Raw genomic sequence first — 71,908 nt, 5'->3', positions numbered from 1 at the left:
TGTCCCACGCAGCAACATGCTGTTCAGTGGGCGGTCTCTCCGCTCCTCTCATGGGCACCTGAGAAGGGGTTTGTACATGTAGAAACGGGTTCCACTGCGCCGGCCGAACCGCGTCAGGCGGGTTCGGTGGGGGTGGAGGAAATCCGCTCTCGGAACCGGGGCTCACAGGGAATTCCCCGCGGAGCGCTGGATACAAAGGGGGCGCGGTCGGAACCGATTGGACTTCATCCCAGGAGGCCGACATTTCAACTGCAGCTCGTCTCCGGTACATTTCCGCTTGGAGCTCCGTGATCCCCAGTTGGTTACATAACGCCTGTCTCATTTGAATTGCCTCATTTTTGCTTCTAGATAAGAAGTAAATTGTTCTACTATTAGCCCGTTGAACCACGAACTCCGCCATAGCAGAGTACATCGCTCCCTGATCACATCGGTACTGCCCGACTCCAAATGGAGTGAGAACTAAAGGTTCCGGTCCAGTTGGTATTTGCTCAAGCAATCCCAGAAGGATCTCATACTGCTCGCCCGTGGGGAGTTTCGCTGGATTTTCCCAACAACACCACGCTATCTGATTAAAAACAGGATCATTTTGTTGTTCTGCTAGAATCACCAAATCACCCACTAACGGAAATACATGATTATTCTTTACTTGAGTTTCAGCATTCGGACAGCACTCCGCTGCGGCTTGAGCCGTTCCGGCCTCGTTCTGAAAGCTCCGGTTACAGGATACTGCTAAAACGCTTTGTGGTTCACCTTGAAATGTCGCTATTTCTCCGGTGACAAATCTCACATTAAGGAGAACATTTTCCGGTTTTACCGTTAAAGATCTATCTGCCATGGCTGGTTGAAAGTTTCTCTTTTTTATTATTTGTTTTATTTTTATTCGTTTTCACGTCTTATTCTTTATTCTTACTCTTTATTCCTTTTTATTTTTTGCCTAGCTTTTATCCTTGACTTTTCTTACGTCGGAAAGCCGTGATTTCTTTATACCTCTTTGAGTTAATCGTCCGTTCTCCCAAATTTCTTTCCTTTTCGAGAAATTGGTGCGGTTTTCACTCCAAGGTTATAAGCGTATCAGGTCCATGGTGCGTAAGCTTTTATCAGCCTAAAAGACATAGTTCTACGTCGAATAGTCCGGTATCTAATATTTGAACCTTCGCCGATTAGCCCCACGTTGCAGGCGCCATGTCGCGTGCCCGTCCCATTTACCGGTTCCTTTAAAACCCAGTTCCGTTAGAACTTATGAGACGGTGCATCCATCAGGGTTCGGGGGTGTATCGACGAGTATAATCGTACCAGACCCGGGTTTGGACTACCTAATTAGAATCTTGCCTTTTATTTTAAAGGTGAAATGACTTGCACGAATAGCCAGCCCCAGAGTGCTACACTTCTTTTAAACTCGTTACCTTTTGGTTAAGATACTAGAGAGAAGTCTGGAGGCAAGCCAAGCCTCTCAGCAATTGTTTGGATTACCCGGAATTAATTGCGCCTCTAACAGCTTATGTGGGAGGTTGGTAACTATAAAATGATTTATGCTAGTTGATCAGGCTATCATAAGTTTATCAATTTATTTATTAATCCAACCTTCCAGCTGATTAGAGACTTTTTCAACCTGCAATCAGAGCCAAAATAACCTCGAATATTTTGCTTTTATCGCCCTTAAGACAACTCGTTACTCGCAAGGAGGGGGAAGTTAAAACTTCCCTTATCTTAAGGTTTCTTTATATTATTCTGTTACAAACTGTAAAGTAAGTCCTGATAATTCAGAGACCGATCTTCGACATGCTTACCTCTGTGCAATTATGGCCAGGGCCCCAAACGTGAAGCTTTAGAGAAAACCTGAAAGAATCAGGATTATGTTTCTTTTTCAAAAAAGGTTTATTACAAAATCAAAATACAAAAATTGGGTAAAGTGAAAAACAACTGCTATCCCCCACGGAGGAATTAGTTCAAAATGATTAAATAAGAGTTAGTTTACACTAGCTCTTGTCTTCTCAGAATCTCCCCAAGAACGAAGCCTTGCTCGATCTGAGCTGCATCCTTTTATATCATTCCTAAGACTGCTCTAAACAATGTAAGAGTCACAAGTCATTCTCTCCTGACAGTTTAGGTCAAGGGGTCATTTACCAGATACACTTTTTTAGCTCTACATAAGACATTTGGTATCATTTTCACTACATGCAGTATTCACATGAGGGCACAAAAGTTACATTCTGCACTCCTGGAATGAGAGCACAGGTCATAAATCTTCATGTTGGTAGCAAATTGTAGATCTTCCTCCAGCATTCCTGAGAGCTTCTGGGTCCAGTTGGACTTTCCTCACTCCATGCCAGTCCTTCTTTTCCCGCCAGAGGTGGAGTTAGGGGCGGGCCCAGGGGTGTGTCCATGGGTGGATCCAGAGAAGACAGCCTGTCTTTTGACCCTTTGCCTAGTTCTGTCCTCACCAGCAAGTCCTGAACTATTGTCCTCTTGACCCTTGTGTGACCCTTGTCTCTGACCACTGTTTCTAAGCCTTGACCGATTGCTCGGACTTGCAACAATCTGAGCATGCAGGAGGACTGACCCATCATAAACCTTTGTCGGCTGTGCTGAAGAGAAAGCTACAGAACCACATTATTTAATTAATTAGCTGCGCGTTCTCCTGTCCTCTGTCCTCCGGGCCACACACACACACACACACACACACACACACACACACACACACACACACACACACACACACACACACACACACACACACACACACACACACACACACACACACACACTCACACACACACACACACACACACACACACACACTTTGTGTTTGGGATCCTTTCCAAAGCCGACATTATTAGGAAAATAAAAACTAAACGTTAAAGGACTAGTATGTGGCAATATATAAGCCTTATGTAAAATATAGGGCTGAAAAAATACAATAGATTTATTCTGTTGTAGAGAGGAATGTTTATTTTCTCGTCGTATTACTGCCCCTTCTCCTCTCCCAGGGGCTCTCTGCTATCACAGCGCTTCATTGCCTTGTTGCCCCCCCCCCACCCCCCCCCCACCCCCGTCCTCAGCAGCGACAACGATCGTGTGAGTGTGAAAAGACTGCTGAAGAAGAGCGGATGAAATTGTCGGAGAATATTCCAGAATGTCTTCCAGAAAAAGGCCATCATTACTTACTTACTGCCCTGCATGACTAAAGGGGAAGCAGCGTGAGCTCTGCATCGAGCGTAATGCTGCGGTAGTTTTTTTTTTTTCAGGTAAACTTTTCAATACGAGGCCACGAGGCACACAATAAACAGGAAGCATGTTGAGAGGAAACATACTTTTGCCATTGCTTGTTTTACCGTTCAACTTACCACTGACACAACAAATATGCCTAAAACGCGACTTCCCTCCTACTTCCTCATAGCCCTCGTCTCTGCTTGACTGAATTGCTCCTGCTGCTCTGCTGCATGTGTGCAGTGACGGCCATCTTTTTGGCCGATATCCGATAGTTTTAATGACCCCAATATCGGCCGGCCGATATATCTGTCGGGCCCTAGTAGGTTAGCAACATTCATGTTCCTTTTAAGAAGCTGTACCACCTTGAGTCACGTAAAAATGTGAATCAGCGTAATACATGTGACAGCCCCATCTAGAGGACAACTTGTGTCTCTGCACATACCTGTAGTTATCGTCCATTTATCATTATCGAGGTGAAATCCTCAATATATCGTGGTATCGTCCAGCCCTACAATTACCTTTCATAACCCTTTATCAGTCGATTTGAAGCTTTCAAATAGTGTGAATGGTTTGAGGCCCAAATTAGACCCTGTTCTAATCAAATAGGTTTTACTTATAAAACTACTAGCTAATGCTAAGCTGAGTGTGATCTTAACTTTTCATTCAGGATTATAATTTCATTGCATACATTCCTACATCATCTTTTGTTTGACAGACCCTACATGTTCTGTATTTTTATTTGAATTTGATGACATATTCATAAATGGCAATAAAAGTTCTCTGAGTGGAAGAACTGCTTTCCATAAAGAAAATTACTATTTCTTAAAGCCACGTGACTGCTGTTTGGAACAGTGTTAATTGGTTGATGCAAACAAAACAGAATTGATTGGTAAAAATAGATGTTCTGAACTGATTACACAAACTAGGCGTTAATCACTCATTCATTTAAGTCAGGTGTGTGGCAGCAGGGAAACACTGGTGTTTACAAGGGCAACGTGGAAAAACATGCAGGACAGTGGGCCCTTTTTTATGTATATTTTTAGATCCTTTTTATCTTTATATATATATATATGTATAAATAAAATTATCTAATTATTTGTTTTCAATTTCAGACATGGGATGTAATGGAAATGAAAGGTATTACAATTTAACTAATGACCAGAGATATTACTGATCCATACGTGGCATGGGTCCCATCTCTGGACACTGTGCTTTTAAAATCAGAAGAGTGTTCTTTTTATTACAGGGAAATTTAAAATACACTTTGAATGAAATGGGAGACAAGAGAATAGAGAGAGACCTCGGAACGTTTAAGAAGAATTTATTATCTAAATTATTTTAAACAATTAACAGGACTAACTCTCAAGTGATGGATGCGAACGGAATGGAATGAGGTGGAGTGTGTGTTGGTGCGATGTCAGTTCAGAACCTCCATTTTCTGGAGAAGCGAGTCTGAGTGGGAGATGTTGTTTTTCTCCTAACTGATCGACGTTTGAGCCTTGGTCAGAAAAGACAGGAGACGCTATCTGTGCCGTTCTACATTACCCGCCAGGGACTCCCGTCTTAGATCAGGCTGCCAGGTCCACGACCTTCCAACGGCACTGGAGCCGACGAAGCAGCGTCCTCAGCACGACAAGCCAGTCTATGGATAGTCTCCAGGTAAAAACGGCAGGTGTTTCACAGCGTCAAAGGGACCCCCCTTTGGGTCAGCGAGTTCAGCTTTTATTCTGAAGGAACCGTTGTTTTGTTGGTAACAACAAAAGGATTTTCCCAGCTTGGCAGTTCTCAGCTTAAAAGTAAGAAGAACAGATGGCCGGTCCGTACTCCACTTAGCAATGAAGAACATCAGATGATTTTGAGAGCTGGCTGAAGACTGAACTCAATCGTCAGTCGTTGTTCTGACTTATTCATCTTTGATGTTTCGTTTCTGGACGAATCACAGCTGACAGATTAATAAACACTACAGAGACTCTGCCACGCTTCAGATGTGAAGGTTCTGATTGGGTTTTGTGATCGGAATGTGTCATGATTATTTATCTTGTGAATCAGCTGTCTAGTAGCTACCATACGTAATTTCCTTATTAAGCATTAATCATAACATTGTGATTTCACAGATCGGTCACATGGTTATTATTGACTAACAAGTGTTTTGATTAGCTTTATTAAAATAGAGTTCTCTGGTTAATTAAAAGAAAAGAGTTCATTCTTCGTTCTTCTGTCTTCACTGCTGGAATGTAAACATTAGGAGTGAATGCATGACCTTGGGCTGTTTCATGCACTCTGGCACTGTGTCAAACAGAACAGCTGTTAGAGGGGAGAAATGTCTCCTTCATCACGTTACATACCCCCCTTTTCAAGGGCACGGTGGTCCGTCCAGAGACCACCTGGTCATTGAACAAACCAGAGTAATGAAGGATCCCGACAACAGAGCAGGGTGCAATCCTTTAGGAAGGCCAACAGTGGTGAGGTACGAGCCCCACGCCGAAGAACAGTCTCGCATACTCCTTGGAAATCACACAAGTCAGTAGATCATCACATATTCCCATCGAAGCAATAATTGAAGCAGCAGCACTTTATATATCTCCACGGGTAATAATTTGAAGCAGGAGCAAAGCTTTTACGTTTCCACGGGTAGGGAATAATTCCAAACAGCAAAATGATCTTTGTAATAGCACTTATCGTGATCCAGCAAAAGGGAAGAGCAGCAGGCGGGTTATCCCAGCAGTCATGCCGGAACCAACGGACGTCCAGGTCCAACGAGCCGGAGCACCAACCAGGAGGAGTAGGTTCCGATGAGTCACTGGTCCACCCTCAGGAAGCAGGATCATCACGAGCTCAGCAGGGAAGAGAGAGCACAGCACAGGGCACTTCATTGTAGACACAACAAGATAGCGTCTCATGCAAGGGGGGCACAAGAGTAGACGACTGGAGTCTTGGGGGGGGGGGGGGGGGGGCATTTGACAGCCAGGAGGAGACGACGAAGTCTGGGGGGCTGGCGTCTGGCAGCCAGGAGGAGACGACAGAGTCTGGGGAACCGGTGCCTGACAAGGGCAGGGCTGGCAGTGACTTGAGGTGGAGCCACTGCAGGCGGTGCCGCTGACTTGACAGGAGGCGAGGCCGTTGCGGGTGGGGCTGCTGTCTTGACTGGAGGCGGGGCTGCTGACTTGACAGGAGGCAGGGCCTCTGACCTGACTGGAGGCGGGGCCGCTGCAGGTGGGGCCGCTGGAATCTCTGGAGATGGGGCCGTAGCAGGCGGGCCCACTGACTTGACTGGAGGCGGGGCCGCTGCAGGCAGGGCCGCTGCCTTGACTGGAGGTGCCTCTTGGAGAACCAGGGCGGATAGAGTCTGCGGCTGGAACTGCTGAAGGCTGAGGAGTTGATGGAGCCGGACCAGCTCCGTTGGATCGCCTGCAGGCTCAGTCCCTTGTTCTGTTGTTGAGGAAGGTGCTGACTCGACTAGGGATGGAGGCTGGTGGTCCAAGCTGGCGCGCAGAGCAGGGACCTCTGAGGTGGGTGGCACCACTCTTCTCCCTTGACCTCGCTGCCTGATCCCTCTCGTGGCCCCCCTGGAGTGGGAGGAAACCTTGGGAGGGGTGTCCCCCGGCTGAGTGCGCCGCTCGCCGGACGTCTTCACAACCCCCTCCAGAGACTGACTCACTGAAGAGCTGGAGGTGACGTCATAGTTGCGTCATTATTATGTGTGAAAAGAAGGAGGTGGAAGACTCATTTAGCCCCACCCCTCGGACGTAAGTTAACCCTTAAAATGAAAATGCTTTTTTAGCATTTGTAGTTTTTTTTAAAGGTGCATTATGTAGAAATGAAGTAAATATGGCATCCTATGGTAAAATGTGGTTACTGCTTTTTGCCGGCGCTGCAGTATTAGCTCCCTGGGGAAATGGCACCCTCACACTTACTGATGTTACGTCCCTCCTGCCTTTGTTATATAATGAGAAAAACTGACAACCCAGCAGCCAGCTGGATAAGAAATATGTTTCAGTAGAACCTTCCTTTCTAAATGACCGAAACATTAGACTCTTTTGGGATTTTCTCATTGTATAATTCTCTCTATAGTCTTACATACTGCACCTTTAAATAAAATCTCCATGTAGGGGTTGGGTTTCAATGTAAAAGTTAACTGGAATTAGGTGGTTGATTTGTATATTTCACTGAATTACAGTTTTGAGTTTCCTAGAAGTCTCCTCTGTTGTTTTGTTTGTTTGTTTTCTTGTGGGCAAACTGTTTTCAGCAGACACCACATCCTCCTACATGTGGCAGAAGCTTGACTTGGACACTAGACTGTTAAAAAACACGTTGAATTAAGTTAAATGATTGACAGTAAACAGATAAAACTGGGGAGGGATCACTCAGGTGAGCCAGGATGCACGTTGCTGATGAAACTAGAAAAAAGACCTTCCAGGTTGATCAATTCTGTGTTGACTAAAAGATGTATGTGTATTCGTTCATTTGTTTGAGCTCTTCTTTACCTTTAGCTTGGCTTGAACTCGCTCAACTTCTGAAGTTCTCGGTTCTAACTCACACACACACACACACACACACACACACACACACACACACACACACACACACACACACACACACACACACGCACGCACTTTCATTTTAATCATTCTAACTCAACCATTTGATTATAATGTAATCATTAAATGTCTCATCATTAATCAAATACCATCCATTTCTGTTGCTCATTTAGTTCAACAACTCTATTAATTTGTACTGCCCTTTTAGGTTGATTTGATTACATAAACCCTTAAAGAGCAAATTGCAGTTTAGATTTTTTTTTCTAATTCAGCTCAGCTTAGCGGGCCAGTCGAGCAGCTTTTTGGGTTGGAACCAGATCAGAACTGCCCAGACCTCCAGGAGAGCATCATGGGCAGCTTTTAAAAATACCAGCTGGACTGGCTCGCTGGTGTCTAGGTCAGATCCAGCTCACAGAAGCTGGCATGAGCTCCAGAACCGGATGACAGACGTCTCTCTCTAAGCTAAACTACGCTAGGTGAACTGATATTAACAAGTATGAGACAGCTGACAGACGCTTATTAGTGTTAATATTATATTAACTGAGCGATACTACTGTAACTGTCTGGTACATGATAGTAGTCTGTACTATATTGTGATGCTAGCACACGAGTTTAAGCTAACAAGGTTAACTCACATGCTGCTTCTCCTCACATGGCAGCACAATCTCTGCTTTGGCCAGTGGTTTCTCCCTCTGGTTTGTCTCTGCTCTCTGGGGCAGCAAACTCATAACTTTATGGTTCTGGTCCATCAGAAGTAGAATTATAAACATTTAAAGTTTCCTCTGTGTCAGAGCTGCAGTAGAGTCCGTATTTTTCTCTGGATTAAGCGAACAGGAGGACTCCCTCAGCTGACGTCACTTGGTTTGGCAAAATTAAAAATTAAAAATACATTTCTCACAAAAATGACTCTAAAAGCCTAAATAATTTATGTATGTGTAAAAATTTTTTTTAATGAGTTTCTATTATGCTTCAATAAGGGCTACACAATATATCGTAAATATATTATCGCGATATCAGCATGCGTAATGTGCATATCGCAAAGAATAGATAAATATCGCAATGAAAGGTCAGCTCAGATGCTTGCTACACACGATGCATTCTGCCAATCAAATGGAAGCTTGATGTTTTTTAACTAATCACATAGAGCGCTTCACCCATTTGGCCAATTGGGTGGGTTCTCATAGGTCAGATGACCGCAAGCTCAATCTGCAAACAATCAAAGATGCCTATGCTCTGCCCAAGCTGGAAGACACCTTCTCGGCACTTGCAGGATCCAGGTGGTTCACGGTGCTAGACCTCAAGGAATTTGGGGGGTAAGAATACATAGCATTTTGTTTTCCTGGAGGTCTGTATTGAGCATCAGATGAAATAAAAACCAGGCAGACACCACAACCCCCCTCCAAATGAAGGAACAAAATAGAAATCGGACAAAAATAAACATTTTTAAATTGTGTTTATGGTAAAAGGCTGCTGTCTTATACTTGACCTCTAGATGTCATGCAACCTTAAAAACTCTACCTTTAATTATACTTTAAAAATAACCACCATAGCTTTTATTATATCATGTTGTTTCTGTATTTTATCTCAACCAGCAGCTCCAAACTTTACTGACCAAGTAAAAGTAAAGAACTGTGACTCCAAAAACAAGATTTCAGCTCATATATTCCAACTGGGTCGATTAATAACCAGACATTTTAGTGAAATGTATGTTTTTTAGGAAGCATTATTTAGTGTTATTGGTCTCATGAAGACCCACAAGCTGCTCCTGAGCCCGCTTTTAGAAACCACTTGTCTAAGCTGAGCTTTGGTTTTAAGAGCAACAAGAGTCTGTTAGATCGCTCTCATGTGTGATTAGCATGGAGAGCATGATGCATTTAGAATAATCTGCCTGTCATTTAGTCACAATAAGACATTTTGCATGCTCACAGAAGAGCTAAATCTAACAAATTAAATGATAAATGACCCGCACTTGTATAGCGCCTCTCAGAGTAAAGGTTGGTTTATGCTTGACGCGTCCGCGAGGTCCGCACGGCTCCGCGCGGAAAAATTGCGTCATTTTGCGTCATTTTAACAACCACGCCCCTCCACCGCGCCTCCGCACGGCCCAGAATTTCCACAACGCGCACCTCGGAAAATTTCTAACCACGCGGACGGACGGACGCGGAAAAACATGGCGGACCGGCAAGAACTAGTACGGCAGAGGTTCGTAAATAAAGACATTTGTATGATTCAGCTCTCAGAGATCACCGTGATCAACATGTTGTTAATAATTCTTGGAGAGAAATAGCTCGCACTGTCGGAAAAGATGAGAACGCTGTTAAAAATGCTGGAATGCCATGTTGTAAACAGTCATTTCTACTTCTACTATGGTGTAGTGTTGGATGCATGCCGTAGAGCTCCATGCTGCCCCCTACAGTTTGGGAGAATATTGGCTCACCGCAGAAACGAGCCGCACGAACCATAAACGCTGCGAGTTGTGAAGCGCGTTCCATCCGCGAGCCGCATCACCGCGCGGAAAGTGAATGCGTCAAGCATAAACCAAGCTTCAGGACTCCAAAGCGCTTTACACTACAGTGTATCATTCATCCATTCACACACACATTCACACACTGGTGGTGATGAGCTACGATGTAGCCACAGCTGCCCTGGGGCGCACTGACAGAGGTGAGGCAGCCGAGCACTGGCGCCACCGGTCCCTCCGACCACCACCAGCAGGCAAGGTGGGTTAAGTGTCTTGCCCAAGGACACAACAGCAGAACCTCTGTCCGGAGCCAGGATCAAACCTGCAACCTTCTGATTACTGGACAACCCGCTCAACCTGTTGAGCTACTGCTGCCCCCAATTACCTCCAACCAACTCTCCTATTTTACTTGAAAACATTTTGACGACACATGGAACTGTGGGAGAAGCCTTCTGGAAATGGAAAACCACTTTTTAAATGTCCGTTCTCATTAGAAAAGACTTTTCAGTCCAGATCTGTTGGTGGACAGAGACACTACGATGGACCGTAGCCGAACCCAGGAGTAAACTTGTCAAAGTCAACTCCAGTTAAAGTGTAAAAGGTCACATTATGGTTAGGAGGTAGATTTAGATTAAATCTTTTGCTTTTTTACAGTGCACGTTTAGCGCAAGCCGACCAACGACCAAATGGACACATGTTAGTGGTGGAAATAGTTGCCATAGTGACAGTATGCAAATCCTATCAACAGGTTTTGTGAGTGTGTTTCAGAGGGGCTGAATCAGCACAAAGACAAGTTCAGTGTTGTGTCAGCATGTGGGGGAGGAGATCCACTGTGGTTTCATCGGTTGTCCAAATGTCTTCGTAGGAGTTTCCAGGTAGAGAGGAAGCTTGTGACTCAGCTGCATGACTGCATAAACCCTGCTTCTAATCACTGCATTCAATTGAATCGAGCTTTTAAACTGTCTTCTGCTTTTATTTAGCTACTTCTGCTTCCTTTCATACATTTTTGTTACATCTTCCTCTTTTTTTTACCTGTCATTTCCTGCCACTTTTAATACAAATTAGAAATCATCAGAGTAGTTTAAGGTTTGTTAAACTGGCTTTAAAACAAAGTTTTAAAGAGATACGATTGAGGAACCCAACTAAAGCAGTGCCGTCTCTGTTCAGGAGCCGTGACTTTTAAATTCATTCTTAAGTTTAATCACGATTCAGAAGTCTCTGGCTTCCAGTTGACCCTGTAATCGGAAAGTTGCAGGTATGAGCCCCAATCGGTCTGTTGCTGTTGTGTCCTTGGGCCAGACACTTCACTCACATTGCCTGCTGGTGGTGGTTGGAGATAACGGCGGCACCAGCATGCAGCAGCCTCGCCTCCACCAGTGAGCCCCAGGGCAGCTGTGGCTACATTATAGCTCATCACTGGGGTTTGATTGTGTGTGTGTGTGCTTTGGTGAGTGACTGATTATGTTGTAAAGTGCCTTGAAGGGTTCTAACTCTAGAAGGTGCTATATGTACCATTTTAAACATCAGATCTGGGCTACTGTTGATGAGCACTGTCATGCTGCCTTAACACGGTTCTGGGTTTGAATCCCAGCTGAGGCCTTGCTGTGTGTCCTTAGGTACTCCTGTTTTCTCTTCATGCCCTAAAAGCATCAGTTTTAGATTAATTCGAGTGATCTGCTGCCCTGTGACAGGTTTCCTTTGCTGTAGCTCCATATCGTGGCCAGTAGGGGGAGACAGAAATCCAAATTTATTTTAAAACTCAAGCATACAAAAAGTCAATCATAAAAATTCGGTTTATTTTTTCACAAAGTGACAAACTATCTCATAAATACATCTGACACATAAAAATACCTTCCTTCATGCTATTATAAAATTAATATATTAAACTTTCAAGTAATTTATCACTAAAATCCTCCATGACAACTCAGATATATTAAATCTTTTTACAAATTATTTGACAAATACGAATAATATGCAGTAATCAGTATTTAAGAAAAAAAAGCTTCCATTAGCACAGCTAGAGGACATCAATCATCCTTCAGGCTCAAAGATTTAAGGTTTGATCAGGTTCCTTTAACAGTGATTTGAAGTTTCTGGTGATTCAGTGGAAATGACAACTTCTTGATTTTTCACATTATGTTCAAACAAACCAAATAAGTTAATTAATAAAGAGCCTTTTATGCTAAAAAAATCTAATGGTTCAAATTAATATTTTTCAAACAACCCAAATAAAATTCAAATAACCCTCAAAGTGAGTGGTGATGCCGATGATGATGATGTTGACCGAGGTAATTGTGAAGACACTGATGCTCTCATGTTTTCATAGCAGCTCATCGATCCATCTGAGGATGAAGTTGAATTCTCTTACAGCCTTCAGGGCTCCTTCGTCTCCCTTCTGGAGTCGCAACAAAGCATGATTTTAGATGGAAAACAGTTGAAAATGTGATAGAAGTTCCTGCAGTGACAGAAGGACAGTTTGTGCTTGCTTACCTTTTGAATTCTTCTCTCCATTTTCTTGATGTCTTTGAAATGTTCTGAAGGTTCAGTGTAAGAAACCTAAAGGCAAAAAATGCTGCGTCAGTCAGACCGGAGGCTAATGCTAGCTTCAGAGAAAATCTGCGTCGATGTGGGGAAGAATCAAAATGTATTCATGGAAGACGCAAGTAAATAATAGGGCCTGCAACCTTAGGTTGTTATTTGAAAGCTTTGGAATTGTTCTCATTCTTATTTATTTTGTTTTCATTAGATGTGCTAAATGAACTTTTTTCCATTCTTCCCACATTTCCCATTTTCCGATTTTTACTCTCAGTTTTTGTAGTTGTCTTTTATTTGTTGCTGAAAATGTCGATCAATATTTGTCAAAATTTCATTTATACTGAAGTGGTCTTTCTTAGTTTTAGTTTCATTTCTTGAAAAATTGATTCGTCACGGAAAAAAATTAATTTCATTCAAATTTTGACTCACTTGTAAATTGTGGCGTTCCCTCAGCACATAAGTTAGTAATTTTTTTAGATAATTTAATAAATTTTTATCTAGTTCAACTTAGTTTTTTCAACCAACATCTTTTACTTTTATCTCCTGCTTTCATTTGACCTAATGCGTATTTTGTTGGCCTTTGCATGGGTTGGTATTTTATGTGTGTACAGCGCTTTGGTTTACTTCCTGGCTGATGGAAAGAGCTTTATAAATAAAGTTGATAAGGATGTCCCAATACAACCTTTTCACTTCCGATATGATACTGATATTGCAGCCTTCAGGATTGACCGATACCGATATCAATCTGATACGATATCAGCACAAATCATTTAGACTTTTCCTATTTCGCAGTGTGCAATGTATGAAAGGCTCGATCAAGTGATATTACTCAACAAGAAGAAGAGCCAATAACAGTAAATATGAAAAAATAAATAATAATAATAATTCTTAACTATTGGTAGCAAATACAGTATGTATATATATATATATATATATATATATATATATATATCAATGTCCATTCTCCACTCCTATAATGTCCACCACTGCAGACCCACGTTGTTAGTATCTGGTTGTGTAGTACTGGGTTAGTTTTGACAAATGAGTACAAAGAAACACACACAGTATCGGACTGATATTGGTATTGATGCATCCCCACTAATATTTGATACTATAATCTCATTTGTTATTGCACTTGTTCAAGTCCTCCCCTCACTATGACTTATGAGATTTATTCAATAAATCCAAAGTGGTAAGGGGGACATGTAACTTTTTTAAACTCTAAAAGATCTCTGGTGTCAAAAAGTTTTCTAAGCTGTTTCATTCTTGACAGTTTCAGTACCTTCCAGAATGAGCCTTTTCAGATCTCTGTCACTGTTGACAAGTTGTTGAACGGCCACGCCCACCTATTGTCTGATTGGCTTTTATAAGAGGAGGAGCTCAGATTAGACCTGCTGCTTTTCAAGTGTTATGAGATGAGGGGAGTTCTGTGCTAGTTATCTTCACAGTGATGTCACAAAAGAGGACTTTTTGAAACGGCTCTTAAAAGCAATTGATTCCTAAAACCAAACACTGAAAGAGAACAGATGACGTTTTTATTCATGTTTGGAGTGTTTATAGAGGCATTAGTGACCCACATGGCAGCACAAAACGAATTAAAAGATGAGATTTGTTTGATTTGTGTTCTTTAAAGGATACATATGTAACATGAAATCAGCTCTCCAATCAACAAATATTAATTTTAATTCTTCACAGCGAAAGTTTTATCCAAAATCCTGTTTAAATGACTATTGAAATTATACTATAATGTAAGTTTGATTTTGCTTTTCATCATGCTGAGTAAAGTTACAGAGTCTTTGTTGACTTAAGACCCATTTGTGGCTCATAATAATAACCTGGCTGGTGTCATGGATGTAGCTACTGTTGAGTGTCCGTAGCAGTTTACTCACACAGTGCTGCAGAGTGTGGTGCAGTCGGTCCAGCAGCTCATTGTAATGGTGAGGAACAAACTTCTGGACCAGTTCACTGTTGAACACACTCTTCTCATAGACATCTATCATTTCCTGTAGCTCCAGCCAGCCAATCACACGCTGAGGAGACAACAGCAGCATTTACACAAAAACATTCCTCATTGAAAGGATCATTAGCAGTTGTGAAGGCCAAAGGCTACTGACTGGGCTTCTCACCTCTGATCAAAACACTCCTCAACAACACAGTGAAGAAGAAGAAGAAAAAGAAGAAGAAGATATCATTTCTATAGCGCCTCAAGATAAAAATCACGAGGCGCTTCCCAGAAACAAAAAAAAATGTAAAAATATAAAAAATAATTTAGAAAATGATTAAAAATATATTAAAATGAGCAAAAAATAGACAATTGTGATTAAAAATGTTAAGAAAGAGAGAGAGTGAACAGGAAAGAGGGAAATCAGTGGATCCTGAGGAAGGTGGAATAGGCGGGGAGAGCAGAATAAAGAGAGAGAGGTGAAGAAGGTCATACAAAAGCCAGCTTGAACAAGTGAGTCTTCAGCTGCTTTTTAAAGGAGACCACTGAGTCCACTGATCTCAGGCTCAGGGGGAGAGAGTTCCAGAGTCTGGGGGCCACAGCAGCAGATGATCTGTCACCTTTGACCTTTAGCCTGGTGCTGCACAACCAGTAGGCTTTGATCACTGGACCTCAGGGACCTGCTGGGGGTGTAGGGACTAAGAAGATCACCAATGCAAGATGGTGCTTGTCCATGTAAGGCCCTATAGACCATAGGGATGGGTACCTTTGACATTTGAATCGATTCGGTACTAATTCCCGGTACCTAGGAATCGATACCGGTACTTAACGGTACCAATTTTCGATACTTTTGAGTGTTTATTATTTTAATTCTCTTTTATAATTAAATATATTTTTTTCTCAATATATAACCATATTTGATAAACATCACGATAAATAACATTCAACTGTTTGTATTTTAACATCGTCCTTGTAGTTTTATAAGCTGATAATTAAACTGAAGCAAACATCTTTACTGTGAACTAAATTTACTGTGTATCTTCATTCCTTTTGCCTCCTTTTTCATTTGATTTTCCTACTGGGAAGTTAGAATTTCTGAGGAGAAAGCGAACGCACCATTAGCTGATATCAACGGTGGCAATGGAAGCTAACGTATCAAGCTAACGTTATCTTAAACAGTTTATTTAGCTGCTGGAGCAGATTAAAACGATGATGCCTCACACTTAGATCGTTGTCGCTGGTTTCATCTTCACCCAATCACCCGTCGCATTTAGTAAAGTGAAGCCAAACTTTAGAGCGCATTCATGTTCTTCTAGTCGGAAATTCGGAGTTCCGAGGAGAAAGCAAACGCACCATTAGCGAAACGGAAGCTAACATATCAAGCTAACGTTATCTTAAACATTGTATTTACCTACCGGAGCAGATTAAGATGAGGATGTCTCACTTAGATCGTTGTCGCTGGTTTCATCATCACCCAGTTACCCATCACATTTAGTGAAGTGGACCCAAGATTTAGCGTGCGTTCTGTCTACCATGCTGCTCTGTTTACAACTCGCTCGCAGCGACCGATGACATAACGCTCTTGCGCATGCGCAGCTGTCTTGGCAAGTTCTCGTGATGAAGGACGGGTACCGAAACGAGGCACCGTTACAAATGACGTGAATCGGTGCTCGGTCGGTACTTAAAAAGTACCGAATTCGGTACCCATCCCTAATAGACCAGAACCAGGATCTTGAAATGAACCCTGAAGTTGACTGGCAGCCAGTGAAGCTGGAGGAGAAACGGGGTGATGTGGGTGTGTTTGGAGGACTTGGTCAGAAGCCGAGCACAGGCGTTCTGAACCACCTGTAGACAGTTCAGGGAGGTTCTGCTCAGACACGTGAAAAGAGAGTTACAGTAGTCTAAGCGTGAGGAGATGAAGGTGTGGAGAACTGTCTCAAGTTCACATTACCGAACTACATTATAGTTTGGTAATTGTTAATTGTGTTTAAGTGGGGCAGCTCAACACAATGTCATAATGTCACATACTACAGTGTTTATAGCAAGAATGTTCCAGTAGTAATTCCCCTGGTACTCTGTGGTTGAATTAGCGGAGGATTTGGAGGAGAGATAGTCTGAACCTAACCTCTGGTTAGGATTACTGAGAAACTCGTTAATATGTGGACATTATTTGGAAGTCCTGATCTACTTGTTTTATGTTCTTCACAGCGGAGGTCCATGATTTTAGCTACAGCTCCTGCTGCTGCCTCTGTGTGTGACAAAAGGACAGGTGAGGTACGGGAGAGGACATGTCACGGCGAGCTGAGGAGAAGGGACCTACACTTTTTATCACATTTTGGTCGGGAAATAAGCTAGTGTTAGCTTCACTTAAGCTAATTCTTCTTCTACATGAAAACATATTGGCAGAAGAGAGACGTGTTTTTAAAGATTTCATAGCTAGATGTCCTGCTAAAATATTAAAGCACTTCCTGTCTGAGAAGAGTTCTAGATTAAATGACCTGGATAGGTCCCTATATGGGGGGCTTCCACATGGTTCACTTTGCTACCATGAGTTGTCCATGACAGCGGGTGGGGGGATGGGTGAGGGACATTTGGTCTGACGGGGGCCAAACAAGACCCAGCGACCCGCCAAGCTTATAAAGCACTGGGGGAAACCCTGAAATATTTCTGTTGGCACTAGGGCTGTGCTAATTATATATATAATTATTATAATATATCTTATATATAATTTTATATAGCCTGATGGTATTCAAGCTCAATTTGTTCGAATTGCTGCTGATGCTCTGGCCTTCCCTTTGTCATTACATTTAATCTTTCCATTAACTCATGTTCTGTTCCCAAGGCCTGGAAATGTACTAAAATAATTCCATTGCATAAAGGTAAAGATACTTTGAAGCTTAATAACTGTAGACCTATCGCAATAGCTAATACAGTTGTCAAAGTCTTTGAAAAACTGGTATTTCATCAATTAGCTGATTACTTGGACACTAACAATTTACCATCTCCATGCCCACAGGTTTTAGAAAACATTTCTCCACAACAACCGCTCTTCATAAGTTTACCAATATTTACTTAGGCATTGATAACAATTTAACTGGAGGTGCTATTTTTCTTGATTTATCGAAAGCCTTTGACCTTGTAGACCATTGTTTGCTTCTTGACAAATTATATGCTATTGGCTTATGAAGGCTGCCTTTATTGTGATTTCATTAATTCATTTCTTCATCACCGATCTCCATTTCTTTCATTTAACGAAGCCTAATCTAATACACGAGGGGTACTTAGAGGTGTCCCCCAAAGATCTTCCCTGGGGCCGTTATTATTCTCTATTTTTATTAATGATTTGCCAACATGTTCTAACTCCTATTCTGTTCATTTATATGCAGATGATTCTGTTTTTTATGGCTCAAAGTCGACAAAACAAGATATTCAGGAAACCCTTCAATTTCATTTTAATGAAGTGCAGCAATGGCTAGCGCAAAAACAACTTTTTCTTAATAAATCTAAAACATACTCCATGCTCTTTAGTGGAAGTGATGTCTGCTCTGGTGCTGATGGGTCTCTCAACCTGCATTTTCTGGATTCATCTCCTGTACTCTCTCCTGATAGAATAAAATATTTAGGTGTTTGGCTGGAACCTCAGTTGTCTTTCAAATACCGTATTCAAATAATTTGTCATAAGTTCACTCGGTGTTTAAGAACTTTATATACCTCCATTAATTGTTTAGAACTTTCCGTACATTAACGCATTTTTTCTTCTCTTTTGCTTCCGATTATAGATTATGCAGACATACTCTATCAGAACTCTTCAGTTTCTAGTCTTCGTTCAGTTGATAGTGTTTACAACAGCTTATGTCGCTTTGTTCTACGATGTCCTTTTACTCGTCATTCTTACGTGTACGGACATCTTTCCTGGTTGTCCCTGAAAGCTAGGCATTTATTTCATTGGTTGTTATTTATTCTGATTTTCCTTCTTACTTGAAATTTTTGTTAGTGCACTTTAACTCTTTGTCTTACACCTGTAGAACAGATCGGCCTTCATTTGCTGAAAAAAGAAGTGGGGAGATGCACCTTTTGTGTTAAAGCTCCTCGGGATCGGAATAATTTACCTGCAGACTTTAGGTCGATTTCGTCATTTAGATTATTTCGCAGTTCTGTTTACAACCATGTGAGATCAACTTGTAATTGTTTTGATACTGTTTGATGATGAATTGGTCGGTAGGTTGTTTGTTTGTTAGGATTATAAAATCTTGTATCCTGTTTTATACAAGTACTGGTATACTTTTAAACTTATGTATTTTACTGGTAAATAACTTACAAAACAGCTAAATAGTTGAAATCGTGATTTTGCAAAAACAAAATGTGATATGATTTTTTTTTCATACCCACACCCCTAGTTGGCACTGCCACCATTGTAGTAATGGTAAGTGTAAGTTATTTTTTTGTTTGTTTCTTTCAACTTCAAAGTAAGAAGCTTGGACTACATGAAACCCTTCCTGGGATGTCCTTGTACACACCTTTAGTGGAAACAGACGCTAAACTTCAGTTCTTATGTCAGATGTTTTTTTTTCTTTGTTGTAAACGGAGTGCATTATCATGATTTTAAAGGAAGCATTCTCTGTCACCTGATAAAAATATCTTCATATCAGCATTCGGGACGGGCTCTCCAAAGTTCTGCCGCCAGAATCGTTCAGTTGTAAACAAGAAGCAGGTGAAACTCCAGTGAGGTACCAGAATGAATCATGAGAGGGAATCACAAATACTTCCTCTCAGGAGTCAGAGCTGTAAGTCACCCAGCATGCTGGTGAAAGGGTTCCTAATAGAAGCAGAGGTGTGAAGCTGCCACCATGTTAGATGTGGTTGAGGTAAACCAAGCAGGCACTATCATGGCTGACATAAAACCACAAAAAAGTGTATTTCCAATAAATGTCTTCAGCACCAGAATAAAAAGGTAAAAAATCCTTGCCTTACTGACCTCCGGACATGTTGTGCAGAAGTGAGGCAGAAGTCTGACGCGCCGTGACAGTCGGTCTTCTTTCTAAAGATAAAACAAGCTTTTATTGAGTTTGGATTAGGTTGATTGACGGTAAGCAGTAAACTTTATTTCTTTAAAGTTTTCTTTCAGTTAAACACGTCTGTAACTACTACTACTACTACCTAGTGGAGTGGGTTTTACTGGGCCTGTCTACCGGACACGTTGGCATTGCAACACATAATACACGCGTATTGAACGCTAGTTCACTGGCGTGTTCCTTCCTACCGGCATCATTTCAGAAGCGTAACATAAGTGAAAGCGTTCCACGCAGCTGGTCCAACACGGTCACAAAATCACTGGAGAACTGCAACACCATTCCGCCAGCTCACACGATAATAAGCCAGGAGGAAGACAGCTGCATCTATCCAGAAAGGTCTGTGTTGATTTTCTGTTCCATTTACCTCCGCTACCAAGGCATCTAGTAATGACATGTTTTTAACTGGAAATCTACATGACTTTTATTTTGAAAGTTGCCAGATGCTTTGCACTGCTCTCGTGTTTGACTTCCTGTCCTCCCCAATCTGAACGGCTTGAGCTTTCCATGTTCTAGAGCGTAGCACGTAAAAAGTAGACTTGAAGCATAAATTTAGCAGAACAACTATGCTTTTGGGACCTGGTGGAAGGCTGGGTGAGCTTAAATAAATGAGTAGTAAAGTATGTGTAGTAACTAAGTAAAAATGTTTCTATTTTAAAATAATATTACCAGTATCTAACATTAAAATGTACATATTAAATGAAGACTTTATGTACGGAAATGCTGCTTGGTTTTACTTCACCTGAGATTTAAAACATTTGGAGTCTTTAGTCTAAAACGTTGTTCTGGTTCAAAAACTTTTCACATCATCAACAAACAACCTTTAGTTTTACATCGAGGAAAAAAGTCAGTTTTAATAGAATTTAGGATTAAATGTCTAAATTTAACACATTTATTCACGTTGAAGGACCCATATTTATTCTTAAATTTGTATATATATATATATATATATATATATATATATATATATATATATATATGTATTTGGCTGGTGTGATCAGAGACGCATTCATAAAACATGATTAGGTGCTTATTAATAAGCTGGACATAAATATTTAACGTTTTTCCATTTCATATGCTTTTATCCAGTAAATGTATACGGTAAACACTCCTAACATTATCCTTTACAATGTTCATTATGTCCTCTTTTTAAATATTAAACCAGGTTCTTTTCGCTTTGGACATGAAGGTGTTTCGAGTTACCTTTAAAAGGTAACTCGAAACACCTTCATGTCCAAAGCGACAAGAACCTCGTTTATTACTCCTAACATTAATCAACATATCTGACGCTGAACCAGTTATTTACTTTATGGCAACTTTAATTAGTTTGATTGATAAATTTAAGCCTAATTTAATTTATACTCATCACTATGTTAGTAAAATTGTTTTAATAATTATTTAACAAAATATTTGTCTTTCTTTTGCTGTCATTTTATTAACTAATGTAAAACTGATTGATGAAGTATTGCTGGTAGTCTGGTTGCTTATTAATATTAATAATAAATAAATGATAATTATGATTACACCAATAGCCTTTGAGCAGGTAATCAATAAAATAATGATAAGAGCATGTTATATTGATTTTTTATATGTATCCATAAGTGACTTTTTGATAGTCAGATTTAGCCTTTCAAAAATATAAGATCAACACTTTTTGACTTTTAGTTTTTATAACTTTTGAAGCTATTATGAAACCTAAACTTCCGGTTGACTCTAACATTGTTTATTTATAAAAATAAACAGTGATAATAAACAGACTAACAATTGGTCTTACTGGTAGTTTGTTCTGTATCATTCTTGTCCCGTTCCATAGTTCTCGGATCAGCTCCACAGGTATCTCCTCTCGGCAGGTGAGCCCCTGCTCAGCTGTTGCCATGGCGATGAGAACGATGAGCAAAGAGAACGCAGAGATCCTGACGGTGATCAGAGACATGTTGAAATATTGCAAACCCATTGCCTTCTGCATCATTTATACATCCTCATCTTCCTCTTCCTCCCCCCCGTGGACCCCTCCCCCTTCCTCTGAAAAATTCCAGCAGCTCAGTGGCAAATTTCCAGGTTCTTCCTTGTGATTCCCTCTGAATTGTCCTCCTTATTTAAAGCTCTTTTATGCTCTTTACCTACTCCTCATTGTCTCAGACATCCTTCTCTCCCGTTCTTCTTCTAAACTCACTGTTTTCTGCTTTGTTCTCTGATGTACAGTAGAGGTGATGTCACGCCCTCCACCTGGTTTTGGTGTTTAGATGTGTGGTGAGATAAAACTAGGTTGAGGTTTTGATTGTTGCAGCTGAGAAATCAATGAGTTCAGAATTTTTGTCTTCCATCTCGTCATAGCTGAGAGCTGCTGTCTGACCCAGATCAAAGATAGAATGAACATTTTAGCAAGCTGGAACCACAGAAGAAGAAGCTAAACAGCTTCTTAGTCAAAAATATTCAGTTGTTCCTGGAAGTTTGGAGATTAATGAGGTCGGGCAGTCATGGGTGTGTGAAGCTCTCCCAGCATGACACTCCCCCCCCCACCCCACACACAAACACACCCACACACACATTCACCCAAAAAATCTGAAACTGCTCTTTGATCTGCATTTATGATGATTTTTGTGGTGAATTTTTATTATAAACTTAGTTTCTGCTTTAATCGCATGAAGCTTCCAGGACACTATAGACGAAGGCTGTTGCTGTTTTGTTGTTTCTTATAAAAATAAATACTGAAGCTTTTGAGTTAACACCAGTCTGGAGTTTTAGATAAAGATGAATAAAAACCCGTTTTGAGTCATTCTAGGCTAGATCTGTAATGCTTTTCCTTCCAGATGTCGACTAAGTGGGCGACGGAGGCACAGGAGTTAAGCGCTCGCCCCGTAATCGGAAGGTTGCAGGTTTGAGTCCCGCTCAGTCTGTCGCTGTCGTTGTGTCCTTGGGCAAGACACTTAACCCACGTTGCCTGCTGGTGGTGGTCGGAGGGACCGGTGGCGCCAGTGCTCGGCAGCCTCGCCTCTGTCAGTGCGCCCCAGGGCAGCTGTGGCTACATCGTAGCTCATCCCCACCAGTGTGTGAATGTGTGTGTGAATGGGTGAATGACTGGTTGTGTTGTAAAGCGCCTTGGGGGGTTCCAGGACTCGAGGGCTCTAAATCAAATACAGGCCATTTACCATAAGTCTGAAAAATGCATCTCGGTCTTGTTTCCGATTACTTGAGCTGAGCAAATAAATTGGGTCAACTCTTTTGATAATGCTGCAATGAAGCCTCTGGAGTCTCAGATATTCTCATGTATGTGTAGTGTTTTGAATTGTGGACTACATATTTTTTAAACGATCAATAAGGTGTGATATTCCATAAAAATATGAATTATCAATCTGATTGGTCTTTGAATATTCACTTTAATATTACTCTAGGTTCTTTGACGATTCAGGGAACACGCACTTCATATTGATTTAGACAGAGTCAAGGATATAATTTATAAACTAATTATTATACATGATACATACAAAGTGTTAATTAAAGGATGGTTGTACAAGATAACACACAATGAATGAAATGGTGAAATGTAAACTAGAGGTATCAAAACATTTTTAAGTATCTGAGCGATCATGTGATGTCTGGGTTGTAAAATCCGTTTACCTGTATGGTATCATGAGCTAGAGATTATTCAGAAAACCATCCTTTGCCAGTGTGAAGATCTACGAACCCTTTTTGTTGGAGGCCCTCGTACGATCCAGGGGTCAATAGGTCGGTATAGACACTGCTGGTAGAGTGGACCTCTGGGTAACGGTACCCGTAGTTCAGCTCCGAGTACAACCCGTCTGCTCTGACGTACTTCCCTGGTGACGTCAGGAAGCTGGCGTATCTATTTTGCATCTGATACACTTGAAAAGAGGTCACTGGAGAAACTGCTGGCCATTATGGATAATACAAGGCACCCCCTACACTCGGTCATTGATGCCCAGAGGAGTCTGTTCAGTGACAGGATGCTTCTCCCCACCTACCTACCTCAGATACTTGGAGGTTATTTCTTAGTGTGGAGCAAAACTGTTAAATATTAATAATAATAATATTATGATGTGTGAATGTACTGATATATTTAATAATTAATTCAACAAAAACTAATCTGGTGTAATTTAAGATTGAAATGAATCATTACAGGAAAAACATCAATTTTAACCCATCATTCACTAATGTAAAGTATAGGTCACATTATTAATGTAATCGGAAGGTTGCAGGTTCGAGTCCCGCTCAGTCTGTCGCTGTCGTTGTGTCCTTGGGCAAGACACTTAACCCACGTTGCCCGCTGGTGGTGGTCGGAGGGACCGGTGGCGCCAGTGCACGGCAGCCTCGCCTCTGTCAGTGCGCCCCAGGGCAGCTGTGGCTACATCGTAGCTCATCCCCACCAGTGTGTGAATGTGTGTGTGAATGGGTGAATGACTGATTGTGTTGTAAAGCGCCTTGGGGGGTTCCAGGACTCTAGAAGGCACTATATCAAATACAGGCCATTTACCATTTACCATTAACCCTCCCACTGTCCTAATGGGTGTGACCCCACGAGGAACGTTGACCATTGAGCAGGGGTGAGGTGGTGCTCACGCAGGATTAGTTAAGAATATCGGCTCAAGTTAATTTCTTCATATCGGCACCAAAGTTACATTTAACCCTGAGTAACAACGTAATGGAACAACTAGAAGAAGTAAAATTACTGGGAGTAATAGTTGATTGTAAGTTATCATGGACAAGCCAGATTAATTATGTTTTACACAAAATGGGGAGAGGTATGGGCATAATTAAATTTTGTTGCAAATTTATACCACAATATTTACTTAAATGCCTTGTTCAATCATTAGTGCTTTCTTGTGTAGATCAAGCATCTATTATTTGGTCCAGTGCGAGTGAAAATAATTTGCATAAGCTACAAGTAGCACAAAATAAAGCTGCTCGTATTGTTTTAGGCTGCCCTTACAGAACGAATGTGGGAACCATGCATGAAAAACTTGCTTGCCTTTATGTGAAGAGTAGATTGAAGTATTTCTTCTAAACAACTGTGAGGAAAATAATAATTACAAAAACACCAAAAATTATACATAGTAAATTATTGTTTTTTTTTTCAGATAATCATACTTATAATACACGACAGATAAATGAGATGAAATGTGTTTTACCACGCAGTAGAACAAATCAAATTCAACCATCTTTTCACCATAAAGCTATGATTGCATGGAATGCATTACCTAGATTTTTAATTTTTGAAAGTAATAACATTTCTTTTCAGAAGAAACTGAAAATTTTTTTGTTTACACACTTAATTGTATAATGACTATGAACTCTGCAACGAAGGATTGAGAATCTGGATTTGAGGTCGAGTACTGGATATCGATGAACTATGATACGAAACAATGGACATGATGTCATCATTCTGTTATATTTTATGTTCAATCCTTATTGGTGTGATTAACTCCTTTCCCGATATTAGTTTATATATGTAATTTTGTTCTAGATATGTGATTTCATCTTGAGCTACTGGTATGTAAATTAGGGATGTGTGTGTGTGTGTGTGTGTGTGTGTAGGGTATTGTCTAATGTAAACAATTGTATGAAAATGTATGAGACCCCAGGAAGACTAGCATCTGCACTTAGGCAGAAGCTAATGAGGATCTCAATAAAACGAAACGAAACGAAACCACTGTGTCAGATTGACCTGTATGAAGAAGTTTGGCCTGTAAGTTAAAAGTTCTATTTCATCTAGTCTTAGCCCTTAAGCTAGCTGCTATTGGAAGGATGATCTCCGCATCAGCCAATCATGAAGAGCTTAAATGTACGCCCACCAATAGTGGGCCCCCTCGTGGTATATAACCGCAGTGACCCCACTGCTCACCTCCTTTTTCTCTTCATGCCAAGCTTAAGAGCTTTATTAAAGAGCAAATATTATCTCAAAAGAGCAAATTATCCGAAGACGACTTACCAGCCATGTCCAGCGACACCAGACCCTGCCCGACCTGCCAGACGGGCTCCATTTCCAGCGGCGACCTGCACGCTAAGTGTGAGGTCTGTCTCGGGGCTCACCACGCTGGCTTGGCCTTGACCCCGCAGGCCTCGTGCCCGTTCTGTGCCGCTCTGCCCGTGGCGGAGAAGATTCGCCGGGTCGAGTACTTCACTCCCGCCGCCGACGAAGAATTTCCGGTGGCTGACTCTTACCCGCTGGACAAGGCTTTGGTTTTCTTCGACGCCGGTCAGGAGCCGGCTGGCTTCAACCGGCTGGATGACGTCACTGACAGCGAAAACTACGATGAGGCGGCGTCCCTCCTAGACATAACGGAGGTCGACGAGCTTCGCTCAGCGGGTCCTTCTGCCCCAGTGGCTTCTCGCTCCTCCCTGCCAGCAGTAAGAGCACTGCTCCAGGAGCTGCCCGCCATCATTTCTGCGTCAGCAGCCCGCAAGGGGCTAGCTGTGCCAGAACCGGCCCTGCCTGAAGCGGATGATTTGGCGGGAATTTTCGGGGTAACTCAGACACGCTGTCCAGACCCTGTCTGGCCGCGCTTCCCCGCTGCTATGAGCTGCTGGTCTGCCGCCTTCTCCGAGCCTGCCAAGCTCAAGGCGCCAGTCTCCACATATGCGCCCATCACCAAGGTCGAGGGGTTTTCCGACCAAGGCTGGCCGTCCGTTCCTCCACTAGAGCCGGATTTGGCCTCGCTGTTCGGCGCCAAGAACCACCTCGCTGGCCCGCGAGCTGTTCCCGCTTCAAAACATGACCAGCTGCTGACGCGGCTCACCGACCGCGCACATCAGTGTGCCTTTCAGACCGGCGCTGCAGGGAATAACATCGCCCTTCTTGCCTTCGGCGTCTCCAAGATGATGGAGGAGCTGGAAGCTCCCGAGGAGTCGAAAGCCGTCATAACTAAGACTGCTGATGCCATCCTCAATCTGTGTGCTGCTGTGCTCACCGGTTCTGCTCGCATCGCTGCCTGGCAGACCCTCATCCAGCGAGCGATCTGGCTGAAGGCCCTGCCCTCCATTCCGGAACATCTGCAAAGGGAGATGCTGGATGGCCCCATCACCACCGATGTTCTGTTTGGTCCCCATCTTAGGGGCGTCATTGAGAGGGCTCAGAAGACGGCTGAACTATCGGCTACGGTGCGAGACCTGGTCCACCCTCGGTCAGCCTCGCACTCCGGCCGTTCAGCCAGAGGATGGGACGAACGGCGCGGAAGCTTCAGACGTCCAGCTGCACCGCCCGCTCCACGGAGCCGGCCTCCCGCTTCGGCTCCACATCAGCGGGACCAGCGAGATGGCGGACAACGGTTCCGGCGGGACCAGCAGACGCCGTCTTGGCAGTCCCAGGTGCAGGAGCCTCGCCGAAAGCAGCCACGGAAGTGACTCTTTGGGGGGAATGTGTGTGTTACTGATTGTTCTGATGTTGTTGGTTTTGAAATAAAACCCAAAAAACGTTACTCAAAGAGCTCAATCCTACAGTCCTCCGCAGAATCCTCTGCCGAGTTTTCACACATGTTCCCCACACCAAGCACTGCTGCACGCACACATGTTCCTGCAGGTAGTCATAATACACGGCCAGCCGTAAGGGTGCGCTCCATTTGCGCTCTGGCCCCAGCATCCGGCCAGGCCCAACTCGTCCCGCTCTCCCCACGCCGTTGGGTGGGGCGGGATGTCATGTCGCTGTCTCGACCACGCGCGGCGGCACAGTGCGCGGCTCCATCCGCTAGCACTCTGTCGCCCCCGTGCACAGGCCCGGCTCCCACTCGTCCTTCACTCTCGGACTCCACGCTCCGCGGTGTGGACCAGCCTGTTCCAGCTGTTTCGCACTTGCCCTTTCGAGCGCAGCCCTCCATGGGTCGCCCCCAGTTCTCTGGTACGGGCGACGGCGGTAAGGGCGCATGCACAACCCTCAGACGTTGTTCACGTGACGGCGCACACGCGTCCACTGTCGGAACGCGCGCACGAGTGGCGCCGCCTTTGCATCATGAGCAAATGGATTTCGGACACCATTCATTGCGGTCACACACTTCATTTTCAGGCCACTCCACCTCCCTTCAACGGGATCGTGGAGACGACGTTCACATCGCAAGTACAGTCTCAGGCGCTAGAGCTGGAGCTGCGGGAACTTCTGTCCAAAGACGCTATTTCCCGAGTCCCTCGCGGACAAGAACTCTCGGGTTTCTACTCCCGCTACTTCGTAGTACCGAAGAAGTCGGGAGGAATGAGGCCGATTCTCGACCTGTCCCTGTTCAACTGCTCCATAGCAGTAATGCATTTCCGCATGTTAACGATGAGACAAGTCCTGGAATATGTGCGCCCCGGGGATTGGTTCACGTCAATCGACCTGAAAGACGCATACTTCCACATACCAGTAGTTCCAAACCACCGGAAGTTTCTGCGTTTTTCGTTCAAGGGAGTTCAATATCAGTTCAATCGCCTCCCTTTCGGCTACTCGCTAGCCCCGCGCACTTTCTCCAAATGTCTGGAGACAGCGCTGCAGCCACTGCGCACGGAGGGAATGAGGGTCTTATTTTACCTGGACGATCTTCTCCTGTGCGCTCGGTCCGAGGACGAGGCGTCACAGCAAACCAGGAGGTTGACAGAGCATCTGTCAACCCTAGGGTTTTCTATAAACTGGGAAAAGAGCTCCATCCTTCCATCCCAGTCGATTGTGTATCTCGGGGTGGAGTTGGACGCCTCCCTAATGAGAGCACGTTTGTCGCCTGCAAGAGCGGCAGATCTCTCCACGGTGATCTCCCGTGTTCAACCCCGCAAGATCGTGAGAGCCCGGTTAGTCATGAAACTCCTGGGCATGATGTCCGCAGCCCATTCAGTAGTGCCGCTAGGTTTGCTGCGCACGAGGCGCTTGCAACGCTGGTTCGTCCGCCTCCGGGTACACCCAATACGTCGGAAGAGACGTATGTTGAGGATTCCCCCTTCAGTGGGCGGGGACCTCGCTCACTGGGGGAACCCCTGCATCCTCTCACGCGGGGTTCCCATCGGACGTCCTGCGTCACACGTATCTGTGTTTACGGATGCGTCACTGTCGGGGTGGGGGGGCACGTGCTTGTCCCACACGGTGGCAGATCGCTGGCCCTCCCACACGCACGAGCACATAAATGTGTTGGAGCTTATGACAGTGAGGAATGTGATCAGACACTTCGCTGCCCTTCTCGAGGGCCGTCATGTCGAAGTTCACACAGACAACCGGGTAGCGGCAGCCTACATAAATCGCCAAGGGGGAGTTCGATCCCTCCCACTGTTGCGTGTCGCCACAGATTTACTGTGTTGGACACATGTCCACCTGCTGTCCATCAGAGCCATCTACATTCCGGGGGTACTGAATGTAGCGGCAGACATCCTGTCGAGAGGGGGACCCCGCGACTCCGACTGGCGTCTACATCCTGCACTGATATCACAGATCTGGATCAGGTTCGGGGAACCGTCTGTGGATCTGTTCGCGGCTCGCGAAAACGCTCAGTGTCGCCTGTGGTTTTCCCTGAGTCCCCGGGACGGACCCCCGCTCGGGGCGGACGCCTTCTCACACCAGCCCTGGCCTCGAACGCTCCTTTACGCGTTTCCACCAGTCCCTCTGATTCCCCGTCTCCTGGACCGAATTCGGTCGGAACAGCTCTCGGTGATTCTGGTGGCTCCCAGGCGCGTGTCCGCGTCATGGTTTCCGGACCTGCAAGCGCTAGTGTCCGGCTCCCCGTGGAGGGCGGACGCCCTTCTCCAGGCGGATGGGATAATCAAACATCCTCCGGAAATAGGCCAACGGCTGTGGGTCTGGCCGCTGAGCGGTCACGCTTAGAGGCTTCTGGGCTGCCGCATGATGTGGTGGCCACGATTCAGAGTGCGCGGGCGCCCTCTACCATTGCCTCTTACGCTGCTAAATGGGCAGCTTTCCAGAACTGGTGCGCAGAACGGAATGTTCAAGCGCTCTCCTGCCAGCTGGCGGATGTTCTATCATTTTTGCAGATACTGATGGACAGGGGCCTCGCATTCAGCACTGTTAAGACATATGCTGCAGCTATCTCATCATGTCATCAGGGTTTTGGAGATAGATCTGTTTTCAATCATCCCCTCACAAAACGTTTTCTAAAAGGTGTCAGAAGGAACAGACCTGTGTCCCGCCCGCTTTTTCCCCAATGGGATCTAACGGTGGTTCTGCACGGCTTATCTGAAGCTCCATTTGAACCCTTGGACCAGGTCCCACTCAAGTTCCTGTCGCTTAAAACTGCATTGCTGCTGGCGCTAGCATCAGTTAAGAGAGTGAGTGACCTAACCGCCCTCTCAGTGGCTCCCGCATGCCTCAGGATCCGGGAGGATGGCGGGTCTGCTGTTTTATGCCCCAACCCAGCCTTTGTGCCCAAAAGCATTAATGCTTCCTTCAAATCCAGGTCAATTTCATTGGCTGGACTTTTTCCTCCTCCCCATAATTGTGAGGAGGAGGCGGCTTCTCACCTTCTCTGCCCGGTGCGCGCGCTTGCACGATATGTGTCACGCACTTCAGGGATTCGTCGCTCACAAAACCTGTTTGTGCACTACAGGGAGTCTTCCCTTGGTCAGGCGCTGTCGGCCCAGCGCCTTTCACGCTGGCTGTGTGACGCCATTTCCCTCGCTTACACATCATCAGGGCGGGATCCCCCTGAGGCACTCAGGGCTCACTCGGCCAGAGGGATTTCCTCTTCGATGGCGCTCCTCAGTGGTGTGTCAATGGAAGACATTTGTCAGGCTGCTTCATGGGCTTCACCCTGTTCCTTCACTCGTTATTATTTACGAGATGTGTCTTCAGGTTCCATCACTCGTTCAGTGCTTGGACCCCAGCAGGCTAAATGAATGCTTATGGCACCTCATTGGCCTTGCTGAGATGGATTTTATCCTCTTGTGGATGATGTTTTTTAGTGGGGGCCCCTCTCTTATCGTGCCTGCCTCAGTCTTTAGGCCTGGTCTGAGGCTGAACGTCCCCCACTAGAGGAGATTTGATTGGGTGTGTCCATTGGTTGTGTTAACCAGTGGGGTGTAAACCCATCCAGCTGCGCTTTATTCCAATAGCAGCTAGCTTAAGGGCTAAGACTAGACGAAATAGAACGTTGGTTACGTATTGTAACCCCAGATTCTATGAGTCTAGTCGCAGCCCTTAAGCCACTGGCCCCACTGGTTATGATGGGAACAAGAGCCATTGGAGGTGAGCAGTGGGGTCACTGCGGTTATATACCACGAGGGGGCCCACTATTGGTGGGCGTACATTTAAGCTCTTCATGATTGGCTGATGCGGAGATCATCCTTCCAATAGCAGCTAGCTTAAGGGCTGCGACTAGACTCATAGAATCTGGGGTTACAATACGTAACCAACGTTATCTTCTAGTCATTTTGATGAAATACTTGGCCTTTTGGTACGCTACATATCTTCTGATTCTGTTTCTACAGTCATTCGGTTTTACAGCAGACCAGTTTCGGATTTATGAAGCGATTCAGATGGGAAAGTGTTCAAAACACTTATCCATCCATCCAACCATCTATCCATCACCCCACTCAACCACCAGGTTTGGAACCAGGGCCGTTTCTCAACTCAAGAACGCTAGCACGCTTCATGTGTACTAGACAAGTACACAAGCCAGAGCATATCCGGGAACTTTGAGCAAACTTGCCGTTATGCATAGTCAGGATTGGAACAGTCCTTGGGCCAACATTGACGACGTTTCAGAAGGATGTGACTACACAAGTTCAGACAAGTATGCATATTGAGAAATGGCCCGGGTTTCTTGGGCAACAGCTTAAAGAGGTTGTTCACTCATAATTTTAATACATTTTCAGTGGTCTCTAGTAGGAATGCCTTGTAATTCGTACTCTGGGGAAACAAAGCTCCAGTGCTCTTGTTTCAGCACAGAGAATACATCAAGAGGAGAAAGTAACTCCAGACGGCAGGATTTGTAGTCTTATATCCTGGTATTTGGACATTTCTCCTCTGATTGGCTAACAGAAACATAACTCTACCACTGACTGTTTGCTCTGCATCGTTGATGTTTTATCTTGACTAAAACCGCAAACCTGGGGAAGTTCTGCTGTGTGGTGGAGTTGCTAATGCTAACTGTTAGCTTCTACTAGCCAAGATGTTCTCTTTTGATTTCTGGGTGCTAAACTAACAACAGCCTTCCCCATTTGACTCAAGATGGGTTAGTCCATCAGTGTTAAGTGCAGGGATGTGATTTCCCCATTCTTTACCGGATTTCTGGAATTATTTGCGATTTGGGGCACCCCTGAGATTAATTCAAATTCATTAAGAATGTATTCATATACAGGGGTGGCTCTGTCTGAGACAGAAAATCAAATCTAATAAACAACGTGTTTTTAATCATTCAAAGATCATGATCCCCCTTTCCTATTCCTCAAATCGGTACAGTCCACACAAGCTTTTCCGATCAGGCGGGGCTGTCCATTCTGCTGCTTCCAGAGCTGAGATCGGCAGGAGGAGAGGATGACACATCGGTGTGCTGCTGAAACCGTAGGTTAGTAGCCACACCACCACTCGTTAAACTGGTACCAGGTTTTCCCCCAGAAAATGAGTTAAGCCTGGCGGATTCGGGGCGGGGCATGACGCTTAGCCTGGCAGGTGGCCAAGCAAAGCCTGGTTGCCCGCCAGGCTTATAAAGCGCTGGGGGAAACCCTGACTTGTACTGAATGTCCTTTTCTGTTATGAATTTAGGTAATTTCTCAGTAAAATGTCCCTGTTAAGGAGCTGCTGCTCCGTTCGTCCCACTGCAGTACATCACCTGACCAGAGTTTTACAAAATCCTCCGAGTTGGTGGAGCTTTTGCTGCATTTTGCTGGTGGGCCAAGTTTTAGAAATCTCAAATCGTTAAAAACTCAATAGGTGGCTGTTTTAACGTATATCAGGCAGACTGTATATTTCCTCTAGATGTCTACTATAAATCTATTTAACGTTTCAGATGAGCATCGTTTAAAAGAACAAGTGTCCCAAAAGTTTTGGGTTTTTGAAGTATCTACATCAGCTCCATGAAAAGTGAAACGAAACCATGCTGAAGTTAGTTTTAAGTAGTTATTATGACAGATGCACATCCTCGTCTCTAATGTTTCATCAGGTTATGACACTGATACAGCAGGTCGGATCTGTTTGGGTTGCTGCTGGTCTTTTAGTGACGGACTATAGATTATAAATCAACAGCTTCAGTTCAAAATTACTCTCTGAAATTTTACTGTTTACTGTCGTCCCCCCAAAAATGAAATGGGATTTCCGCCCCTGCCCACGATCTATTCATAACAAGGTTGCCTGCATGTTCCCTGACCATTTGCTAGAAAGCAACATCGTAGAAGGGACGTGTACAAGTCGCTAAGTGCACGCGTGATGACGTTTAATATTGGCGGCGCCCTTAGAGGACACTCGAAGGTAGTTTGCACTGCACATTCGCAAATGGAGATATTGACGGCAAAACGGTGGCTTACAGCGAGTAAATAGTGGAGACAATTTTTAAGAAACATGCCCCAGAGAGCCAAGAATCATAAACACACACAATGCTCCAGATTACGAGGGCCTTAAGGCGGCCCCCCACAACCCCGGCCTTTTCAAGTTTTTTTCAATAGTGACGTAGACCTGAGATCAGTGTAGGAGACTATTTCCATGTTTAGCCTGCCTTTTAAATTCTGAGTGACCAAAATTCATTTTCAAAAATATTAAATAAATAATTGTTTCTCAGTGAAGGACCTCTTTAAGCAGATATCCTCAAACACCTACCTCCTCCAGGAAGTCATGGGTCTGATCCAAGATCTCCTCCCAGTGGAGCCTGTCTAAAACACCTTTCATGCTTATGAGATGGTCTTGGTCTGAGCTTCTCCCAAATAATTAAGCTCAGGAGGCAAAGCAAGTTGTCTAGTAATTGCAAGGTTGTGGGTTCAGTCCCGGCTCCCGGCAGAGAATGCTGATGTCGACCTCCGTTGTTTGCTAGTGGTGGTCAGAGGTGGTCAGAGGTGGTGGGCTGATGGCGCTTGTGCTCTGCAGCCTTCCTCATTCCTCGCTGCTGACAGCGTCTCAGACAGTCTAGGTCTCACTGTTCAAAATCTGCCCACATTTTAGGTCAAGTGATCAAATTGACATGCAAGTTGTAAAACGCTGCTTCATATAGCTGAAATAAACATGACGTAAAATACTTGTTCAGAGCCTTTCTGAGTCGGGACTAAAGGGGACTATCAGAGGACTAATCATTCACACACTGCTGGTGATGAGCTACAATGGAGCCACAGCTACCGTGAGGCGCGCTGATAGAAGCGAGGCTGTCGTACACAGGCACCACCGGCCTCTCCAACCACCACCAGCAAACAAGGAAGGGGAAGTTTCTTTCCTAAGAACATGATTAACAAGGACAGAGGCCGGGTTTAAACTGGAAATCCACCAATTACAGGGCGAACTTCTAACCTCTGTGTCACCATTTCTCTTTCAATAGATGACAGGAAAAACTGTCAAATAAAAAAGAACAGTCAAGTTTTGTGTGATTATGTAGAAGAATTTCTATTCCGGGTAGAAACACGCTAAGAATGTTTTAAATGCCTAGAAAAGGATTAAAAGCCTGGGGGAGGAACGTCACTGCTAGAGTAACCGTGTGATGTGAAAATGATGTAAGTTTTACCATTTAAATAAACGTCACGAGCCACAGCTGTTTTGAGGGCCTTTCTACATCCGTTTAAGTCTGACCCTGGTCCGTTCACCCAGTGGTTTTGGTTCCTCCGAGCAGGTGTTTGCTCACATTGAGTAAACTCAGCCAACTCAACTTTAGAAGAATGGCGGCGCGGCAGTAGCACGCAGCGGCCACTCCGGAGCCAAATGGTGCCTACGTTTTTGTGTATCATGGTTTTTTATCTTATCTTATCTTTCTTATTTTTTACTATGGATATAGTCGGAACTGGTGCCTGTACATACAGCAGCCAGACACTTTGCTACCTTCAAAACCCGGACAACGATATCCAAGAGGAGCTGCGGGAAACGCTATGAGAACTCTGCTTGCTCCGCGCTCCAGGCCTCCGCGCACCAGGCCTCGATGCCTCATCGCTGGCGTCCGGAGGAGGGGACATCGGAAGCGATGCGCGAGGAAGCGTAAGCGCGGCAAGCGGGCGGGAATCTGTCACAGGCTAAAAACAAACCCTAGCCGGCCGGCTCTCCCGTCCATCATCTTGTCCAACGTCTGCTCCCTGGATAATAAACTGGACTACATCCGACTCCAGCAGGCTACGCAGCGTGAGGCCAGAGACTGCTGTGTCTATATTTTCACGGAGACATGGCTCAGCGACAGAGTACCGGACGCCGCTATTCAGCTGGACGGGATGGCCTCGTTTCGAGCCGACAGAAACGTAGCTCTGTGCGGCAAGACTCACGGTGGCGGCCTGTGTGTTTACGTCAACGAGAAATGGTGCAAGAACGCTCTGCTAGCTTCTCGCTATTGCTCACCGCTGGTGGAGTTTGTGACTGTCAGATGCAGACCATTTTATTTACCACGGGAATTCACCACTGTTTTCATTATCGGAGTGTACATTCCACCTGGCGCTAATACTAAGGAAGCGTTAGGAGAACTGTACACAAACATCAGCGAACTGCAAAACACACACCCAGATGGACTGTTCATTGTTGCTGGAGATTTCAACCATGCAAATCTCAAATCAGTGCTTCCTAGATTCCATCAGTATGTGGACTTTGCAACGAGAGGGGTAAACACGCTGGATTTGGTTTACACAAACATCCCCGGCGCATATCGGGCAGAGCCCCGCCCCCACCTTGGCTACTCAGACACATCTCTGTCATGCTAATTCCAGCATACAGACCACTCGTCAAGCGAGCAAAACCGGTTCTGAGGCAGGCGAAAACCTGGCCGGCAGGAGCCACCTCTGCTCTTCAAGACTGTTTTGAGTGCACTGACTGGAACATGTTTAGGGAGGCTGCAACTTACGGCGACTCTACTGACTTGGAGGAGTACACGTCATCGGTGTCGAGCTACATCAGCAAATGCATCGATGACGTCACTGTCTCCAAGACCATCATCTCACGACCCAAACAGAAACCGTGGATTACTGCGGAAGTGCGCACACTTTTGAGAACCAGAGACTCTGCCTTCAAAGCGGGAGATAAGGTGGCGCTTAGCAGAGCTATAACTGAACTATCTCGGGCCATTAGAGAGGCGAAGCGCGCACACGCCCAGAGGATCCACAAGCACTTCATGGACAGCGGCGACACACGGCGAATGTGGCAGGGCCTACAAGCCATCACCAACTACAGGACGACAACACCTGCCTGTGATGGTGACGGCTCCCTCCCTGATGCGCTGAACAACTTCTACGCTCGGTTCGACAGGCAGAACGACGTGGCAGCAAGGAAGTCAATCCCTCCTCCGGACGACCAGGTGTTGTGTCTCACTACAGCAGAGGTGAGGAAAACTCTACGCAGAGTCAATCCACGTAAAGCTGCTGGTCCAGACAACATCCCGGGCAGAGTGCTAAAGGAATGTGCTGAACAGCTGGCGGATGTTCTCACCGACATCTTCAACATCTCTCTGAGCAGTGCCGTTGTTCCCACGTGCTTTAAGGCCGCCACCATCGTCCCAGTGCCCAAGAAATCTTCTGTGTCCTGTCTCAACGACTACCGTCCTGTTGCACTTACACCCACCATCATGAAGTGCCTCGAGCGGCTAGTCATGACACACATCAAGACCCTGTTGCCCCCCTCACTGGACCCACTGCAATTTGCATACCGCCATAACCGCTCAACAGATGACGCCATTTCCACTGCACTCCATCTTGCCCTCACACACCTGGACAAGAAGGACACACATGTTCGAATGCTGTACATAGATTTCAGCTCAGCATTCAACACGATCATCCCCCAGCAACTGATCGGAAAACTGAGCATGATGGGCCTGAACACCTCCCTCTGCAACTGGATCCTGGACTTTCTGACTGGAAGGCCTCAGTCAGTACGGATCGGGAACTGCACCTCCAGCACCACCACACTAAGCACGGGGGCCCCACAAGGCTGTGTGCTCAGTCCTCTGCTGTTCACACTGCTGACTCATGACTGTGCAGCAACACACAGATCAAATTACATCATTAAGTTCGCTGATGACACAACCTTGGTGGGTCTCATCAGCAAGAACGACGAGTCAGCATACAGAGATGAAGTGCAGAGGTTAACAAACTGGTGTGAGGTCAACAACCTGTCTCTGAATGTTGACAAGACAAAAGAGATGGTTGTTGACTTCAGGAGGATACGGAGTGACCACTCACCACTGAGCATCAACGGCTCCTCTGTGGAGAACGTCAACAACATCAAATTCCTGGGAGTTCACCTGGACAAAGACCTCACCTGGTCCCTCAACACCAGCTTCCTGTACAAGAAATCCCAACAGCGTCTCTTCTTTCTGAGAAGACTGAGAAAGGCCCAGCTTCCACCAACGATGCTAACCACCTTCTACAGAGGAACTATTGAGAGCATCCTGAGCTGCTGTATCACTGCCTGGTTTGGGAACTGTGCAATCTCTGACCGCAAAACCCTACAGCGGATAGTGAAAACAGCAGAGAAGATCATAGGAGTCTCTCTCCCCTCAATCAAGGACATCTACACCACACGCTGCATCCGCAAAGCCACCAGCATTGTGGCTGACTGGTCACACCCCTCTCACACACTCTTCACACTCCTGCCATCTGGAAGAAGGTACCGAAGCATTCGAGCACTCACATCCAGACTGTGCAACAGCTTCTTCCCACATGCCATTCGTCTCCTCAACGAAAAGGGACTGGACTGATAAACGCATGCATGCACACACACTCACACACACACACGCACGCACACAAACACGCGAACACACTCATGTTCTGTCCTTAATTAGATAGTTTGTTTTTCTTATATTTTTTTCATGTTGTAAATTTATGTTGCATGTAGCACCTTGGTCCTGGAGGAACGTTGTTTCGCCTCACTGTATACAAACCGTATATGGCTGAAGTGACAATAAAGTTGATTGATTGATTGATTCTACCTGGGTGTCTTATGTCTTACATAGATGTGGATCAAATGTGGGAGTGGGAGTAGACTCCTTCCATCTCAGGAACGTTGCTAAGCTGAGTCCCATTCCGTCCCGCTCTGAACTTGAGACAGTTCTCCACACCTTCATCTCCTCACGCTTAGACTACTGTAACTCTCTTTTCACGTGTCTGAGCAGAACCTCCCTGAACCGTCTACAGGTGGTTCAGAACGCCTGTGCTCGGCTTCTGACCAAGTCCTCCAAACACACCCACATCACCCCGCTTCTCCTCCAGCTTCACTGGCTGCCAGTCAACTTCAGGGTTCATTTCAAGATCCTGGTTCTGGTCTATAGGACCTTACATGGACAAGCACCATCTTACATTGGTGATCTTCTTAGTCCCTACACCCCCAGCAGGCCCCTGAGGTCCAGTGATCAAAGCCTACTGGTTGTGCAGCACCAGGCTGAAGACCAAAGGTGACAGATCATCTGCTGCTGTGGCCCCCAGACTCAGGACCTCTCTCCCCCTGAGCCTGAGATCAGTGGACTCAGTGGTCTCCTTTAAAAACCATCTGAGACTGCCCAATAATCCTCAATCTCAGGCTTTTTCCACAAGCCCCATGCAGAACTGAATGGCAATGAACGCTTTCATTTCTGGGACAGTTACATCGTACCAGTCACTATATCTGGAGTAGAGCCTTGCACTGAAGCCCTAGGCCCTCGGGTCGGGTCGGCTTCGGGCCAACGACTGTGTAATTACCTCGGACACGGGCCGGGCCGGGCGCCTTTATTTTTAATCGAATTCATAAAAAAAATTTGAAACACAAACGCAGCAGTAGAGCCCTGCGCAGGACTGTTTTCTTCATCCCGCTCCCGCTGAATTTCTGACCATTACCGCCTGCAACTGCAACGTGTGTGTTAACACTCCCGCCCGCAACTGCAGCGTGCATGTCTACTCCCGCCCGCAACTGCAAAACTCGGAGAAATTATTACCTCACAATAAAAGAGATGTATTGAGTTTGCGTCCTCTCTGGTCCTGGAGAAAACATGTCACAACCCGCGGCTCTTCCATCCATCTGATGCGGCTCTCTGTGCTTGTAAAATAATGAATGGATATTTAAATAAAAAGCTTTATATTTTACTGAATTAATTTTATATCTGTAAGTCAATTCTATGTAAAGATTGTCTGCGTAAACCTGAACAGGTCCAACCCGGTCTTACTGTGAGACCGGGTTGACGGGTCACGCTTGTGCGTAATCATAGGCGCTTTCTGAGCTGAAGAGATTCTGGGATTCTCCTCCTGGATGTGTCGCCACATTGGAGACAGGAACAAGCGCTATTCAGCCAAAGTTTCATAATCAGGGAACATTTTCTAAGTGACAAGTCTCTCTGGGAGACCGGGTTTGGAAAATACTCGCTTCAGTGGGAGGAATCTTCCCGCATGCGCTCTGGTTCTGCGACACGCTTCAAGCCAATCTCCACATCTTCAGCTCGCTGTGCACAAATGCGCTGACAGTGAGCTGCGCTGAGCAGTGTCCAGCTCAGATGTTCAGATGGGAATCTTTTCTTGGGTGATTTAGCTACATCTGCGATGTGCGTAATGAATAAAATGTCAGTTTGTCTGCATGCGTCGGGGTAATTCTTTCTATTCTTTCTCCGTCAAAATAAACGGTCAAATATGGGAACGGTCAACACAACACAAGCCCTGCTTTTAACTGTTCTGTTTTCTTGTGAAAATTGTTGGAAAGAGATAAAATTTAACTTGATTACCACCAGAGCCTGTGCCGTTATCTCCGTGACGGTAAACGAGGGAAAAACAAATTGATCGGATCCTGCACGTCTTTTAACACATTGGTCAGGATTGACTCACTTTGTTTTCATTTAGTTGGTTAAAAAAAAAAGTCGGGCTCGGGTCGGGCCAGAGAATCCTGAAAACCTTTTCGGACTGGGTCGGGCTGGGGCTACACCCCCTCGGGCCGGGCCGGACACGGGCTCAGATTTTAGGCCCGTGCAGGGCTGTAATCTGGAGCTAGATTTCAGTTCCTTCCTCTCTAAATACTGGTGAGCATATCAAGTTAGTTTCAGTTGTGATGAGGGTCCAGAATTCCTCATCCAAAAAAACTGACAGAAAATCAATGTGTTCTGAATTTGACAGATCCCTGTCTCCACAGTATTCAACTGGCTCATCAAAATGCCTGATCCACTTGGAATACTGTTTTTCTCCCAAACTAACCCAGCCATCATCATTATTATTGTCACTGAGGCTGTGTTGGGCCACCCTCCTGCTAGCAGTGATTTTTTTTCCTGCCGTTCCCCCCCCCCTTCTGCTGCAATTCCCGCAGTATACACCCCTGTGGCTGAATTGATCACCAGCAGCGTTTTCACTGGCCCGATCACCGCCACCACCCCCCCCCCCCCCCCCCCCACCCCCCACCCCCCCCACCCCCACGCGGCACGGTGGAGCAAAGGATCAGACCCGGTACGAGCACCTCTTTCCCCGACCCCGGACACGGTGGCGCGGAACATCCGACAAGGTAAGGGCTGGATGGGCTGCTTGTGTAACCGCGTCGTCAGACTCCCTGTTGCTGCGCGCTGAAGCCACTCTTTCCATCTTGCTAGAAGACCGCAGATCATCTTCGGAAAGGAAATATTCTTCCTCCAAATCTGAATCTGCCAGTACTAGACGAAGAGCTTCGTCAGCACTGAACATTCCTCTCGGCATTGTGTTTTTTCCTCTACCACTCGCTCGCTCTCAGTCGATCTGACTGCTCTGACAACCTCAGTGACTCTGCAACTGGTTTGCGGGGTTCAAGCTCTAAATACTCCAAAAGTTTGAATAGTAACACACCCACAAATGCTGCTTGGATTGAAGTTGCAGGTGTCTGCCACCCCGCAGTGTAAGGTTTTAACTGCATGAGGGCTCATTTGTGCTGCTGTGGCTTATTAAATCCAACATTGCTGCTTGTCGCAATTCCGCGACTTTGGCGCTTAAAGGGTTAAAATAACATCCATATAGCTGGGGGCAGAGTGAAATCAGGCTGGGGCAGCACAAAATTAGCTGGAGGCGGCCGCCACGCAAATTTGAATGCAGGAGAAACCCTGTTTATTAGTCTTCTGGTTACTCACACTGAAAGCAGCAGTGGTGTGGAACGGCAGCAGAAGGGTTTAATCTCGATAATCACTGCTCTCAAATGCACACCAGGAGAGTCTCAGTAGCGAAGTCGCTTCTCTGCCGTGCTCCTTGCTCGACTCGCAAGATCACCAAAACTCTAGAGACTTCTGCCAACCTACTTGTGCGATCACACGATCCCTAGAGACTTAAAGGACTGCGGTTTGTTCATGCAATCCGCCATTAAACTAACAGGAAGGAAATCATGTTGTTATTGGTGTTTGATGCCATATATGATGTTGTTCCTCTCCACTGCCAGGATTAAAGCCATGAAAACATACCGCTGCACTTTTGGAACATTGATGTGAGTAAAAAAGCCGTTAGGTCACGTGTAAGCTACATATATATGAAATAGCATCGCTGCAATACTTTTATTGTGAAAATTACTGGGGATTTTACACTGAAATTGTGTATTATTTCCTGTCTAGCCCTATGTTAACTGTGGTAACTGATGCATCCCAGAAGCGGCTCGCGGAAAAAGTAGAACCTGATCCTGTCTTTAGCGGTACGGCGTGCTGCTTCTGGGACGCGCCTGAAAATTGCCGCGTTGCAGCTGGTTTGGTACACTCCATAGACTATAATGGATTCTATTTGAAGCAGTGCCGTTCCATGCCTCTGATGCTTCCAGTGTGCTGTAGGGGTTATTTGTTCTAATTTTCTCTGACCTCAAACCATTATTAACTGTGTTGTCAAGAGCTTTTCTGCCGTGTTTCAGAAAAAAATATTTCTTTACAATTCTTAGACCCAAGGCCCAAGGTAGTAACCGTGCCTGCAGAAGCTAATGAGGATCTAAAAACAGCGCACTGAAAAATACCAAAGATACAAGGAGGATAATGAGCGGTTATGTGGAACTTACCAGAAAGAAATGTCTGGACCACACTAGAACAGGTTTCACCAACCCCAGTCCTCGAGGGCCACCATCCTGATAGCTTTCTGTTTCTTGCTCTACCACACCTAAATGGAGTAATTTATTCCTCTCCTTAAAAGTGAGGGTCATTGCATTGGTAGAGACGTGTTTCATCCACACTTCCTGTTAGCAAAACGCTTCTGAAAGAGGCGTCCGCCTGGCGGACCGAGAGAGTGGCACTGAAGCAGTGATAGACCACACCCCCCTCAACCCCCCCGCCTGTGCTGTCGGAGTTTCTCAGTCTAAAAACGAGTTGTTAAGGAACGCGTGCGCACTCAACGCAAGACTTACCGCTCAGGAGAAGAGCAGACACAGATTCTGCAGCATTCTGGAGGATTTCCTGTTAAATGTGATCATTAGATGAAAAGCGGAGGAGGGCATTTATTTCAAGGAGGCGAGCGGCTCAGAGCGCTATTGTGTCATATCGGCAGGTGAGTGGCTGAGCCAGGTGGAGGTTCGGCTGCCTCACCTGGAGAGCAGTGCGGTGCCGCCAAGTAGTCATTTGCTGATAGCGTCACGTTTTTCAGCTTAGCCATCAACCACAACTGGTTCTACATGAATGTGGAGCAGAGTTTTAACCTGAAGATGGAGATAGAATTACAGTTTTGGGCTGAAATACTAAATTTAAAGTAAGTTGCACTTAACTGCCACACTAATGATTGCACATGTGTACAGCACCATTACACACTCATCTATACAGGTTATCAGCAAAAAAAAGGTTAATTTGGGCGTTACTTGCTCTTTAACTCCGCACAGGCCTTTTAATCACTCATTCATTTCAATCAGGTGTGTAGGAGCTAAGAAAGCCAATACTGCAGGATGGTAGCCCTCGATGACTGGAGTTGGTGACCCCTGCACTAGAAGGTATTTGACGATGGTAGAGAACTGGAGATTGGCTTGTCTCACAGCTTCTATCAAGGCTAATCCTCTTCTTATGGTTACATCAGACACATGGGCTCCCTCACGTTGCTTCCAGGCTGGGAAGGAATAAAAGGATAACCCATTTCCAAGCTTATTACCGTCCCGGTTGTGCAAATTAAAATTACAGCCTACTACACAGCAAGTTTCACCCTTTGTTGATGTTATGAGGGTACTATCTGTTTGATCTTCAGTCCTCAGGGACAAGAAAAATGGCGCTACCAGGCCACGCCCCCCATCGCGCAACATCAAGCTATGAAGCCCTATAATGTGTTGGTGGGGCTGGCTGGCTGACTGGGTACTTAAACTTGTAAGCTGCTAGCTTGCAGAGGGTTTGTGGCTTCGCTGGTCCACTGCAGTCAAAGATTTGCAAGGTTGCTGCTGCAGAGAGGTTTGCTGAGTTGCGGTAATGTAATCAGAGATCCGCAAATCTTAAGCTTCATCCTTACGGAGGAAGCCTAGCGAGGCGGGTACCCAGCCCCTCCTGTCTCTCAGCTGGGAGCAGCTGCGACGTGCAGGCAGGCCACAAGTTCTTGTAGTCTGAGGGGTCTGTGACTGGCCTCCATGCTATGTTTTAGTTGTGCTGGTCACCTGTGGAGCTCTCTGAGTGAGTTTACAGAAACACTGCTGCTCTTTGCGTTGATTTTGGAGTTGCTTGAGTTAGCATGCAGCTTGAGTTAGCATGTAGCTAATCCACCGCTAATCTCTGACCAAGGCAAAGCATGACCTCACATCAGCAGCCAGGGTGCCCGGCTCCGATCGCAGCGGTATGAGTCTCGCTTGTATTTTAACAGTCCATATTAAAGCTCCACAAGCTACCAGCATGACTACAGCCTCGCACGGAAGTCAGGTGGCCACGTAGGTGGTCTACCCCACAGCTCATTCTTAGCTTCTTGGGTTGGCTGTGTTAGCTAGAAGCTACATTAGTGAATTTGTTCCGACCCTGTTCCAAACGTAACAGCCCCATCCTCAGCTCCACCTCTTTTCCCATTTTTGAATTGTCTGGGCGTGATGAGACGTGTGAAGCGGTTTGGCGGGGATGGAAACCTCCCATTTGGCCTCAAACATGCTCCCAACAGAGCAATGGGCATGGTCTGTCCATCCTCTTTATACGTCAATGGTTTGGAGGTGGTGACTGAATGAAGAGTTGAAGGAGAATGAGGGACAAATTTGTCTGTGTTGAAAGTCTCTGAAACACAATAAACACACAATTGTAAATACACTGGAGGTGTGACCGCAACGATAGCAGCATATCCCAGAAAAGCCCTATGTCCTATGTTGTCTTTGTGGAAAATTGCTTAAAAAAACATACACGCCAAACAGAAAAGTATAAAATGAAAATGTCTCCGTCAACACGTGTGCGAGTGCAAACTAGCTGACGGAGAAGTATAAACTAGGCTTAATGTTGCAGTCATGTTGGAAGGAAGGTTACAATAAAACAAATTTCCTTCTTAGGGGTTTCCAGTTTTTCTCCTTTCAAAATAGCTAAAGAGGGACGTAGTCTTTGTTTACAATCTGTAAATTGGTGAGTCTGCACCGAGCTAACGCGTCAGTGTCGGCATTTCTAAACCCAGCAGCATTTTTTAAAGAAAGAAAGAAAACGATTCTCTCTATAGCACCTCTCCAGACAAAAGTCATGAAGCTAAAATCTTCAGGCACTTGGCAGTAGCTTGCGACAGCCATGAAACTCCCAGAATTAGAGCGATACAGTGACTCATTTTGATTGGGAAATGGGCCGCAGAATTCAAATATGACTACAGAATGTCCTTCTTACTTCATTCTTACATAATGCACCTTTAAGAAGCGAACCGGTTAGGAGAATATCAAAGGGGTTAATGTTGGTTTCATGTTTTCTGTAATGAGTCAAATGTCCTTAAGGTTTACAGAAATAAAGAAAGACAAGGATTGGGAAAGAGCTGGTTGGCTGGGAGAATAGGGAGTGGATGAGGGTGAATAGCTTGCCCTGATAGGAAAGTAAACAGACCTGGAGTTCTTCACAATCTCACTCAAAGATGGTATAAGTTTCTTAAAATTCAGCATATGAACATTCATCCTAGTGCGGTCTGCAGGGTCATCCTGATACAGACCACGCTGTCTTCCTGATCAGTTTTTATAACTGGACTTTCTCTGGATGCACCAATTTTCTCAGATGTTGCAAAGTCGTGAAGACTAATCAGTTATTGTGAATCCCTGCAGCTAAAAATGAAACCTGGTAGCAGTAGAGACTGTCTAAAAGCAGAAACTGGAAGCTTTCCAGGTTAAACTGACTTCTTTTCTCTTCAGTCACATAAAGAAGATTTTATTCAGTAAAAAGAGAGAGTAGACCCGCCGCTCCCCCACATCGAGAGTCGCCAGTTGAGGTGGCTCGGGCATCTGGTCAGGATTCCTTCTGGACCTGGTGAGGTTTTCCGGGCACGTCCAACTGGGTGGAGACCTAAAGGAAGACACTGGAGAGACTATGTCCCAATCTCAATACTCGCACTTGCACTCTCGCGCCCTTCATTTGCGCGTTCCCGGCCACGAGTGCGTAGGGTGTCTCCATTCTCAAGTGCGGAAGTCGACCACGCCCTCATTGCACCCTTAATCTGCACTTCACTCAAGTCCACAGCGATGCGGACCTCGGGCAGGAGTATTACCCATAAGTCATTGCTGTGGGAGAAACGGTTCTAGCTGCTTTTCTGAAAATAATTATTTTCTAATGAAATTAGTTCATTTTAGGACGATTGGTTGATGTTCTGAATGTTTTAGAGAAAGCAGCAATGAAGCGAAATTTATTTCAGATAACTGCTTTGTTGTTTGTTTGAAAGTTCTTAGTAAAGGTTTTTGAAAGAAGTTCCACAGCGACCAGATCCCGGCATGCGTCGCGATCAATGACGCAATGCTCCCTGTCTCAATTCTGCAATTATTTGCACACTTGTGTACTACGCACTCGAATCCTACTGCGCGCTTTCTCCCAAGTGCGCCTTGCTGAAGGCCGCAGGGCGCAGTGTGAATATTGAGATTGGGACTATGTCTCTCTGCTGTCCAGGGAACGCCTTAGGATTCCCCTGGAGGAGCTGGCCCAAGTGGCTGGGGAGAGGGAAGTCTGGGTCTCCCTGCTTAGGCTGCTGCCCCCACGACCCGACCCCCAGGTAACTGCAAGAGAATGGATGGATGTTCATTAAATTCATAAGTTACATTTCTCCAAGATGCTGAATCAGCACGGAAATCCAAAGTAAATTAACCTTGTAAAAATAAGAAAAAATAAGCACAAATCAGAGTCAAAACTGAGTTTTCTGTAGTTGTTAGCATCATAGAGCTATTGGGGATGAATTAGCCAATCAGCACGCGTCTCATTTAATAATCATGCCCTGGCCAAGTGTGTACCATTTCTTTCCACTGTAGGGTTTTATTATGGGGTTGTGTTTGTTTTGGGTCTCCTGGGTCATCGTGAGCCCCAACAGTGATTAAAGTCACAGTGACTTGGACAATGGTTCAAGTCCACATCAGGAAACATGTGTTGATCGTGACATTTAACCAAAAATGAGTTTGGACCTTTTAGTGTAGTTTTGGCTTTGTGTCGATTCAGAATCAAACTTGTGAACACAAATCGGTGAAGATGTTGTAGCATCAAACACTTTAGTTTGGAAATGAAACGATCGAAAGCATTCTCACAAGAGAAAAGCCAAGAGTGAATGTGTACGAGTTTTAAAACACCCAAGACAACCAGTTTCATCCTTTTTAAGGGGTGTTCAGTTCTTTGGGGAAATATTTTAACCAAACTCTTCATTTAGTGAAGTTAAAATCAAACGAGCAGAAGTGGTTCTGTTGGTTTGGAACGGGTTTATCTGTGAACTGGTCCCGTGTTTGAACTGGTTCTTAACCTGTGGTGTGTTAGCTCGAGTTTAGGAGCTCTAGCGCCTCCTCGTGGACTGAAGCAGGACTGATGGTGGGTTAGAACAAGTCTGATCTGATTTGCCATCCGACTCAAGTTTAAGGGTCATGGGTGACGGGATTTCGGACGGCAGCTCACTTTAGATCTTCACCGCTGGACAAATCCTGGATGTGGATCAGGTTTGCTTCAGCTTTTGTTTGCAACACAAAGACCATGATGGTTAGATAGAGATGATTAGAACACTCATGGGGTTGGGTTTTTTTCTGGTCTGCCTGTAACGTTTAAAGGGAATTCCCGGTGAGGTGACTCGGGTAGAAGTATGCTGGCCCCGCCCCCAGGCAGGTGACAAACTGGAAAGCGTGTGTGTTCTGTCATTGCGAGGACCAGATGTGGTTTTGTTTGGTTGTTGGTGAGATTAAAACATTTACTCACAAAACAACTTTTAATTTAAATGTTTTTAATGGCAGAAAAATCAGAACATTTGTTGGTAAATTATATAAAAAGAGGTGAAATATTCTTTTTAATCCATCACTCCCCCTTCACTTCAGTTAAATCTGTCTCAGGAAAAACTAAGGAAACTAACTAGAATCCAACAGTAATGTAAGTTAAAACTTAACCACCAAGTTAAGCATCATTAAGAATCTTAACAACGTTTCAGATGTAGTTTTGTCTTCAGGGAAACGTTTTAAGCTTTGTGTTTAAAGTCCCAACAGGATAAACGGGTGCTGAGACCTAGGTGGTGCTACTCAGCCCACCGAACCGGCTTAAGCTCACTGATGGTGCTGGAACTAAACCTACACCAGTGAAAGTAGGTAAGTAGGTCTCGTCGTACTTGTGGTCTCTGCAGATTTCTGCACCAGTTAGAAGAAGTGGCTTGGTTAGACAACCACTGCAAGTCCAGCATGTCTTTTAATTCAGCATCAACTATGACAGGACATTTTTGTTGTAATATAAAAGTACCAGTCTTATTGCATGTAAAGGTCAGAGGTCAACAGGTGCTTTCTTTTCATTGGTTTCTTTGTTTTTTTTTGTGTTCGATTCTGGCAGATTTTATAACCTTTTCCTGTAATCTGTCCTGCATTCTTCTCTAAACCTGCCCAAACACCATAATCAGGTGTCAGAGGGTTTTAATGGTTAGTGACAGCGGTGCACAAAACTGGTACACATGCACACCAGTTCCCTTGTCTCTGGTTTTACGTCAGCATGAGTTCTCCCCTTAAGATGTTCCCCAACTGCTCAGCAAAAACACGCATATGCTCGTTCCTGGGCCGCTCTGCCGGTACTACAGGGGAACTCCGGCCACAGCGGAAGCTCAGACCCCGCCTCCACCACGACGTTTGTAAAAGTCATGTTCAGCCTTGTTAATTCATCTCTTTTGGGGGGTAGTTCTTTCTTGTTGTTATGATGGAAGCAGCTTTACTGAGTTTTATAATCAAGGTTGTTCATCAGCTTTAGTGTCGTTTCCAAGAGAAACAGGTTTAAAGTGGCCGTGTCATCAGAGAGCTCAGAGTTGTAAACCAAGATCATGAAATGCTGAGAAACGATGAACTAATGTCTGAGCGATGGGTTCATAGCTTAAGCTGCGACGGTCGGCTCCACATCTGGGAAGAAAGCTGGTTCTAGGACGTTTTGTGTTTGCGAAGGCTGATTCGGAGTGGGTGAAGTGCGTTAGAAATGGCCGTGAACTGTTTCTGAGTGGTTTGGGAGAGATTTTGTGAAATCAGGTGTTTCTGATCTGTAACGTAACTCAGCTGGTGAAGAGAAAATGACTTCCCCAGGGCAGCTGTGGCTACATCGTAGCTCATCCCCACCAGTGTGTGAATGGGTGAATGACTGATTGTGTTGTAAAGCGCTTTGAGGGGTTCCATGACTCTAGAAGGCGCTATATCAAATACAGGCCATTTATGCGCCTTTAACAATGATTCTGGTCCCCATGGAGGAACTCGTTGGTGCTCACAGTTTGTTGTTTGACTTCATTTACTGCATTTTATTAGTCATTTCAAGAGATGGTGCCTATTATAGGTTTTATTCTGTATTTATAACCACATTTATTTTCAAATGCATGAAGGTGTTAGGTGGATTTCTCTACTTTTCCAGTTACATTTACTCTGATGACCTTTGTGTTGTGGTGTTCTGAAAGCATCTGGGGTTTTGTGATGTCAGAAAGACCCGGGTGCATCCCTCGAGTTTACAAACCTTTTCAATTCAGAACAAACACAAGTCCAAAGAAAAATGTTTATGTCAAAGGTGGGCGAAACCTGAGCTAAAAGCTGGATCAGAACTTTTGCTCGGGACTGAGTGAGTCATTTCTAAGAAACCACACTGGCAGTTTTCTCAGGTCTCAGAGCTGCAAACCCGGGAGCGTCGAAGCACACCCGAACACATCGCTGCCCTATTTAGCAGGCGCTGCCACAGAGAGTCTCGACTGCCACTCTGTGACCAGCTCTGAGTGTGGGGGAAGCCGGCGGGCTCGGCCTGCAGCCGGGTACCGTTCATGCGGAGACGACGGAAACACGCAGCTAAAGTCACAGGCTTCTGCAGAAAACACTAAAGTGTGAAAAACACGAATGAGGTTGGGCTGCTGCTGCTGGCTGTGATGCACATGATAACACAATCTAGCAATATAAAGCAGGAGAACACCTGCCCCCCTCCAGCTCGGCTGTGTGACTGCACTAACCTGTCCTGTGGGACCTTCACCATGTGACCCTCATGTCCATGCTGTCTCTGGAGGAGCAGCTAGGAAACAAGACCTCCTGTAACTTCAAATGAACCAAAGCTTCCTCCCAGCTTCTCTTTAAGCTGAATTTAACATCAGTTTATCATCATGAAACAAAAGAATAAAGTGGAACAAGAACTTCTATCTTCTATTTCTCTCTCCTTTTAACTTCTCCGTGTCCCTAAATAAAAGAGACAGACGATCACGCTGCAGCTGCCGTCACTGACCCCGCCCCCTCCCCAAGACCGGATCTCCCTACATCACAACACTCGGTCTGACTGAGCGCTTCCAGGAGAAACAATAATGAAATTATGAAAATAATAACGCATTTGGAGGAGCGTCCTCCGATCCTCTCTCTTGTGTGAGCACACAATCTCTCTCTCTCTCTCTCTCTCTCTCTCTCTCTCTCTCTCTCTCTCTCTCTCTCTCTCTCTCTCTCTCTCTCTCAGTCGCTGATCGAGCGAGCAGAGTGCACCGCGCGACAACCCGCTCAATTAACATAAATCACGTCCCAAGTCCAACAAAACCGATCGGGCTGATTCGGTTCGGGTTCGGTCTCAGGTTATAACTCCAGCGCTCAGCCCTGCAGTACCACATTAAGGCGGACCAAAGTTTCCTACCCGGTAGATGTGGAGAACACCGCTCTGACAGATGTGGATGCTGCGCTGGTGCCGCCGTTAAAATAACTAAACTACATTCCACCATAACTGATTATGGTTCTCTTCTATGATGCAGAATCGTTTATGCCCGCATCTCATGCATTGATTATTAGATTTTTTTCCTCCGCTCTATCTGTCCTACATCTCCCAGTCGGCCGTCAGGGGTAGGGGTGGGGGGTGCGCGCGGGGTTTAGGGGCCACAAAGAGATGGCTCGCGGGCGCCATTTGCGGATCACTGCTTCACAGCGATCCTCATACTAAGCAAGCATGCAGCCACAGTGGAGAGGAAAACTCCCTTTTAACAGGAAGAAACCTCCAGAGAATCCTGGCTCAGTATAAGCAGCCATCCTCCACGACTCACTGGGGATGGAGAAGACAGAGCACACACACACACACACACACACACACACACACACACACGCACGCACGCACGCACGCACGCACGCACGCACACACACACACATTGCTACATTGTAGCCTCAGCTGCCCTGGACCACACTGATAGAAGCGAGGCTGCCGTACAGACACCACCGGTAACGGCAACTACCCAAGGACATGACTGCAGCCGGCGGGGCTTGAACCTGCAACCCTCCGGTCATGAGGCTGACAACACTGATAATTATGTCACTGTTAGCACATTTCAGCATTTTCTCTGCACTTCAAACCACTGAGGTCTCATTTGAGGTGAAGAAACCACAGACACATTTTGCTCCTCGTTTCTCCACATTGAGACCTGCTTGGGTGTTTTCAGAGCGTTGGGTCGCCCTGAGCAGGCATGATGCAACTAGAATTACCGCTCAGGTGGGAGGGCACCGCCCGCTGCCAAAGAGAAGCCTCTCCTTAGTCATTTATGTCACTGCTGGGAGTCTGAAAAGTAAAAGCAGCGCCTCCTGCTGTGTGGACGCCAGAGCTAAAAGGCTGTGATTTATTTTAATCAGACGAAACCGGTTCTCATAGTTGGTGTTGGTAACCAGGTTTGATTCTGTAAAATTGACCTCCACTGCGGTCTGTATTGCTCAAAATCTCTAAGACCTATGTTTGCATGTTGCCAGTAGAGCAGAACCGCAGCGGGTGTTTGAGACGCCATAATGGAGAGACAGGTTTGTGTTGGGTCGACTGGTCCCGAGATTATCCTCTGATGCAGAAGCTGAACGATCTGATAGATCCAAACAGCAGAGGTCTGTCAGCTGAGACTCGTGTTTCTGATTTATACACACTTCCTGGTTTTTATCTATTTGTCTCTAAATGTTTTAAATCATCTTGTTTGATTGGATGCAACTAGAACTAGTGTTAAGGATTTTTAGATGTTTTGGGCTGGAGGCTAGGAGGGAGATCCGGCCGTCCGGCTGGGGTCTGGGGTGGTGGGTTGCTGTGCTCAGCGTTGGGCGGGGGAGCCTGCTTATCAGCCCCCCAGCAGAAAGGGTCGAACTCTGGTTACCGGTGATGGTTGTACCCAATGTGCAGCAGTACCGGGACCAGAGTGAATAGGGTGTGTATGGGGAGCATGAGTGGGTGTACGGCGTGCATTTTTGTAAGTCTTTGGTTGTATGTGTATGTGTGAGCATGAGGGAGGGAGTGTGTGACTGTGTTTGTGTATGACTGTATATGTCAGGTGGGGCCTTTGACTCCTCCCCTCTCCTGGTACTTCTTTTGATGATATAGATCTTTGTCCCCCCTCCCCCTGCCACACCTGGTGTGAGGGGTTGTGCCATGGTCTGCCTGGGTCAGGGGGTTTAAGATTTTTGGCGCCTGCCCGACCAATCCCGGTGGCTGCCTGGTGGGGTCTGGGTCCCTGGGCTTTGCTGGGTCCCCGGCGGGGGGTGGTCGCCCCTGGGTCCCGGGTCATTGGGTCCCAGGCTTCGTATTCACTCAGAGACAACAGAAGAGAGAGTCAAGTTTAAAAGTTAAGAATTTTATTACTAACAAATTAAACTAGACTGACTTTAAACACTACATGTATGGTGTAACTAAGGTGGATGAGACGGTGAATGGGTGACGTGTGATGTTGATCAGAACCAGCAAATCCGAAGAAGCAATTAGTTCTGATGGGAAATGAAGGTGATGTCTTCGCGCTAAGCTTTGGTTAGGAGATTCATAAACACATTCGACGCTATTTTGTCGGTCTACGTACCCTGAGCGGAAGTCCCCGTCTAGATCAGGAGGTGTAGAGGTCCAGCTTGACCTTATGGAGCCGGAGCTTGTAGAAGAAGCCACGGCAGCCGACCACCCGTCCTGGGATACTTCCGGGTCACGACAATTTGTTGGCGTCTGGTGAGACCCGAGCCTGGGTCTTGATGGTTCAGCTTTTATTCTGAAAGGAACCGTTGCCACAGTTGGAACAGCAACAGATTTTTCAGCTTATCAGTGGTTCTTTTGGTTGAAAAGTTTAGATCAGGATTGGCCACTCCGTCACTTTCTCTGGAACACTTTGAACTGGCGTTAGAGCTGACGTGGCGTAGTTTTATACTTTGGATGTTATGGTTTATGGTCGAATAAAAAATTACCAAACACCATCAAAACCATGCCTCTGTCAGATCTGGCAAATTCTGATTGGATCAGTGAAAGCAATGTGCCATGTGTTTTTAACGCTACATGAAATCAGTTCTCTTGGAACATTTAAAGTCATATCACTCATCATATTCTATAGGATCATAATAAAGTAGTTAATATTTTGATTTCACAGATCGGTCACTTCTTATTTATTGACTAACACTTTGATGGATTAGCTTTATTAAAATAGAGTTCTTTGATTAATTAAAAGAAAAGAGTTCATTCTTCTGAGCTGAAAATAAGCAGGTTAGAAGGAATGCATGAGACCTTGAGACCATATCTCATGCAGACTAGTCCTGTGTCATTTCATTCCGTTGCACGGCTCTAAAACAATCCTATCAGATATTCCTGCCGTGTGTGGTGTGTTAAGAGCACTGTGGTCTGCTTGGAAGCACATTGTAACTGCTCCAGTCACAAATTTTATCTTTCAAACATTTTTGATTGCCTTTGTCTGATATCGAGGGCAAATGCGCATCCTGTCTGTTGAATGTGATGTGTAGCCAATCAGAGAGCGTTGTGATGGAAGCACGGTCTTCCTTTGCCATGTTTGTTTACTCTGAAGTCTCGTTTTCAGAGGTGCTGTTAGAGGTTTTGTAGATGTGTAAGCAAACGATGAGCAGCAGAAATATGTGTTTCACCTACTAATGATTAAAAACAGCTAAAACTCTCCAGGCTTTTAACAAATCACAAGAGTTGAAAGAGGAATCGTGTTTTCATTTTATTTAAGAAACAGTAAATCTGGTATCAAGCAGCAGTTCAACACTGAAACATTTTAATTCTGCTGCTCGTACAACTGGCTGCCACTAGATGGCAGCTTCACCGACATCGGAGTCTTCCAGATCATTGCCTCTGGACTCGACCTGGACTTGGTTGCCTTTGACTTGGACTTGACTCAAGACTTGACTGGAAAGACTTGTAACTTGCAAAGCAGTGACTTGGTCACACCTCTGGCAAATATCAATAAAATACAACCTCAATATAAATATTTCATGTAAATTCTGTAAAAACATCTTGTATTTGAGCTCAAATTAAATAAATGAATAAATACAAATATAAAAGTTTAAATATAATAAATATGTTTTGACGAGCGGGGCATCAGTAGTCGGTGGTGGCTTTGGGAGTTACGCAGTAGTCATTCAGGTACGTAAACAGGATGTCGATCTCTCCCACTGCTTTGTTTATGCCTTGATCGCCCTCCATCTGGAACAAACACGAGACAAACATCGATCAGACGTCATCCTGCACGATGCTTCTGTTTAACTCCATTCAAAATAACAGGCTGATCCAAATCCAGAGTGCTGCGAATCATCTTTTTATTTCACAGCTGATTAAAAATGTTAGCATGAGGCTCAAAGATGGGCGAGGATCTGAATCCGAACAGCAACTCCTCTTTTCTCTGGATTTGGGTTCAGATTTGATCCGAACATTTAAACTGAAATTAGAATTTAAATGAATACAAACTCAAATCATGTCTTTGGTCTGACTGAATGTCTTAATGGAGCCTGAGGTAAAACATCTAGATTACAGATTACTGAAGAAGTCGCATTCATGATCCTGCTGAGGTTCGGAGCGACGCGTTTGAGGATAACAGACCTAACTTTGAAGCTCCAGGGCAGAAAACTGATTCGATGAACGCTGACTCGGCTGTTCAGCTCGTCCCGTTTTAAACTCACCTTTTCGAGTTTCCTGCGGAACTCGACGGCGTGGTGATGGTCGTGATAATGAGTCACGTTCTGCAGAGACAAGAAGATCAGGAGGTTAGCAGCTGTTATCAGCTGGATCTCCTCGTCAGTGCGTGTGTGTTCTTGGTGCGAAACCACAGAAACTGGTTATCGATTTCAGCATCAACCACATAACTGGAGACAAAAGTCCATGTCAAAGGCACGGTGAGACATGAAACCCACGGGTACAGTCGCTCTAACTGCTAATATTCCCATTTCACCTGTCACAGACGCCCTTCAGAGGCCTAAAACTAAAGGCTGCACACTTTCTTGGCTCCAAAACAAACAAACAAAAACATTTTAGCCTATAATCTTGTTTTTTTTTTTACTCTTTCTTTGTTTTTGAGTAAAGATTTAAATGTAGAATAATCTGTTTCTTATCATTTTAACGTGTTTTAAAGTTATAAGCAGATTAAACACTTACACAGCCCTTATCCTTCAGGTCAAGGCTAACGCGGTGAAGGTCGGTCTTCAGCTGGTGCGTACTGGGATGCACGTTGTCATAGTGATTCAGGATGTTGCGCAGATAGAAGTCGAGGATGTTGGCGTGGAGGCAGCAGATCTCCATGTGGTTCTGAAGGAGACGGAGAGGTTAAAGAGCGGCTGCTCCATCATTAGCCACAGCTTCAGAACAGGTGAAGCTGTTTGTCTCTCACCTGGTCGGTGTTGACTCTGGGTATCAGTCTGACACTTGTGTCCTCCTCCCGCTGCATCTTCTGGGCCTGAAATCACAAACCAACACCACAGATCAGTCAAGTTCACCTGGTTAATGTAGTCTAATGAGCCTAAAACAACACCTCACCACCCTAACCCACCAACTCAAATGGCCTGTATTTGATATAGCATCTTCTAGAGTCCTAGAACCCCCCAAGGCACTTTACAGCACAATTCACACACACATTCACTCCCTGGTGGTGATGAGCTACAATGTAGCCACAACTGCCCTGGGGAGCGCTGACAGAGGCAAGGTTGATGAACTCTAGTGCCACCGGTCCCTCCGACCTTCACCAGCAGGCAAGGCGGGTTACGTGTCTTGCCCAAGGACACAACAGCAGCATTCTCTGGTGGGAGCTGGGATTGATCCTACAACCCTCCGATTACCAGACAACCCGCTCAACCTCCTGAGCTGCTGCTGTCCCTGGAACATGACTAAACACGGTGACGTTTGCAGCTCTGGATGTTTTTACAGGTGACCCAATGTTCAGCTCTGCTGGCGTTCCGTAGAGGAAGCCTCGAGCGTCGAGGAGTTCATCGTTGGTAGGCTTGTTCTGAAGCGCAAGCGTGGATAAAGTTCAGACATAAACTCCTTTCAGCCGTGTAATGATTCCTTTGGCGCAGTTTTATGTTTTGATGATTTTCCATTAAAGTGTTTTTCTGTTTGACATAAAATCAAGTCAGTTTCATGTCTAACATCGCAGTCAGGACTTACGTGTTGCGACACCACCCGGACAGCGTTGTGCGTCTTCTGGTCTCGTAGCGGCGGGCTGAGGTGCAAAGGGTGCGTCATCACCTCTTCGACCCAGCCAATCAGGAGCAGGACGGCGAGCGCAGCCACAGCCGGGCGCAGGAAAGAGTCGAGTGCAGTGCTGTCGAGCTTCATGATGCAGGAAGGTGGAGGATTTTGATCGGTTCAGAGCAAACAGGGACGTCTGAGCTGCAAGACAGAAACAGAAGGTTCAAAAACAAAACTACGAGCAATGTGATGGAGAAGCTGCTGCTGCTCCAGTTCACCAACCTGTCAGCAGGTGCTGCAGTGAAGACGTCTCCGAGCCTCGGCCTTTTATATGCATCAACCTCCGCCCCCGCCGCAGAAATATAGGCCATCCAAAAACCCCTACACACACACACACACACACACACACACACACACACACACTCTGTCAGGTGAGCGCTGACCTTGTGCACTCTGTTTACTGACACACAAAAGGAAATTAACTGTCATTCAAGATGTGACGTCATATTACAAATATCAGTTTGCTTGAAGCATTTCACCTCTACCTTTCTTTACTTATCTAATTTCCTCTCTGGCCGTGTGTGTGTGTGTGTGTGTGTGTGTGTGTGTGTGTGTGTGTGTGTGTGTGTGTGGTCTCATCTTACGAGTTTGCAGAATTATTGTTGTAGTATTATGTAACTGTGAATGTTGTCTGGAAGGATGCAGGAAGTTTTAAAGGAAATGAAGCAGATCACCTGTAAGTCGCTTTGGACAAAAGCGTCTGCTAAATAAACAACATAAACATATTGTAATATAGGTAGAAACTGGATCTTTCCCTAAAACATATCTAGCCCCCATAACTCGATCCCTGCACCTGGATGAAAAACCGGACATTTTGATCAATGTAGGAACCCCCACCCCCCCACCCCCACCCCCCTCCCAGACGCCGCAGACAGAGAGTGAAAAGTGGACACTTCTGGGGGAAAGAGGTCGTATGGTCAGCCTACAGTAGCACCAACCATAGAGATGTACAAACTAGTGAGAAAAGCTATTTTTGATCTTCTTTGTCTGCAGCAGTTTTAGTGCTTTTCGGTGCACCGCTGCTGATACAGCGCCCCTGTAGTGGTGCAACGCTGCAACTGCAGTTAAAATAACATGCATATAGCCGGGGGCAGAGTGAAATCAGGCTGGGGCGGCACAAAAATAGCTGGAGGCGGCCGCCACGCAAATTTGAACGCAGGAAAACCCTGTCTACTACACCTGTAAGTGTGCAGGAGGCACGTTTAACAGAATTAAATAGAGTTTTAGTTTATGCATTATTAGTACATGTTATGTCAGCAGAACACATTTATATTGTAGGGAAAGAAATAAGGTCCATGTGTAGCCTTTGTTTTATTATTTTACACTCTTACACCAGTAGGCGGCCAACCTGAGTCACTCTTGACATTTTGTGTCCATTGGGCGGTGGTGGCCTGGGATGGTTTCAAATGCCCAGCTTGAATTTTTATCCCAGTCTGACCTGCGTTCAGCTAGATTTCAGTGCTTATCAGAATCAGTACTCCGCTTCCCCTCTTCACTCTGTCTTAAATCCGACCTATTTGTAGTCATCACATTAGTATTTGTAGATTTGATTCCTCAGGATGGCATTTGGGTGGGTGGTTGGGGCCTAAAGTAATACTTTCACCAGGGCACAACTCACCCTTGCTATGCCACTGCCTCACACTTACGGTTGTGCTTTTTGCAGGTGACTAATTAGTGACTTATATTTTACTTTACACATCAATAAAGATATTTTAAATTTAACAAGATTTACATTTTTCCGTATATTTGCTTTTGAAACAAGAAATAAGTGTGCACATAATAACCAGCATGATGTCACAGCTCCAGCTCCTCAACAATCCCCGAACTCCACTACCCAGCAGTCACCACCTGATGCTTCCTGATCACGTGACACGCCCACTCTATTTAGGGAAGTAAATTGTGATTGGTCTGTATTTGTATAGCGCCTTCTTAGTGTTCTACAACCCCCAAGGCGCTTCACAACACAGTCATTCACCCATGCAGACACATATTCACTCCCTGGTGGGGATGAGCTACGATGTAGCCACAGCTGCCCTGGGCACTGACACTGACCGCTCCGACCTCCACCAGCAGGCAAGGTGGGTTAAGCGTCTTGCCTGAGGACACAACAGCAGCATTCTCTGGTCAGAGCGGGGATCGAACCTGCAACCTTCCAATTGCTGGACTACTTCCTGAGCTGCTGCTGTCCCTGAAGTGGTTCTGTTCTGCTCGCCACTCAGTCATCGTTCCTGTTTGAACCTTGCTACGAGTTACCAGACCAGCCAACCTTCGTACCAGACTGCCGACTTCTATGTCCTGATCCCCCGGTCAGCATGTGACTCGATTCCTATAGCAAACTGCATGTCTGCTCCACCCAGCGCTAGTCACTCCGCGTTTGGGTTTACTCTCACACGTCACAACCAAACTCCAGTTCTGTCATCCGGTCCTGATTCCGGCCCGACACATGATTTACTCTCCTAATTACCCTCTTGCAAAGCACTCGTCTTTTGTAGGATAGGTAGGCATTTTTATGTATTGCCCCATATTTCCACACTAGGCCATAATAGGGCAGCACACAAAGTGTTTTATGAATGATCAAAGAGCTGATTTATTGGTTTTACATAATTCCACTGCTTCTTGATATAATTTTCACCCGCACATTTATTGTGAGGCTTCCAGGGAAGCCTGTGGTCTAGTATCACTCCCAGAATTTTTGTCTCATATACTCTTTAGTATATACATTATTATTATTACCAAACGTTTACCTGTATTCATTTTGTCATCTTCCAAATAACAGATTTGATTTTTACTTTTACTAATTGTAGCTAAAAGTATGAAGTTTTCTATTTCTCACTGGGGTGTGTTAAATATCCTTTCTGCTGGTAATTTCAAGAAAATTAAGCTTTAAATTGTGATTCATTTAATTTTTGAGAAATAAAAGAGCTGTTTGTTTCTGGAAGGAAGGCTTTATTTTTAGTACAATAACTTCCTCAAAGATGTTTAGACTAGAGCCCTGCACGGGCCTAAAATCTGAGCCCCAGCCCGACCCGGCCCGAAAAGGTTTTCAGGATTCTCTGGCCCGGCCCGAGCCCGACTTTTTTTTTAACCAACTAAATGAAAACAAAGTGCGTCAATCCTGACCAATGTGTTAAAAGACGTGCAGGATCCGATCAATTTGTTTTTCCCTCGTTTACCGTCACGGAGATGACGGCGCACTGGCTCTGGTGGTAATCAAGTTAAATTTTATCTCTTTCCAACATTTTTCACAAGAAAACAGAACAGTCAAAAGCAGGGCTTGTGTTGACCGGATAGTTCCCGTATTTGACCGTTTATTTTGACGGAGAAAGAATAGAAAGAATTACCCCGACGCATGCAGACGAACTGACATTTTATTCTACGCACATCGCAGATGTAGCTAAATCTCGTCTCGTCTCGTCTTCCTCCGCTTATCCGGGTCCGGGTCGCGGGGGCAGCATCCCAACTAGGGAGCTCCAGGCCGTCCTCTCCCCGGCCTTGTCCACCAGCTCCTCCGGCAGGACCCCAAGGCGTTCCCGGACCAGATTGGAGATGTAACCTCTCCAACGTGTCCTGGGTCGACCCGGGGGCCTTCTGCCGGCAGGACATGCCCGAAACACCTCCCCGGGGAGGCGTCCAGGAGGCATCCTGACCAGATGCCCAAACCACCTCAACTGGCTCCTTTCGATCCGGAGGAGCAGCGGTTCTACTCCGAGTCCCTCCCGAATGTCCGAGCTCCTCACCCTATCTCTAAGGCTGAGCCCGGCCACCCTACGGAGGAAACTCATTTCAGCCGCTTGTATCCGCGATCTCGTTCTTTCGGTCATTACCCAAAGCTCATGACCATAGGTGAGGATTGGGACGTAGATCGACCGGTAAATCGAGAGCCTGGCTTTCTGGCTCAGCTCCCTCTTCCCCACGACAGATCGGCTCAGCGTCCGCATCACTGCAGACGCCGAACCAATCCGCCTGTCGATCTCCCGATCCCTCCTACCCTCACTCGTGAACAAGACCCCGAGATACTTAAACTCCTCCACTTGAGGTAGGACCTCTCCCCCGACCCGGAGGTGGCAAGCCACCCTTTTCTGGTCGAGAACCATGGTCTCAGATTTGGAGGTGCTGATCCTCATCCCAGCCGCTTCACATTCGGCCGCGAACCTACCCAGCAAGAGCTGAAGGTCAGAGCTGGATGAAGCTAGGAGGACCACATCATCCGCATAAAGCAGAGACGAGATTCTCCTGCCACCAAACTCGACACACTCCACACCACGGCTGCGTCTAGAAATTCTGTCCATAAAAGTGATGAACAGAACCGGTGACAAAGGGCAGCCCTGGCGGAGTCCAACCCTCACTGGGAACAGGTCCGACTTACTACCGGCTATGCGGACCAAACTCACGCTCCTCTGGTAAAGGGACTAAATCACCCAAGAAAAGATTCCCATCTGAACATCTGAGCTGGACACTGCTCAGCGCAGCTCGCTGTCAGCGCATATGTGCACAGCGAGCTGAAGATGTGGAGAGGGGTTTTGAGCGCATCGCAGAACCAGAGCGCATTCGGGAAGGTTCCTCCCACTGAAGCGAGTGTTTTCCAAACCCTGTCGCTCAGAGAGACTTGTCACTTAGAAAATGTTCCCTGATTATGAAACTTTGGCTGAATAGTGCTTGTTCCTGTCTCCAATGTGGCGACACATCCAGGAGGAGAATCCCAGAATCTCTTCAGCTCAGACAGCGCATATAATTACGCACAAGCGTGACGCATCAACCCGGTCTCACAGTAAGACCGGGTTGGACCTGTTCAGGTTTACGCAGACAATCTTCACATAGAATTGACTTACAGATATAAAATTAATTCAGTAAAATATAAAGCATTTTATTTAAATATCCATTCATAATTTTACAAGCACAGAGAGCCGCATCAGATGGATGGAAGAGCCGCGGGTTGTGACATGTTTTCTCCAGGACCAGAGAGGACGCAAACTCAATACATCTCTTTTATTGTGAGGTAATAATTTCTCCGAGTTTTGCGGTTGCGGGCGGGAGTAGAGATGCACGCTACGGGTGCGGGTGGGTGTGTAACACACACGTTGCGGTTGCGGGCGGTAATGGTCAGAAATTCAGCGGGAGCGGGCAGGAGCGGGATGAAGAAAACAGTCCCGCGCAGGGCTCTACTGCTGCGTTTGTGTTTCAATTTTTTTATGAATTCGATTAAAAATAAAGGCGCCCGGCCCGGCCCGTGTCCGAGGTAATTGCACAGTCATTGACCCGAAGCCCGGCCCGAGGGCCATCGGGCCGGGCCGACCCGAGGGCCTTGGGCTTCAGTGCAGGGCTCTAGTTTAGACAAAGGAATAAAACCAACAACTCCTCTACTTTCTGAGTGGCAAAACTCAAAACAGAAAAAGGTTTAATCCCACTGACCGTTGGAGCCTCATATGGAAAAAGAGAGCCAATTTTCAACTGGAATCACTGACTTGGTATATTTCTGGTTGGGGCAAATGTAGAGTTGACCCATCAAGAGTTGGTGGACAAACAGGCAGGACTCGTCCTGCACAGGTGGCACATGGCAAACAACCATGGACACACACACTTGTATTTATATCCTTGTCTGGACCCCTCATTGACTTCCATTCATTTTAGTGACTCCCATTATGCCTATGGGTTGTAATAGCGAGACCGGCTTTTACAGTTTGACCAGTTTCAATATTATCAACTGAGAGAATTATTCAGGAAGATATATATATATATATATATATATATATTATTTTTTTTTTTTACCGAGTCCTGTCTGGCTGTGAAGCAAACAGAACTGATGTCTGAATGCTGGTAACAAGCCTTACAGATTTACTCTCAGGTGGAGCATCAAAGCATCTGCTTTTACTGTCACGCCTGATACTTAAAACTTTATTGTTATTGCAGAAAGAGACGAGAAAAAACAGCACAAAAAAAGGGACACAACAACAACAAGATCAAGCTATCACTGCGTCAACTTAATGAAGAAAAATATAATCAACATTGTTTAACTGAACAATCACACGATAATAAATCACAGTGCATTAAGTGCCCACCATAGTCTTAAGACCTGTGTTGAACGTGCCCAAGTCCATACTTTTGAGAGCTCCATGTGAGCACCTGTGTGTGTATACGCGCTAGTTTATGTAAGGTTTATCTATAGGAGCATCCAATAGAGAGTGTGAGGGACCACAGGTCTGCCCCCCAAAGATGCGTAGGAGACGGGGGGAGCTCCAAGTCCCAGAGATCCAGGCGCTGCCCCAGAACACAGGAACCCCAAGGAGATTGCAACCAGAAAGGCCCCCGCCCCCCTCGAGAGGCACAGAGGATCGCCCCGGGGGGCTACAACCAGCAGCCGGCAGAGTCCCGGGAGACATCAGCGGCAGCCGCTGGGATTGATCAGGCAGACGCCAAAAATCTTAAACCCCCTGACCTGGGAGCCACGAACACTCAGGAAGACTAAGGCACCACACCCCACACCAGGTGTGGCAGGGGGAGGGGAGACGAAGATCTATATAATCAAAAGAAGTCCCAGGAGAGGGGAGGAGTCAAAGGCCCCACCTGACATATACAGTCATACACAAACACAGTCACACACTCCCTCCCTCATGCTCACACATGCACATACAACCAAAGACTTAAAAAATGCACGCCGGACACCCACTCATGCTCCCCATACACACCCTATTCACTCTGGTCTTGGTACTGCTGCACATGGGGTACAACCATCACCGGTTATCAGAGTTTGACCCTTTCTGCTGGGGGTGCTGATGAGCAGGCTCCCCCGCCCAATGCTGAGCACAGCAACCCACCACCCCAGACCCCAAACAGTGGCTGAGGGACACACAAACATGTGATCATGTCTAATATTTATATTTCATATTTGTCCGGGAAAAGAGTTGGTACAGTATTAAAAGGGAAACAACTGCTAGTTTAATGGGTGAATGTAATCTCACGACAGTCAGGGCATATGCACTATCGGGGTTTGTGCAATACAATTGATGTGTTTCCGTTATTGCTGTCTATGTTGTTCTCTGTGTCCACTTTCTTTGACATTTGTTTGTGTTTGTATAATGGGATGACAGTTTTTGTCTCTGTCACATGACTTGTAAATACTATCTCTGTATGTTTACACTACTTTGTGTCTAACATCAACCTGCCGGAGGGTCTGCAGATGGAAATTAGCCCAAGGCTATAATCTGGCATATTTACATTTATTGAAATGTTCATTAATATGTATTGACCCACTTCCTAAATAAATAAATAAATAAAATAAAAATGGCCAGATCTCCCTCCTAGCCTCCAGCCCCAGGAAGCCAAGCAACAACAGAGGTGTGCTAAGACCCCTAGTCTCCCTCCACCTGCTCCAATATAGTGTTGTGTGTTAATGAGGTGTATTCCATGGCTGTGGTGAGCGGGCAGTGCGGGCATTGTCTGGCCTATGCCAGCTGATGCCACTGCACCACCCCACTTGCACTCACAGCCCTCGGTGTCTAAGTGCAGTTTAAAATTGGAAGTGGGCACTGGCACTCGGGAGGAGGCTGAGAAATCCCCCTGCCAAGTGCCGTTGAATGTGCTCACTCCCAAAGCCCTAAGTGTGTGTTTGAGTGGAATGTCGTCGGTGGAAGTGTATAAGGTGCAAATAAAATTGGGGGGCAGGTTGCCACAGGAATGCGGAAATGGGGTCCATACCCGCACTCCCTGACTTGTCCACCCCCCAAGGTCCTATGTGCATGTTTGTGTGATGATGCGAGGGAGCAGGAGGAGAGAAATATGTGGGGATGGGGAGGAATGGCTGGTTTGGCTTAGCCCCCCAGGGAGCCAGCTCCCCCACTGGCCCGAATAGGCACCTCTGTTGTCAAATTGCCGCCCGGGGCATGGAGACCCCAGCCCATCCTGCCAGGGCCCAAAGCAGCAGCATTACAGAGCCTCGCCGAGTTTGAGGGCACCAACCCAGCCCAACCCCAGCAGAATATCTATGCCCATCCCTGCATTTGCACAACTTCCAGAATATATAAGACATAGGACATACAGGTAAGGTTTGATCCTCCCCCTCCTGGACCTCCCCCTCCCCTGTGATGGGACAGCAGAGGAGCCAAGGTCTACCCGAGGCCCCTGAACCCGGGCCAGGTACTGCTGCATGTTCCTGCCTTCTTCCCGGCAGCATACATGTCAGGATCCGACCCCCAAGGCCCCGCCCAGATCCCCACACGGGGCCGGCCACCCCAACACCCCGAGCCCCCAGGCCCCCACCCAGACCCACCCAGGGGCAATGCAGCTGCCAGGCAGTGACCCATGGCCACCGCCAAGACCTCCAAGGGGCCCCACTCACAACCGCCAGTAGTCCACCCCCCGAGGCAACCCAAGCACCTCCAGAGGGGGGCAACGGCCCCCAGTCCCAGACATCCCCAGTGAACCCACCCCCAGGTAACATCCGGATACTCCAAACTCAGACCCTCCACCCCCCCAGACCTATCTGGATTATTCCAGATAGGTGTGCGTCTGCATGGTATTGGTAAAGACTCTGTCATTTTAAGATACTCCCACCATGCCGTCAGAGAGGTGCTGATACAAATACTTTTGAAGCTTTCATGTTTTCTTATGCTTGAGCTAATAAATGGTAAGTCTGAAAGCTCTATCGTATTGCAAAATGTCTGTTCTATGTCTAACCAAGACTCATCTAGTGGGTTATCTTGCAACCATCTTGGTATATATTGCAGCCTGTTGGCTAGGAAATAATAATAAAAGTTGGGTAGATCCAGTCCTCCTCTGTCTTTGGTCTTCTGAAGCATTTTTAAGCTAATTCGTTGAGGTTTATCCTGCCAAAGGAATTTGGTAATTGAGGAGTCCAGAGATCTAACCCTTTGATGCATGAATTATGAAATCTTCAACCATGATTTTTCACAATTTTTTTCATTCGTCTTTAGGTGTGAATGAAACAAATTTCAACAAATATTCTTTGTAAAATTTTAAAATTTACTAAATGTCCGCCTCAGTGGACAGCGTGCATTCTGAACATGAAACATGTTTGCTTGGCTTACTGAGGTCCAAATGGAGGGGCTCAATTGGAATAAAGTCTTCAACAGTTGTGCTTAGTAGCAAAAACAAATAAATAACAATTTTGAGTACCTGTCCATTTGCCGTTCCCCACGTTGGGAAGCCATGTCGCGTGCACGTCCAATTTGCCGGTTCCGTTAAAACCCAGTTCCGTTAGAACTTATGAGACTGTGCATCTTTCAGGGTTCGGTGGGGATGTCGGTGAGTTTTATTGTACTAGACCCTGGATTATGGACTTCCTAAGAATCATATCTTTTATTTTAAAGGTGAAATAATATGCAAGACTTTTCCTTTTGTAGTAGCTCACTTCTTTTTAATCAATCCCGTTATCTTTGGTTAAGATACTGGGGACAATGCCCACCGGGAGGCCAACCCGGACTGGCAATTTTTTGGGTTATTTGGATTAATTGCGTCCTATCAGCTTATGTGGGTGGTTGGTAACTATAAAATGATTTTTGTTAGTTGATCAGGCTAACATAAATTTATCAATTTATTTAATTAATCCAACCCTCCAGCTGATAGAGACTTTTTCAACTTGCGAATCAGAGCCAAAATTAACCACTAATGTTCTGGTTTTGTCATCCTTAAGACAACTCGTCACTCGCGGGTGAGGGAGGAGGCAAGCTCCCCTTATCTTAAGGTTTCTTTATATAAATTTGTCACAAACCGTAAAGTAAGTCCTGATAATTCAAGAACCCATAATTAATATGCTTACCTCTGTGCAATTAATGGTCAGGGCCCCAACCGTGAAGCTTTAGAGAAAAACCTGAAAGAATCAGGATTATGTTTCTTTTTCAAAAAAGTTTATTACAAAATCAAAAAATACAAAAATGAGTAAATAGGAAAACAAACGCTTCCCCCAAGGAGGGATTAGTTCTAATGATTAAGGAATAAAGAGTTGATTTACACCAACTCGGTTCTTCTGAGAATCGCCCCAAACTTCTGCCTCAAAACTTCTCTGCTTCTCTCCAAAAGACTGCCTGTCATCCCCCATCCTCTGGATGGACCTCTCCATCCCTGCTCTATCTCTCTCTGTCGTCTGCCCCAGCTGCTGTCGAATCTCTCCAGCTGTTCAGAGCTGTTCTTATATACCCTTCCTAGACCAGCTTAGACAAGGTAAAAAGTCACACATATCATTACCTTATGACAGTGAGGTCATGGGGTCATTTACCAGATACACACTTTTTAGCTCAACACAAGACATTTGGTATCATTTTCACTACATGCAGCATTCACATGAGGGCACAAATCGTTACATGCAGCATTCTTCTTAACACAGGTCATTACATCATCTTTTGCAGCATTCTTCAGTTTCCCTCCAATGTTCCTGAGAGAGCTTCTGGATCTGATGGGCTTGTCTTCACTCTGTTCTCCTCCAATACCATCTTTCCAAGCCAGGGGTGGATCCAGGGGTGGGGCCAGAGAAGCCAGTCAGTCTGACCTTTTGCCTAGTTCTGTCCCCGACAGCAAGTTCTGAACTCTTGTCCTTTTGACCCTCCTGTGACCCTGGTTTCTGACCACAGTGTCTTCTGGCTGATTTTGCTTGCACAAGCCAGTTCAGTGTGGCCCACCTTTTGACCCCGTTTCTTGCCACTGTCTTTGCCATGTGGGGACTGGCAACAGGATCATTGAAAATAAGTAATTTATTCTGGGTAAGACCATTATTTTAATTGTAGCAGCTCTCCCCATGAGTGATATCAGTAAGGATTTCCATCTTGCAAGATCATCTTCCACTTTCTTTAAAAGTGGGATTAGTTTAATTTGGTTAGATCTGCTAACTTGGGAGAGACATTAATTCCCAGGTATGTGATATTCCCTGACTCCAGTTGTGTATTAAGTAAATTGACAAAAGAGAAATTATTTGGTAGAACTGTGGATTTTAACCAGTTTATAGAGTAATCTGAAACTTTTGAAAAAGAGTTTATCAGTTCTATTGAATGGGAGAGAGACGATTGAGAATTCTGGAGAAAGAGTAAAACATCATCTGCATAAAGACTGATCTGATGTTCTATTTTCTTACACTTTATCCCTTTAATACCTGTTGTTTGCCTAATTGCTGCTGCTAGTGGTTCAATAAAGATAGCAAACAGTGAGGGGGAGAGTGGGCATCCCTGCCTGGTCCCCCTCTGAAGACAGAAGCTAGCTGATATTTGGTCGTTCGTCCTGACACGTGCTGTTGGTGAACTGTATAATGTTTGTAGCCAGTTTATGAAGAAGTTCCCAAACCCAAATTTATGTAAAGTTGCAAATAAGAACTTCCAGTTAACTCTATCAAAAGCCTTTTCTGCATCTAGAGATAATATACTAGTTTCTATGTTTCTACTGTAAGAGAAATCTATCAAATTAAGTAATCTACGTGAGTTTGTGGATGACTGTCTACCCTTAATGAAACCAGTTTGGACAGGGTGTATTATGAAGGGGGTTACCTTCTCTAATCTTTTTGCCAGGGCTTTAAAAATTATTTTGAGATCAACATTAATAAGAGAAATTGGGCGATAGCTGGTGGGAAATGCAGGGTCTTTGCCTGGTTTTAACAAGAGACTAATATTGGCTGAGTTCATGTTTGGCTGTAATCTGCCGCTCTCTTTGATTTCCCTCACCATTCTGAAAAATATTGGAGCCAGAATGATTCAGAATTCTTTGTAGAACTCTGCTGGAAACCCGTCTGGACCTGGAGCTTTCCTATTAGTCATGGATTTAAGGGCTTCCTGGAGCTCCGCTGATGTTAGTGGCGAGTCCAGGACTGTAACTTGGCTGTCTGATAATTTAGGAAGTGTTATCCTATCAAGGAACTCATTGATCTCGTTATCTGATGGGTTTATCTGTGGGGAGTACAAAGTTTGGTAAAAGTCTCTGAAAGTGTTGTTTATGCTTTCAGGGTCATTGTTGAGAAGCAACATGTTTTCTTTAAACTAAAGCGTGTTCATGCAGGAATGTAATCTGTGTTAATGAATTTGTTTGTTACACACAAATTCTGCTTGTACTTCAGCCAGATGTCTGCACCTGGGTGAAGGAGAACAATCCCAGGACAGGAGAGGAAGCAGCAAATCTGGCTGAACGTTACCTAGCTGCTCACCGGGAACCTGCAAGGTCAAGGACTGCTGTGGGACGACCAAGGTTTGGGGAGGTAAAACCTCCAGGTACACCTAGTGTTGAAATCTTGGACATTAAAGGTGGTAAAAAGCCAATTTATTCCAGTTTGAAGTTTAACCTAATCTGTTATCACTGTCAGCAGCCTGGTCACAAAGATTCTGTGTCCACTAAGAAAACCTAAAATGGTAGAGCTATGTGTGGTACCTGCCAAAGAACATGGTCAGGAACTGTCTGATAGTTTGATTCCACATAAGCATGTGGTGGAGGTAAAAGTAAATGGCAGAGCATCAAAGGCTCTAGCAGACACTGGTAGTTCACAAACTTAGGTAAAATCTTATATGTTGAACAATGTACTGCCTGACTTTAGCAGGCCTGTAAACATTACCTGTGTTCATGGATGTCAGAAAGATTATCCAACTGCAGATGTTACCATAGTAGTAGAGGGCCAAGCCTTTATGTTAACTGTTGGGGTTTTGAACCAGTTAGCATATGATGCAGTTCTTGGGCAATACTTGCCAATCTTAGACAGCTTGGTTCAACAAAACTCTGTGGCATTATCTTGTGCAGTCGTTACTAGATCTATGAAAAAAGGTTTAGAACCACTCCCAGATGCAGAGGACAATTTGTATGAAGGCGGGAGTAAAACCAGAAAAACAAAACGACAAAGAGGACAGGAGAAAAACAAGTACAAGTGTATGTCAAAACTTGCTGAACCTGATTTGCCTATTGCCCCACCTATTGATTGTTGGTGGCAGATCCCCAATAACTTTAAAGAGAGCCAAGAAAATGATCCATCTTTAAAACCGCTTTTACTCAAAGCACATGAAGTTGATGGTAACTATACAGAAACTATATTCCCGGTTGAGTCTTTAACAGCAGATATGGTAGTTTTCTCTTTATCAATTTTTAACTGGCTAACCAAAAATTTGCCTGATTTATTACTATGTTCAAAGTTTTCTATTCGTAGTCTTTGTGCTAAAAATTGTGTCTTTTTGTCAATAATTCCATGAAGTTCTAATTTAGCTTTACGTAATTTGCTCATTAACTCTTCTTCTGTGGATGCCTCTAAAGACTTGATGATTTCCTCTAACTCCTGAATACGTTTGTTTTCTGTTTTTTCCTATGTGATGAGAAAGAGATTATTTTACCTCTCATCACTGCCTTTCCTGCCTCCCAGAGAACAGATGCTGATGTTCCAGGCAGGTCATTATGTTCTAAATATAAAGCCCACTCCTTTTTTAAAAAATCTATAAAACCTTCGTCTTCGTGATGTATTAAACCTACAGTTTTTGCTTGGTGGGATTGTCTTCTTGTTTACCAGAGTTAAAGAAACCGGAGCATGGTCGCTGACAACTATAGGGTGTATCTCAGTATCTGAAATGTCAGCCAACAATGAGCTGCTGACTAGAAAATAATCCAAACGTGAATGAGAGTGATGGACGTGCGAAAAAAAGTATACTCTCTACGATTAGGATGAAGAGATCGCCATGCATCACAAAGCCCATAATCTCTCATGTACTGTTTAACTATATTAGTGGATTGGCAATTGCGCTGAGTCCCAGCTATACTGAGCCTGTCTGTTAAGGAATTCATCCAAAAATTAAAATCACCTCCAAGTATAAGTGGAGAGTCCAAGTGTTCGGAGAGTACAGAGAAAAAATTATGAAAGAATGAAGGGTCATCAATATTTGGACAGTATATGCTGATGATACATAAGCTTTGATTCTGTACAGATATTTTTAACATTATAAATCTACCCTCTGGATCAGAAACTGTGTCCAATACTGTGAAATTGATGTTTTTGTGTATTAAAATAGCTACACCCCTTTGCCTAGAGTTATAGCAGGCAGAGAACATGCTGGGAAACTCAGATATTTTAAGTTCATCTGCGGATGTGGCTCTTTTGCTGATCAAAAATCTTTAATCTCCTCTCTAGAGCCAGCTCCATGTACGTTCCATGAGACAAACCTTAGTGCACCCATAGATGTGTGTGTGAGTAGCTAAAATATGACGCCTTCATGTGAATAAGATGAAATAAGTAAGTGTATAAAATAGTATGTTCATAAATAACAGAAAAGTAAATAATAATAATAATAAAGATCCAACAGTGTTTGTAGTTGTATTATTTGACACATAAATTATGATATTGTGCTGTGGATTTAATATATATTTGTGTGTGTGTGTGTGCCGAGTCTGACGCAGTGTTGGAAAGTTGTGTGGTTGTGCCATACAGGTGTAAAGGTACAGAAGCAGGTAAAGAGGAAAGGAAAATACAGATGTCGCGAGCACGTCCCATTTATCGGTTCCGTTAAAACCCAGTTCCGTTAGAACTTATAAGACTGTGCTGCTTTCTCAGGGTTCGTGGGGGTGTCGTTGAGTTTTATTGTATTAGACCCTGGTTTGGACTCCCTAAGTTAGAATCAGTCTTCTATTTTAAGGTAGAATGATATGCCATTCTCAGTTCTTTTGTGAAAGCACACTTCCTTTTAATTAATCCCGTTATCTAGTGGTTTAGATACTAGGGCGAAGCCCAGCGGGAGGCCATCCGTCGCTGGCAATTCTTTGGGTTATTAGGATTAATTTGCGTCCCTGTCAGCTTTTGTGGGAGTTGGTAACTAGAAGATGATTCTTGTTAGTTGATCAGGCTAACATAGATTTATCAATTTATCTAATTAATCCAACCTTCCCAGCGCTGGCGGAGACTTTTTCACACTTGCAAACAGAGCCTAAATTAACCTACTAATGTTTTGGCTTTATCATCCTTAAGATATCTCGTTACTCGCGGGAGAGGAGAAGACAAGCTTCTTTATCTTAAGGTTTCTTTTTATTAATCTGTCACAAACCGTAAAGCAAATCCTGATAACTCAGGAACCTGTAATTAATGTGCTTACCTCTCCTTATGATAGGCCAGGGCTCCAACCTTAGCCTAAAAAAGGACCTGAAAGAATCAGGAATGTGAATCTTTTTCCAAGAAATTTATTACAAGATTAAAAAAATACAAAAATGAATAGATATAAAACTGACCACTTCCCCCAAGGAGAAATTAGTCCTAATGATTAATTAAGAATAATGAGTTGGCTTACACCAACTTTGTCTTCAAGCTACTACTCCTGCTACTGTGTCTGTCGACTGCCCCAAAACTCTCTCTCAGCTCTGCTTCTAGCTGCTCTTTTATACTCTTCTTGGGAACATTCTAGACAAGGTAAAAGTCTTCTAGTTACACATATATCATATTACATGACAGTAAGGTCATGGGGTCATTTACCAGTTACACACTTTTTAGCTCTACACAAGACATTTGTTATCATTTTTGCTACGTGCAGGATCCTTCAGCTTAAAACAGGTCATCAGGCATCATCTTTGCAGCAGATCCTCAGTTTCCTCCGAAGTCCAGCATTCTTCATGAAGGCTTTCCATTCTGATGAGCTCTTTTCACTCTGTTTCCTCCAGTCCCTCCTTTCCTGCCAGAGGTTGGGTCAGCCGCTCCCTGACTTTTTGCCCAGTTTTGTCCTCGGAAGCAAGTTCTGACCTCTTGTCCCTGCGACCCTTCTGTGACCCTTGTTTCTGACCACAGTTTTTGACCCGCAGGAACTTGCAACACAGATACAGGTTAAAAAAGAAGAAAGAACTAAAAAGAAAAGATGATGGGGTGTGAGCTGGTGATGAACAGGTGATCTCATCATCTAGAAAACGGATTTAGCAGCTGTTTAATCCTGACGTGATCAAACCCAGTGAATCCTGATAAGAATAATAAATGTCTGACCTGACGTTAAAGCTTATTGTCCACGTAAAGCTTATCCACCGAGAGGACAGCCCTCTTCCCATCCTGGATAAACTTTTTGCGCAGCGGAAAGAGGACTCAGCGCCGGTCCAGGATTTCCTTAGGGAACTGGTCATTTACGCTGAAGTCTTTTCCTTTGAGCTCTCTTCCGTGACTTTTAACAAGATCCTTCTGCTTAAAATGTTCAAATTTAGCCACGATG

General features: G+C 45.1%; 2 protein-coding genes across 3 annotated transcripts; both read right to left on the bottom strand.

Moving 5' to 3' along the window:
* Positions 1-11,912: 11,912 nt before the first annotated feature.
* Positions 11,913-21,902, bottom strand: il26 (interleukin 26). 2 transcript variants are annotated; one of them, XM_070553960.1, is made up of 5 exons: positions 21,530-21,902; positions 19,662-19,724; positions 14,634-14,774; positions 12,700-12,765; positions 11,913-12,604 (listed from the first exon to the last, which is right to left on the bottom strand). In XM_070553960.1, exons 1-5 carry the CDS (start codon positions 21,722-21,724, stop codon positions 12,530-12,532), a joined length of 540 nt encoding a protein of 179 aa, XP_070410061.1. In that variant the 5' UTR covers positions 21,725-21,902; the 3' UTR covers positions 11,913-12,529. The 2 variants fall into 2 exon arrangements, with proteins under 2 accessions (XP_070410061.1, XP_070410059.1); XM_070553958.1 differs by having other exon boundaries at positions 11,913-12,765.
* Positions 21,903-53,246: 31,344 nt separating this feature from the next.
* On the bottom strand, positions 53,247-56,017 carry il22 (interleukin 22). The gene is made up of 6 exons (XM_070553725.1): positions 55,998-56,017; positions 55,692-55,916; positions 54,919-54,984; positions 54,687-54,836; positions 54,215-54,274; positions 53,247-53,741 (listed from the first exon to the last, which is right to left on the bottom strand). The coding sequence occupies exons 2-6, from the start codon at positions 55,860-55,862 to the stop codon at positions 53,637-53,639; spliced, it is 552 nt and encodes a 183-aa protein (XP_070409826.1). The 5' UTR covers positions 55,863-55,916; positions 55,998-56,017; the 3' UTR covers positions 53,247-53,636.
* Between the last annotated feature and the right edge of the window lie 15,891 nt (positions 56,018-71,908).

This window comes from Nothobranchius furzeri, chromosome 1 (genome assembly GCF_043380555.1).
Source record: "Nothobranchius furzeri strain GRZ-AD chromosome 1, NfurGRZ-RIMD1, whole genome shotgun sequence".
Lineage (NCBI taxonomy): Eukaryota > Metazoa > Chordata > Actinopteri > Cyprinodontiformes > Nothobranchiidae > Nothobranchius > Nothobranchius furzeri.
This window is presented reverse-complemented; position numbering and strand designations above follow the sequence as displayed.

What these genes read in the sequence shown, in the direction of transcription:
- il26 (XM_070553958.1), bottom strand. Translation starts at nt 21,724, where the DNA reads ATGATGCAGAAGGCAATGGGTTTGCAATATTTCAACATGTCTCTGATC. An exon ending in TCTGCACAACATGTCCGGAG is followed by an intron (nt 14,775 to 19,661) that starts GTCAGTAAGGCA and finishes TTGTCTCCTCAG; the next exon opens with CGTGTGATTGGCTGGCTGGA. An exon ending in ACCACACTCTGCAGCACTGT is followed by an intron (nt 12,766 to 14,633) that starts GTGAGTAAACTG and finishes TTTTGCCTTTAG; the next exon opens with GTTTCTTACACTGAACCTTC.
- il22 (XM_070553725.1), bottom strand. Translation starts at nt 55,862, where the DNA reads ATGAAGCTCGACAGCACTGCACTCGACTCTTTCCTGCGCCCGGCTGTG. An exon ending in TCCGGGTGGTGTCGCAACAC is followed by an intron (nt 54,985 to 55,691) that starts GTAAGTCCTGAC and finishes TTGTGATTTCAG; the next exon opens with GCCCAGAAGATGCAGCGGGA. An exon ending in ACCTGAAGGATAAGGGCTGT is followed by an intron (nt 54,275 to 54,686) that starts GTAAGTGTTTAA and finishes TTGTCTCTGCAG; the next exon opens with AACGTGACTCATTATCACGA.